The sequence below is a fragment of the Spea bombifrons genome, chromosome 1 (genome assembly GCF_027358695.1).
Source record: "Spea bombifrons isolate aSpeBom1 chromosome 1, aSpeBom1.2.pri, whole genome shotgun sequence".
NCBI classification, from domain to species: domain Eukaryota; kingdom Metazoa; phylum Chordata; class Amphibia; order Anura; family Pelobatidae; genus Spea; species Spea bombifrons.
Window position 1 is genome coordinate 103,385,389 of NC_071087.1, and position 72,089 is coordinate 103,457,477.

Sequence of the window (72,089 nt, forward strand, 5' to 3'; positions counted from 1 at the left end):
TAGTAATTACAGAGCAGAGAGCTTATTTTATGAGTGATTTGTGTTTTTTTGTGGAATAAGAAAGCCTTTCTGGTCCGTATGACTAAGATCTGTCCTGGAATAACATAAATTCTGAACTATTGCCCAATATGTATTTAAGCCATCACATGTAGCCTTCAAACGTGTTATAGCTGTGAGGCTGATAGGAAAAAACCTCAAGGGATGCATATAGGAATAATCACGTAACATGTTGGAAAGATAATATTAAAATGAATCACCAGTTTAACTTAAATAAGCTGTTCTGATAAACAAAACGGGAAATGAAAGATTTTTAAGCATACCAGCAAAATACTTCAGTTCTGTTTTAAGCCACATGCAATATTGTTGAAAGATTTTTGACACCAAGCCAAAGGTGAGAATTTTTTTTTCACGCTATATTAATAGCTACACTGGGAGGGTTAGTGTCGTGTTACTGTTATTGTACATATTTTCGAAGCCTGGAGATGCAATTTCCTTCAATCTGTGGGCAATTTCCCACCAATTTTCTTAGTAAGTTAATAGGCTGTGACAGGAGATAGAGCTTGCGAACAGCAAGCAGTCTCTGACAAAGAAAATTGCATTTCAGCTCCCTAACTGGGCAATCTAGTTCAGTCAAGTTTTGTAAAGCCTACTGGGCACAGTATTGACATCAAGTTATTCATACTGACACAAAGAGCAATATCTTTAACTTATTTGATTGCTTTTAAAAACAATTATATCCGTAAAACACTGCATTGAGCAATTTTAATATCTACTCAATTAAAAATTAATAATTCAGCATATTGTATCACAAAAAAACATTTGAGGCCTTTAATGATAATTATTTGCTTTTATGTGAAAGCTTTTATTTTGAATGTATTTATACACTTTTTATTATTGATGATATGATTTTTTTTATTAGTATTTTATACCCAAACTCTGTTTCTTTGGGTCAACTGCGTGAGGAACGTCAGTGTGTGCCTGGTACAGTTATGGTGAAATTAGTTCCGCATGATATAGGTTCTCCAGCTTTGATTCTTGACATTAGAACTTGGGTTCGTCATGTATGGTATTTCTCTAAATTTCTTACTTTCAGAATGACAAACCGCAAAGTCAATAGACTTGAATTTGGACCTTCTCTTCTTGATTCTATATCTATCCAGTGAATTTGTTTTTCTTTATATTAAAAGGCTTTGTGGCAAGGGTGGTGCTACTCAAAATATGGCGCATAAGTACATTTTCTACAGCTCTACCGCATTATAAAAACATAAAAATAAAAAGAAACATTTGTGAAACCCAGTGATAACCAGGTTAACGACATTGTTTTGGCATGAACACATTTGTGTGTCAAAGCCAGTCCTTATGTCACAGAATTCTCATCACAATCCATGTTTTCAAACAAAACAGTGTATATATATTTAGCAAACAATGAGTGTGGTCGGAAGTGGTTCCATCTGTCCATTTAGAGGTGTAATTAGAATCATGTGTTTAAATAATTAGAAGCATCTAAGCAGAGGGTGAGTGTGGTACATCTAGCCCTTAAAAGGGTCAGAACCTGTTTTATCTTTGGCTTTCTTGTATACATGCTTGGAATTACAATTGTTTGGGAAAAAATCTGCAGTATAGAACCCATCAAAATATTGAGGCTGAAGAAAGCTGTCCATGCGAGGGTGTGTTCAGATGCCGAGTGATGCATTTTTCAAGGAAAAGACCAAAATGTATAAAAACCAATGCGAGAGACTTACCAACACTTACACAAAAGGTTTACATGGGGTGTCACCAGGTGGTAAAACTAACTTTTAGTAAACCTTTTCCTGTACAAATATTGAATGTTGAATTGGTTGTGGAGAGATGCATATCAGAAAAACATCATGTGTACACGCATTTGTTGAACGACGTTGTCAAGGTTTTTTCACTTATTATGGATTATGAGCTGATAACAAAGTAAGTGAGAAATAAGTGGAGACGTTTTTTTTTTTCTTTCAAACTTTTAACCAAGAAAATCATAAATCAAAATAAATTTATTACACTAAGCGACATGCTATAAAATACAATAATAATGTGTGCCCAGCATAGGTGATAGTTATTTTTCCTTTTGTTTTTTAGATGGAACAAAGCATGAAGGAACATAAATGTATCATCAGAATTCAGAATAATGGACAGAGGAGATGGGTACACTTTACACTTAATGATACCATTATTCTCCTGAAATGTATTATTTATATTAAAATCTAAATGATTTAAATAAAGCAACAATGCAACATTTGTGCTCTGTTGATTGAAGTAAATCTTCTTCAGTGACAGAACCACTCAATAAGGTTTTCATGGTTGCCACATGTGTCTGTGTACTAGAGCTTCTGAAGCGTCAGTACTTAGCAAGGCAACAAGATGTGCTGTGCCCTTTCCTTTATAGTAAGCGGCTGGATCAGGTGCAAAAGTGTCACCTATTAATCAGTGCTAGTGGCCTTACATTCCCTGTCCTTTATCTGTGATATTGAGAAATGCAATTGGATACAAAGGGAGAAAACTTCTTCCTGTCGGTAAACTAAACTCAAACTAACTGTTATGACATTACAAGACTGCCAGAAGGGTTGTATCTATATTAGCTGCCCATGAAAGAGATTAAAAAAAAAAAGAATTCATGTCTTCACGGACCTTACAATTGATCATGTAGGGAACCTTGGAAATTTTCTCAATGTAGGTTAGTCTTTTTGATATACTTATACCCTATTTGATCCTTCCTAGTAAAAGCAGAATGACTGAAAAGAAGTCATTTTCTTACACTTTCAGAATTTTTGAGTGGTTATATATATTGTATGCCTTTTCCTTAGTCTGTCGTTTAATGTTAGGTACCAATACAAAGACTATTTTTACTATGGAAAATATCGTAGGACGATAAAGACATTATTAATGTTAATACTATTAAGGTTTATTGTGGAACATGCTTCATTTAACCAGCCTCCACAAATACAACCTATACATATTTACTAGGATCGTTAAATAATTCGCATCTTATTCAAGGTTTGCAGTTTAGACTCCCGAGAACAAAGTTCAAGAATATGACAAGGAAGATTGTATGGTTGATACAGAAAATTAGTGAGTAATAATATTAGTTTATTGTATAGAAAAAAAGCTTTTCTAATGTTAGAGGTTTGTTTCACATTCTAAAAATAGAGCATATGGAAAGAACTGAGCCTGAACAAAGGTTGTGGTTGGTGGACTGATTGATAAGATCTGGCCTTGTCGACATCAAGACCAAAGAGATCAACGTCTTCTTGTGCATCCCAAAAAGAAGAAAACATATAGCCAGGACAGTTAGTTTATTGATAACACAACACTGAAAGCAAGTGGATTTTTCAAACTCTAAAATCTCAGATATTAAGAAGACTTTTTTCAGTATTCATAATGCATAATAACATACCTCTAATTATGTTTCCAATGGTATGCACAAAGATGGCTTTTAGAAAGAAGATTCTCCAGGGCCTTGTAATTTGTTTTGTATAATTCCTGTTTTGCTGACCATTCATCAATTCCTTATGATCAGGCTTTCCTGGCCAATCTTAAAAAACTGATCTTGGGATATCTTGTCATTTCTTGTGATCTCACACTGTTCAGAAGTGTTAATATATATCCGTATGTGAATAAGCACACTCCTGCCTGCTGAGGGTGATAATAAACTCAAGCATGAAGTAATTGCAGCCATGATGTTCCTTATATCATTATAGCTCTTGTGCTTGGCCTCCGTTTAACTTAGTGACAGCTGTGTCCCAGTATGCTATTGACTGTTACTGTGTCACCAATCATTGTCTTAACTACATTATTTCAAATTTCTTGCCCTGGGCCAAGAGCACTGAAGGGACTGACAACAGATGTTAATCCTATATAAAGGCAATACACTACACCTAAGGAAAGGAAGAGAGAGTTAGTTAATTATCAAACCAAGAGAGGAAGTAAATGACACAAGGAAAATTGTACACCAAGACTTAATTACAATGTAGCAATTGAAAGTGTTTTTTTTTTCTTTATTTACCAATTACCTGTATTGTCCGCATAAACTGCAAAGTTCCCACAGCTAAAGACTGCATTACTTATGGGAAGTGGAAGGAACACAGTCAGAAGATTCCTTAAGTATGAAATGCAATTACACAAAACATACAGATACTCACTAATCGTATTTTCTTTGCCACTAAACAACTTGTCAGTGCCCCCAAACTGCTTGCCTGTGCCCTCTTTGTTTCCAAACATGTCAGTGCCCCAGACAGCTTGTCTGTACCATATTTGTTCCAAACAACTGGTCAGTGCCTCCAAACAGCTTGTCTCTGACATTTGTGTCCCCAAACAGCTTGTCAGTGCCCCAAATAGAATGCCTAAGCCACTTTTGCCATGAAAAAGTCCCCAAACAGCTTTTCAGTGTTATTTTTACCACCAAACAGCTTGTCAGTGCCCCCAAATGGTATGCCAGTGTCATCTTTGCCACCAAACAGTTTGTCAGTGCTCCCAAACAGCCTGCCTGTGCCATCATTACCCCCAAACATTCTGCCTGTGCCTATGCCACTTATCTGCACACCACCTACCTGTACTGTGGCAGACTGATCCAACATGCAGGAAATTAATGTGATGTCATATCCTGCTCGGAGGACCAGTCAGACACAGCATGCATAGAAAGCTCTGCATCATCCGATCTCTACACTCTCTGTGCCTCTTGTTATTATCCTTGCCGTAAAGCCAGGGCCGGCCGAAGACTTAACGCCGCCTGGGGCGAAGTTTAAAACGCCGCCCCTCCCCCCGACGACGCCGGGGGGGGCACATTTTAAACTTCGCCGACGCCATTATCTAAACCTGACACCCCCCCCCCGGTACTTACCTTTAAACAGTCCCTGCTCTGCCACGGTGCCGGCTTGTAATGCTGAGCGCCGGAAATTGACGTCACTTCCGGCGCTCTGCATTACAAGCCGGCACCGGGACAGAACAGAGAGACTCGCCGCAGAGGAGAGAGAGAGAGGGGCGCCGAGCGGGTAAGCGAAAACCACTCGGTGCCCCTCTCTCTCTCCTCCGCTTCAAAAAAAAAACAAAAAAAAAGCACTTGGGGCGGCAAAGTGCCGCCCCTTCTAAAGTGCCGCCTGGGGCAATTGCCCCAGTCTGCCCCATTATAGGGCCGGCCCTGCGTAAAGCGACAGAGAGCCTTTTAATGTGGTGCAGATTGCTGAGCATCTTGAGGAAGAGTGTTTTTTGGAAGCTGCTATCTTGGGGAGTATCTATTCATTTATTGTTATTTACACTTCACACGTGGAGTTTGGATTTTTGTCTTTTTGGTTTAATGTGGTGCAGACCCTGACAAGTGTAATGTCAGAAGGAGTCAGTATGCCGCGTGGTCACCCGCGTGGTGGTGCTGTGCATAGTATGCAGTGTGGCTGACCATGCAGTTTAGTCTGCAGAAGGGTAGCGGGTTTGGTACTGGAACCTGTTACCCAAGGAGGTCTGGAACCAGCCTAAGAAGCCATTGGAGGAGGTCCTGCCGCTGGAGCAGCCGGGAGGTGGCAGGACCAGGACATCGCGGGACGGTGACGGAGGTAAGTCCTTACAAAGACCAAATAAAGGAAATTTTGTTGACTTCTTAATGCTACTTAAGTGAAAAGACAAACAATAAGAATTTGAAAGTTACAATTCCAAGCTTTTGCTAAATAGTTCTCTAGTGTTTTTCAAATGAACTGCCCTTAGAAACCCCTGTTTATTCTGTGAAAAGCTAAACTTACCTCCCGCCGAGATAAAATTGTTTTCCTAAAAAAGTTTTACATTCATAACTATTATGTTTTTTGTGTGATGCCTGGCTGATTATGTTGGCATCCGATGCTACCATGCATGATAGATTAGGCTTTTCATCATCACAGGTAAATCTGTCAACATCAGTGAGCCAGAGACTGAACCATCTGTGCTTCAATAAGAGTATTCTAAAAATCTGCCTACCTGGCAGAGTTTGGGATTTGACAACCATTTTTGCAGTGTATAATAATGTCACTGGTAGAAACTGTGATTTTTAATTTATTTAATACTTACCTCCTGAAGAAGCTGGGTAATCCCAGTAAAATGTGTAGAATAATTGTACATCTTCGAGAAGAGTTTTAAACTGTTTGTTGGCTGGTGTGGGTTTTTTTTTTTGCACATAGGGCTCTGTAAGTGCCTCTTCACAATTGACAATATATGTACAGTGATATTGTGCCATTGGATGTTTTAATATTATCTTTTCTAGAATCATGGAATTGAAGAACTGGTTTTGATGAACATGTGTGATCTGGGATTTTTATGAGTGAATAAAGAAACATTCCACTGCTCACTTTCAAAGGTTAAATATACAACACTATTATTGTTTATTTTGTGTTTTCCCTTACATGTATCTGAACCCCTGCTTTTGAAAGTGTTAAATGACACTGTTGTAGGAACAAAACACTTAAAAAGCACATTCTTTATTAGGAAGGCTTTATTTTACCTTTCTCATAGATCCTTCCTGTACAAATTAAAACATGCATGGTAAGCACTTCCATTGATTTCAATCAGTGGGACAAAACATTGGCCCATGAAAGAGGCAGTAGCATCTCCAGCAATCATATTTAGGGGTGGCACATAGGGGGACAGTGACAAAAGTAAGGGGCTTTTATAAATATATATACAGCATTCACCCATGCAAGTCATTGGAGCCCAGCTTACTAATCACTTACTAATAGCAAACTTAACAATGTCACCATCAAGTTCTAATAAAATGTTTAAAAAAAGGCTGAATATATATAAATATATATATATATATATATATATATATATATATATATATATATATAGATATATATATATATACACACACACATATAAACTTAATTTTTACAAGCAAGTCCTAAAATATTTTCACAAACATTCTCACATGGAAAGAGTTAGATTAGAGACAATTTAAATGCCCATCGGGTGTCTAGTTTAAAAAAATGTAGGATTTGATGGGGTAAATCGAATTGGTCGGGTCCCAAAAACAGGACATGGGTACAGACTGACCAGATGTTGAAATTCCAAAAAATGCAAACCCTGGGGTATCTAGTTTTCAAACATACATGATTTGATGTGTCTGGCTTCAAAAATGTTCCAAATAGGACATGGGGAAGTATGATCATATATGAAAAAAAATGGTTTTCAGATAGCAATATGCTACTTGTACTTATTGCAAAAAAAAAACCCATAAAAAATATTGGGTATTTCCAAACTCGGGACAAGTATTAGACTCTATTTAGGAGTTTTTTTCATTAGCTTTCGTAGCTGAGTAAAAGATTTTTCAGGTAAAAGTCAGAAAAGGTCCTTTTTTCCTAAATGTTTCACCATATTGTATACCTTTTAAAGTAAATTAAATGATTGATCAATATAATCTATCTAAAGAAAGCCCTTGTTTTAACCCCTTAATGACAAAGCTCGTACATGTACGGGCTCGAAATGCATTGTTTTCAATGAGTTTAGGGACCGCCCATTGTCCTTAAGGGGTTAAAAAAACAATATATAACTTGTCTGTGTTCAGTAAATGAGAAAGAAGAAAAGTACAGCTAAACATGAGCACCTCAGAAATGTTAAAACAGCCATTGTCACAAAAGGTACAAAAAATAAAATCAGCCAGTGTAACGAAGGGGTTAAAAACATAAAACAAACCTTAGCTTCTTGTTTTCTGTTTTGTAGCACTACATTTGTCAACATACAAAAATATCTGTACTATTTTGATTTCAATAATCAAGTTTGAAAATACAGAAATAAAAATGTGTTAGAATAAAGAATTGGTTAGGAGATTACCAAGAATGAGTCATTTCCAAAAGAGGCAATAAAAACATCTTGCCAAACCATAATGAGCAATTTGGCATAATTTTGTAGATGACGCTGAGTGATTACATCTCCAGCCAGACCAATTGAATTCTTAAAAAATGATAGACATCAACCAGGCGTTTCAGTGTAAACATCAAATTTACTTTTTCTGCGCCGTAAACCCAATATATGATTCAGTTACTCAGAAGGAAGATATTCCCAGGGCATATGTTTGTTTTCAACCTCATTTGAAAGAATGATTAGGAGTATTGAATAGGAAGCTACTGAAATGTTCAAGGGAAAGAAAAAAAACTTCTTGGTAGTACTCCAAAAGAGCACAATGCAGTTAACTAGAAAAAAATGAGTTATTAGCTTATCATAATTGTATCCAGTTTCCAAAGTAATGGAGCAGCCCTGGGTGAATTTCTTCAGGGAAGTGTAACAAAGAGTGTGAAATGAACAGATGGATTTAATTCTTGATGAATTTGGACTGTTTAAAAGGATCACACAAGCTATTCTTGGTTTAGCATGCTAGATTCAAAACGTTGCTTTTTTTTTATAATGTATTTCCAAATTTGCAATTACGTTCGTGTACACTGATTTGCAGTTTCTCTTTCATCTGTTATGAAAATAATAGCAAAGTCGCACTTCACAAAGCAGAGACTTTTATTAAGATACCAAAGGTACAGATTTAAACCAAAGCATGATGGACAGCAAGAAGACAAATGTTTTTATAAGATATATATTACCTATCAAAATATGTTAATGGTGGGGACAAAAAAGGTGATAAAAAACCCCTCTATTTAAAGTTAGGAAATAAGAAAACATTGCCAAACACTAACTTACATCCACTAGGCAAGCTTAAAGACTTCTTTTCCCACAGGAATCCTATGGTATAAGGAATTCTGTGTAGATATATGCCTATAGTAGACATAGGTGCACATCATCTACACATAACAAGTATAGAAATCAAAAACCAAGTACACTGAAAACCTTCAGCAAGAATCAGTAGCAGCACTACCAATAGCAAGTTGTCATGTTAACATGGAGCTTGAAAGAGAAAATAATTTAAAAAGGAGAAGAGAGGTTGAGGAGAGGTGAAAAAAGAATGAAAAAGTCCTCGACTGTGGAAAAGTTCAGGATACACATCTGCTTGTAGGCCACATTTTGACGCTATGTTCTTGGGTGACATCCTTGAGTTGGTATAGGGAAAGGGGAATTTTATTTGCAATGCTGGATTACACAGTGGTTTCAAGTGATAATCCAAAATTACCTGAAAAAAAAAAAAAAAAAAAAATATATATATATATATATATATATATATATATACACACACCGGTATATTTCAAGTGATAATCCAACATTACCTGAAAAAAATAAATAAATAAAAAAAAAAAAAAAATATATATATATATATATACACACACCGGTATATATAATTGAGCGAGTGTGCTAAACATGGTAAAAAAACTGCAAAAACATTTTCAACAACATTTGTGGTACTATTCCTTTAAGGGGAACTCAGCTTTAAAAATATCGGTTGTTAGCAAATTGCAAATTGAACCATCAACAACTAATAAAGATGGAACATTTGCAGTCAATTGAACCATGATCCATTGCAAATTGGATCATTTTGACAACAAACATCTGGCGATCACCATTTTTGGAAGCTTTGTAATTTTGTGCAAATGAAACAAACCGTTATTGTTTTCAATGGCAGTGTATGCCAAAGAGGATTATGGAGTCTTTGCCAGTGAGCTGGATACTTTTCAGATTTTCATGTTTCATACTGTCTGCCATCACAGAAAAGAGTATACTTGCAGATTCTGAACTCAACCCCAGACGCCATCCAAAAGCATTGAGATTTATCAGGCATTACAATTGTGGATAGCTAATTTAAAAAGATATAGAAGCAGGGTCGTTAAAATTGGACCCTGGGCAAGCATTTGCCTGACGCCCCCCCGCCCCAAACTCCCTGGCATACAATCTCCTTTACACCACCAAAGAAATTCTGCAGATTAGGAGTCAGAGTCATTGTGGTCTTCCATCTTTCTGTCCCTAATGTGACTCAGAGTGATGTCTTCACACCACATGGGCAGGGGAGGAGAACAATACTATGCCAATCGCATATTAAATGAATGGTGTGGGTCCAGTAAGTGACAATCAGGGTAGTAATCAGGGCCGGCCTAAGGTTCAGGCACCCTGTGCGGTCCATCTTGTGGTGTCCCCTCCCCCGTCATCACCCCCATAGTTCCTTTTGTCCCCTCCTTCACTGTACCATGCCACTCTTTTCCTCCCTCATATAGTTCAGGCATAGATCAAATGAACAACACATGGAAAAACATAATTGCAGGTATAGATCAACTGAATAAGACATACAAACCCAGCCTTGTGGTTATAGATCAACTGTATAAATCACAAGCAAACTCAGCATTGGAGGTATGGCTCAAATAAATGCATGGAAATCCTAAATTGCACACACAGGTCACAAACCCCAAAGGCCAGCCCTAGCACCTGTGCCCCCACTTACACATCCATGCTATCACACTCATTCACAAATACTCACTCATAACGATTCAAATATGTACTTATCTCTAAAAACAAGGAGGGACCCCCAACGAAACGAAAATAAAGCAAAAAGCTCCGAATTTACATTTTTCCCCCCACCCATCTTAATGCACTCCCTCATGCTCTTTCACACTCTCATTCACCTTCCCGCACGCTCTATCTTAATTTCTCCTTACCTTCTTTGCTGACTGCTTGTCTCCTTGCCACACAGCTCCACTTTTTCTCTTGCATCTTTTGTTTTTCTGTTTTCTTTCCTTTTTATTTGTCCACTGCTCCATAGGCAAGTGGATAGGGCATCCTGGTGAACTACTACAAAAGGTCGGCGCCTCCAACTGGTGGAAGGGGGGGTGCTGTCCCTGTGGTTCTGCCCTTAGGTGGAAGTCCACAGAGAGGCCAGATTACAGATAGGTTTGTAAAGAAAGAGGTGCAGAAATGCTTCGCTTCCTCAGCGAATCTGTCTTCATTATTCTGGCCTCCCAGCGAATATCAGCAAAGGTGCAGAGCCTCGAGACACACCCTCTCCTCTCTTGGAGGAACGGGGAAGAGGGTGTACCCGGAGCGAGAGAGAGCAGATATTTTAAATATTTTTTGGTTTACACCAAGGAACAATTATGGCCAAGGCACTGCTACTGTTTTTTTTTTTTTTTTTTTACAGAACCATTGCAACAAATATGGGATTGGCTGACACAGGAAAAAGTGTTTCACAAATTAAACACTGTTAAGGTAGACAAGGTCCCAGGGCCAGATTATATACACCCAAGGGCAAAATCTCAGCAGGGAAACTATTTAAAGGCATACATTTAATACACCACGAATAAGATTATTTGTAGAAGTCTGCAGGGTTTTGCAAAAGACAGGTCTTGTCAAACCAACTTAACAGCATTCCATGAAGAAGTCAGTCAAAATACCATATTTGCTTGATTATAAGCCAACCCCCCCAAATATTTACTAGTAAATATTAATTCATGTAACCTTTTTTTTCGTATTTAATAAAAGCTATGATTGAGAAAAATCTTTTATCTTTATTTCCTTTTATTTGGCAACCTGCGAACCCCCCCCCACCAGTTATGCACATCTGCCCCCAGGCTTGCCACTCTGTCCTCCGACCCTGTATAATTAATAAATATGTTTCGCAGGAAAGACTTAATTGGCCCTTTTATAATGCATAATGTATAGGGAAGACAAGGAGCTGAAAAACACAACTCCCAAAGATCCTATCAGAAGCACTAGCAGGACCATACTAACGGATTATCGGGTGTTAATCCTAATGGCAAATAACCTATCATACGTGAGAGTTGTGTTCCCCTTTGAATGAACTATAGTGTATACGTTTATAAAACGTATTATGTGTATCTAAGTAAGTTCCACATAGCCTTTCAAAAACATGTACTTTTATGGGGGAATTTGGTTTCGGGATACTGCTGAACTGCCCAAATGGGACAGGGAAAACTGAAGCATTTCAAGCTAACCCAAAACACAACCGTAGATTATATTCCAGCACATATCCTGTGTAGAGGGAAAAAATAGAATCACAGCAGCATTGGGAAGTGTGCGTGTTAAAAGTAATTTTTGCCTTACATGAGAAGACTCTAATAGTTAGAGGTAATTTAATTTAGCTGTATGGGCATTATATGCCAACCTGCCTAACTTTATATGTAAACCATAATTTAATTTGAATAAAATATATTCATAACCATGAATATACTTGGCCTTAAAATTATACAACACATCATTGGTACAGTAAAAAATTTGCAGCAAGTTATGGTTAAAAAAAAAAATGTATAATGGTTAAAATGCCAGTTGGACCTCTGGTGATCAGGGGGTCAATATACTTCACAAAATAAAAATATGTTCCAGATCTCATGTACACACTACAGGTTTGTTTGTTACTATGTAATCAGGGAGAGGTCACATTCATAGTGATGATGTTCAATAAAAGTTTTTATTTAAAAAAAAAAAATAATAAAACACACCATTTTAGAGTTTGAGTACCAAGAGATCAAGACAAGGTGGCTTCAACATGAAGCTTAAAGTATACCAAGGAGAAATACAAAGTTCATATCTTTATTTTAAATATAATGCTTGTTATTGTTAAATCTGATGCTTACCAGAAAGACCAAATCTCGTAAACACCTAAATTACATGTACAAACAGCTTACTGGTCACATTTAGCCAATATAAGAAAAGAAACAAGTTGTCGGAATGAGAAGGCGTAACATTGAAAAATCCCACCGCAAGATGTGGTCGCCAACACCGCTACATTTTCTTCTCTTTTATAATCCTTGGTAAAGAAATAGTTTCTGGAGAACTACTGAGACTTATAAATAGGGCTCCCTCTGTCATTGTACCAAGTGGAGTTTAAACTAAGTTAATGTATTTGAGAGAAATTTAAAGCCAAAAATCTTTTGAGATTCTACAAGCACACTGAAAGAGTAGTTTTTTTGTATAGGTATTCTCTTAGAGTGAGTCAGGACAACTCCACCAAAGTGAAGAAATTTAACAGCCATTATTTAAAGACAGTAATGGTTCAATTTAAGTCCAGCTTACGAAAGTTCACACTGAGTAGTAAATATTAATCTATGTAAGAGTACGATAAGTTTTATTGCTACATATAGTACATTGCCCTTAGTTCTTCTCATTTGTCCTTTTTCTGGTCAGCGACAATTTCAAACATAGCCGTGCTACATGTTGACCCAAAAAAACGAAAAGATCCGGAAAAAAAGGGATTAAATGTTTGTTTCTCTGCCGCTAATAAAATAGATTTTTGTAAAATGCAGGACTTTGTGCAGCAATAAAAGGCAAGCCTCAATTTTATATAACTATTTAAACTTTTTCAGTGTGTTATTTTATTATCCGTTTAAAACCATTACTGGACACTTGCCATTATACTCTAATTATGGCATTATGGACCTGATGATATCACAGTGTCGCAAAACAGGAGTTCAACATCACCACCTTAGTAACCAATATAATTACAAATCCTATGTACACAATGAGAAACCATTTACATATTGACAGTTAGAAAACAAAAATGTCTTGTTGGTACTAAAACCTTTACTGTAGCAAACCAAATATATTTACATTTTATACAAACACTTAACCTCCAACAAAATAGAAAAAAAAACATTTAAACCAAAATAAATTTTGGACTTCGAAGAACAGGAAAACTCAATTACCCATAAATTCAGGATACTTTTAATTTCTCCAAAAGTCACTTAAAATAATTATAATAAAAAAAAACCAACATTCTTCAGCAGACTTGTTAAGGCATCATTTGACGTCCTTTGTCCCTCTTACATTCTATTTGTTCCAGGCAGTTGATTTTTGTGTACAGAGCTCTGCTAGTCCCTTTGCATCTTTGTACACACGTTTAAAGTAAGAAAAGAAAATTAAATCCAAGAAAAAAAGTCAGTTCCCTTCTTTCCTTTAAGAATGCAGTCTTCCTACTTCTACACACAAGTTTATTTTGGCCCAGATTATCCTTTGTTTTAAATGCAGTTATTTTCAGTAGATAACTTCATAAACTGTAGCCTTCTTGTCGCCAGATCCTGTGACGATGTATTTGTCATCTACGGAGATGTCGCAGCTCAGCACAGACGAGGATTCTTTGGACTGGAAAACAGAGAAAGAAGAATAAAGAATTAGACACCAACAGTAGAAAATCAGTACAAATAATAAGCTATTCAAGAATGGCATTGGCCATCTTACCTGGAATATACTGGCTCCGTATGGGGTTCTCCAAGCATTGAGAAGATTATCTTTTCCAGTACTCACAAACCACTTGCCTAAAAATACATTAAAACAAACATTTACTAATCAACGTAAATCTGGACTGTGTTAATTATAGGACTGTGTCTCCCAGTATGCTCTGCGTGTATGTTTTACAGGTTTGTATGATTGTGATATTAGAGCAGATACCACAGATTCATAAAAACAAAGTGATGCAGTCAGTGAACAGTATGTTCAATTCCATCTTTCATAAATGCCAATGCCTTTTACTGCATGTGTTTTTACAACCACGGTTAGACATTAAGACTTCTATAATGTTCCTGCTCCCTGTCCTGCCTGCACTCAAAGCAGAGACCATACTTAAGCATGCCATGGGCTTTAGCTCAACCACTGAAGTTGAACGGTGCAATTAGGTGCTGCTCCCAGCGACTTCAATGAGAGCTTGGCTCTAATTGACCAATACATTCATTAAAAGTGCGCACATATATGCTTGCCTGCTTTTAGTAGTCAGATGGGGTGGGGGTGTTTGGACTAAAGCCCACTTGCTAAACAAACCAATCTGCATGCAGGAAAATGCACTGGAATATCCACAAAACAGACTCCAATACAGGATTTTACTTTATTGATTGCAGACTATGAATAGATATAGTGTAATACTTCGATATGAGTGAATTGTACCTTTAACTGGCCGAAGCAGCTCAGGTTTAATTTTACGAATGTATGTAATCTGCTGTCACAATCACCAAAATATTTTAAGAGACTCAAAATATGAGGAAAGACATCCAGTGAAATCGATCCAAAGTGCACTTTTCTGGCTGTTGGAGGATTGGGATAATGCAAAGCTCTGAAGAGGGCCAGTCCACATCCAGCTCTATGTATTTTAAAACGTGCAAATGGAAATGCTAAATACACAACCATACTTAAGGACTACTACTCACCGCAATAGGCAAACTTTAATGAAAGCACACAGCTCTCATGAAGGTGCAGCTGATACTTGTCTGGTTTATTTACATGTAATACTTCGACATTACTACTCTCCATTCCGACTGCTAACCATTCACCGGTCGGACAGTATCCAAGAGAGAAGATCTGAAAGCACAGAGAAACACATGTACATTTAGTGTACATAGAGTACAAAAGATTAAATGATTAACAACTTTCTATCCATCCCCGTGACACCAAATGTTCCATGCAGCAATAAAAAGATGAATGCCTCGTTAATCCAGTCACCTCTCAGAAGTAATTCTCCTTCAATGAAGTAGAATTTTGGCTTATTCATATTCTATTTTGTCATATGACAACACAAGTACTGATAAAAAACCGTGGTGATTTCATGTGATTAATAACTGAATGCCGTTGCACTCTGAGGGAAAACAGCCAAAGGTATATGCAAAAAGTATTTCAGATTTATTCCCACAGCATTAATCTTATAATGCTTGAGATACTTTATGCCTTAAAGTTGGGGATTTTATTAGCGTTTTCTGCTAATTTGCCACTTACGCATGTATTAGGTACCAGCTGTATGATCATTTAGAAAAAAAATAAAAAAAAAATTTATATATTTTTTTTTTATTTAATTGTGGGGTAATAAACCTGAAAATGTTTGCATATACTTGTTTTTCCCCCCTTTTTCAGTGCAACTCCATTCCATTATTTGTCTTTATTCTATCTACCTGGTGGGCACAGGTAGGAGTATTTGCACCTTTACTTAAATATTAATGTGTATTTTCATTAAATACTTTTGGGGTGCCACTCTTCCCTTGTTATATTGTTTTCGTGTGAGTAAACCTGGGGAATAACCGAACACATTAAATAATGTTTTGTCTAAGCGGGAGAGCGCCTTTAACCTGGATATATGGTAAGCTTATGGACCAATGCATTTGTCTTACTGGGAACTTTAACACAGCATGCCTTTCACAGTAGGCAGGCTAGAGCAGGCTTTATATTGGTTTATGTTCTTGGGTGACTTACAACAACCTACATCTCTCCCCCAACCGGCTCTATTCATCCAGAGCAGCGATAAGTTACAGCATTACTATAAACACTCATTAAGGATCTTTATTTTTAAAGAAAATGCATCACTTTCGCTCGAATGGCACATTGACAGAATGTATATAGCTCTACAGGACAAGAGATAAGGATGTACTGCATATAGCAATATTTGTCTCGTCCATCAGCAGCTTAACGGCTGTCACTAACATTACTTTGATGAAATGTGTCTCAGTGGGCTATATATATTGCCTACTGACTCCACTTGTAGCATCTTTAGCCAGATTAAGCCTACAAGTGTTTGTTTTTTAACACTATATATTTTTATACTTACTAATCATCCCTTCTCTGCTATTCTGTAAGCATTTTAAAAAAGAAGGTTTACCTCTATTCTACACGGCAAAAAAAAAACTTGCAATATACAACATAACATGTTAAACATGTAGCATCGAAGCATGTTTTATGCTTTGATTTAAACAACTTAAAAAGCAAAACACGGTAGCGTAAATAAAATCTCCTGAGATCAAAAGCACAAGTCTGCGTGTTTACCTGAGACGTGAAGTCATGCTGCTGGAGTTGCCGTCCTTCGCGTAGATCCCAGGATCGTACGGTGTTGTCCAAACCTCCCGTCCAGAGTTTGGTGCCATCATTAGAAATGTCAATACAGCTGGCTCCATCTGTGTGGCCCTGGAATTGCCTGATAAGACAAACAAGATTGAATAATGATTTCCTGCCAGGACTCAAGGTAAACACTGCTAGCTGTTAGCTTTGGACTCTCTACATGTGTCATCTCTTGTAAGTCTAGTGAAACGGAAACACTCCTCCAGCTCCCTCCAGAGTTACACGAAATGCACCCACAACTTAAATACAGGTGTTAATGTTTCTATTGGAAAAGTAAATTCAGTCATAACTTCAGAATTACATTGCATGCGTTGACAGGCACCTTCAGGTTTATTCTTGTAGATTTTTGCTATCGATGCTAAATGAGTTAATGCTATATAACAAAGGAGGCCATTATGTGTTTGAAGAAACGGTTAAAAATATTATCTTGATTTAATATACAGATTGGTCATTCATTTATATTACTAAGCAAGCGTTGAAACTGAAGTTCAACTCTACATCTTGATGTACAAAGATTTTTGTGCAGCAATGACACAACCAATAAGAACTATACTTTTTTGATAAACCCTTGGAACGAGGATTATTATTATTATTTTTTTTTTTTTTTTAAAGTTTAATAAAGAGCTCCCCAAGAAAAGAAAAAAAGTGTCTTATGTATAACTGGCTAAACATTTGTTATCCCTTACTAGCTGATTTCCCGTGGGACAAAGAACCCTTCAATGATTCCAGAGTCTAAATACATTATGTTAAAAAAAAAATGACTCCAAAATCTTTTTAAAAACTTACATTTGGAATCCAAAATGCAATTAGAAAAAAATGTATTGTAGAATGATAAAGCTAATAAGTTTGATAAAATATGGCAATTCAACCCAAAGAGACATAAAAATGTCCATATAAAGTGCTTTCCACGTCTTCGAAGCCAAGCATTTATGTAAGGCTACGTGCAAGAAAATATCACGTAAAACACTTTAGCAGATTCATAGCACTTTAAAGGAATCAAAACAATTGTGGTGATGTTTTGCCAAGAGAACACTGGCTGCGCTTGTTTAAAATTTCATCTGAAGGTAGGGAGGAGAGTTATCGGAGTCCCAAATCTGTCATGTGCCTGCCAAACAGCCTGTAAAGCCCTGTGGATTTACTCCAGACAGAATAGTTTTCTGGCCTTCCACGCAAGCAGGGTTGCCAACCTAATAGGATTTGAAAGATGTGCGCTACATACAACCTAGTTCTAAGAGCAATTAAATAAAAATCCGTGCTAAGCCTTGTTTAACCCCCTTGGCATTCACTGATGGTTTTAAGATATACCAACTGCCAGGGTTATGGAGCATAAAAACCTCCAAAATGTCAGTGCTCAAGGACTAGGTGTAGCATTCTGCTTGTGTTAGACATACTCTTAGTTAACCTAAAATATTGATTATCTAATAAGAAAAAAACAAAAATAAAGAGTTACGTATGTTTGGACCCAGCTAGTATCCCATAACAAGTGCAATTAGGGTACATGGATAAAATTGGTAATACTGAGCAGCGTTAGACTGCTACAGTGATTGCTGCTCATTTACATTGTGTGGTATAATAGCTATCATCTTTCTGGACGCACAACAACCTGCGCATAGACATTTCACCTCCTATGCAAACACTTAAAAAATAAATAAATGTACAACATGCACGACACATATGCCTTAAAAAAAAAAAAAAAAAATCTACCGACTGATATCAAGGAGTAGATTTTTTCCATATGCACTGAACATATCCTTCAGTAATTTACTTCAATGATGTATAAGGTTCCTATTACACCAACAATTTTGGCTTACCTTACGAGAGTCTGGTTGTGTAAATCCCACACTGCAATGTTTCCATCACTACAACAGGAGAAGCAGACCTTGGAATCGGGGCTGATAGCCAGGGCATAGCAGGCAGGAGCAGATGATGTCAGCTCTGCTTTTATCCGTGGGGTAGGAGCTGCCAGGTCCCAAATGGATAAGGTGCTGGCTTCTCCTCCGACGATAAGTGTGCATCCGTCAGGCAGTAATTTACATGATCTGATGTAGTTATCTCTATTCTATAAAAAAAAAAATACGTTTATAGCAGAAATAGGCATAGCTCCAAACTGCCAAAATGTGCTCTTACATTACTATATTCTGAGTTATTTCCAGAACAATGAAAGCCTAACGGAGAAAATTTACACTCAGAAGGTACTTCCTCGCACAAATATCTATATATATATATATCTATATATATATATCTATATATATATATATATATATATATGCCTAGAAGGCAGATAACTAATCATTCAACAACGGAAACAAATAAGACCGTTACCTACTATAGTGAGACAAATCAACTAGGAAACCCGCTGGTTCAAAATTAAAGGGAGAGCATACACAAAAAGATTACCTTTAAGAACATAGCCCCCTCTGTAATTAAACGTGTACAAGTATAGTTTGGGATTAACTAGCAACCTTAACATTGGCTACTTTTGCGCATTTTTTGTGCAATGCTCCCATAATGTGCTGCATAAACTCTGGTAATGCTGTAAACTCGCAGTAATCTCTGTGTATTCATCTCAAGGACGTATAAATATATCACACCCCCAAAATGTGGATTTTTTACACACACACTTTAGGATGATTATAAAATAGGAGGAAAAAGGTGCTGTGTGTGTTTTCCATCTTAAATGTATTTATATTTTAGAAACAATATTTGTACAGGTACATTCCTTCAGATTAAGGAGACACACAACCTGTATGTGCACAGCTAAAGAAGTCTGTGTCAACACACATCATGGCAACGCTAAATCCAGCGATTATGTTTCATAACCGTCAACTAACAATTTTTTAACAACCTACTTGGCAAACAAAGAGAGTAAACACACTTTGGATACAGAGGAGACCTTCCCAGAAAAGCAGGACAAACAAAAAAAAAACACAAGACACAAATGAAAGAAAAAAAAAAAAGGTCAGATTGATTTATGACAAGTAAATCAAAGCCCAAGAAGAGGTCAACAATGACACAGCTTACATCAGCTACAACTCATAAATCCTTTAGGTATCCATACAATAAAAATACAATTCTAGCTCACCTGTCCCAAAAACACCTACTACAATAATCTTAACACAGACGTTATTGGCCTAACTCTGGAAAGAGGACTTCAGTGGTTTTCTCGACATGAAAAGCCATTTATTGAGAGATTCTCCAAGGAGGAATTACCCTTGTGACTCTAGTTCCTGTTCACTTACCAAGCAGTCCAGCTGAGAGACAGGGCTTTTGTTGCCTGGTTGGCTGATGTCCCAGACTTTGACGCAGCCCTTTCCGCCAGTGTACACGTGCCTCGTGGGGTTACTGATGGTAACCGCGCACACAACTTCACCATGATTTAGAGTGTTTATCTGCCGCGCGTGCCGAGGGATTCCTGGACCAATCAGAGCATCAGGAGGGAACGGGACCGGCTGCATTTGACCATCTGCTGTGACATGAAATGAATAGGCCCTGGGTGGGAAACAAATAAAAATGTGATACAAAGGCCATAATTTATGAAAGAAAACAAACACAAATTTACATGATTAATGTAAATCTATTGTTTCTGATTGGGCACCAACTATACATCCTATTTTACATGTACAAACTAATAAATAGTTATAGGGTACTCACTTCACTCATGGCTGATAAGGGTTATGGCAAATTGCTTAAATGAAATGCTTTTGCTTTAGAGAAAAATATTTTTCAAATACTAATACAATGACCACACTTCCAAGAAAAGGACAATAAAAATACAAGGTCTCTGCACTTATGTTACTTTGCAAGGAATAAAATCACTTCACTTGCGAACATAGTTATGGAGGGCCCTTGTGATTAAAAAGGAAACCATCAGTGTCTAACAGGTGAAATGGCCAACTCTGCTGGGCAGTTACTTACGGTTTTCCACCTGGGATTCCTGCCAGGTTTGGGGGCATTCCTGGGACTCTCATATGTGGAGGGGGATCAAACCCAACCTAAAAAAAAAAATAAAAATTAAATTGATACACCGCATTCCATCTTTACAAATGGACAATTAATATGAATCGGAATTTATACAATACATACATTTAAACAAGTGTTAAGCAATATACAACTATCATTAATATTAACCTTCCTTGTAGTATTAATGTCTCTGCTTACCATTGGAGATCTTCCATAAGCTACCACCGCGGCAGCAGCTGCAGCAGCACTCATTTGCGGGGACATGTTATGTAGGCTAGCATACGCAGCTCCGGGGCTTGTCAGCTCTCCATTCATGCCTGCATGAGGTACCATACCAAAAGGTGATCCATAGGGACCAGGAACTGCCAATGGAGTCCGCAGACCTGCAGCAGCTTTCAGAAAAAGAGAAACGGAATGCCAGTCATGAGTCGCGACAGACACGTCAACAAGATGTTATTTGTGCGAGACAGACAATGGGTGCTTCAAAAAGCTATACAACAAGGTACTCAACAGAGGCCGACTTTCGAGCCAATAAAACTCCAGCATCTCTGATTTATCCAATTTCAACTCAAAAAGGTAACCTCCAAAAATGGTTCTTGAGAATTGTTTGCCACCAAACTCACATGTGATGGATTGTATTTTCGCAGGAAAAACGCCTAATCCTAATTACTTGTAAAAAAAGAACTCTGGCCTGATCATAGACAGACACTTAATTTACAATGTAATTAGGTGATTTGTTTGCAGCTCATTTGGCTCACCATGCATCACGCATGATAATTTCCAAGTAAATGTACCCACAAAAGGCACATCTATCTATGTACACAGAAACGTGGAAGTTGCAGCACACACTAGCTTTGAAAGCAGTTATCTTTTTACAGCGCAGAGAATTTGTTTCGTAGCTGAATTCCTCAGCCCATTCACCGCAAACTTTTCCTCATGTTACACGGTCTGTTCTTTGTTTACAATTTAGTTGCCTGTGCCAAAACCAAAGATAAAGGTTGAGAGATCTGGAATTAATCTTATCGTAGGCCAGACTTCTGAATTTTTAATAGGCCCTTCAAAAGGGGAGGGGGGGGAAATGGATTTCTTCAATGGTTTACATGAAAGGACTCTGCTGTGAATGTAAACATCAATGCATTCATTGGCCATCTGCATACAGAAATGGGAATTATGGTTTGAGGACAGCATTACATTGAGAACACAGAGGTAGACTCGTTCTATATGCCTTTGTGAAAAGCGGAGTATTTGGAATTAAAATAAAGTCAAGTGTAAACAGTTTGAAAGTGGGGCAAGCTGTTGATAATGGAGAACAAACATCTGTTATCCATCAAGTCTCCCTGACGGGAGCAAAAGCGTGCAAAAACATATTTAAGATTCATTGGATATTATGTAAGCAACGTATGCAGGATATAAATAGCAGAGACTAAAGGGAGTTCTCACCAGCTTGGTTAACGAGCGGGTCCATGGATGGAGGCTTGCCAAGACCTGGACGCAGACCTGATGTAGCACTTGTGCCGGGAGTCGGTACATCACTTCGCGGAGTTGGCGTGCTTGATTTTAGAACAGGCGTGCTGGCTTTTTCATGCTAGTATCATTAAACAAATTAAATGAGTATTATTTTTAATCCGGGCCATATTACACAATTTATCACAACAGCAGCTGGGATATTGGGCACCCACTACCCATTCCTTGAGCCAATTTTCATAAATCCACACAATGTTGACAGCGTTAACGTTTGAGAAAGAAATGTTTGACCTTTAATTCTTCTGCCAAAAATGAAAACTCAGATCTTCAGAAAGTGTTACGCATTTTGCTAGCTACAGCAGTATAAAGGACTGTTTCTAACTAAGTTCTAAGCCTGCATATAATTTCCTCAATGTGGTCTTTTCACGGAGCTTGACAAATTAAGGACTATCTGGCACAAAATAACATTCTACATCCCGTGCACTTACAATTGGCCTACTAAGCTAAATGGAAAATAAAGGTCTCATGAATTTGCCATCACTTAATTCAGGGATCAGTGCCAAGATAGCTTCATGTTTGGTGTGGTTATTTTCTTTCCAGTGCAAGGCGTTCAGATTACTAATAGCTCTTGTAAGAACACATGGCTGATTTCTGCAACAGCGCTGCGCGTAATAAACAAATAAAATAAAAATCAAGGCCGCTAATCATGTGCCGTCATCAAAGAGATTGATGTGACAGACACAAAACAGCAGATGAATGGTGTATGGTGTTAGTATGCCTGTTTTGCAAGGGACATGTATATGATTTATTCATGGTGATAATTGCTCATAAGTTCTCTATGCTCCCAATCGTAAACTTATATGCATCCTTCGGTAGCTGTTGCAAGGTATGAAAAAAAAAAATATATATCACTCAATTCATTTGAAAGTAAGAGTTTCAAAATCAAAAAAAAAAAAAAAAAAAAGTAACACAAAAAACACTATTATATATAAAAAATCTAATTTCTTACCATGCTCATTTCCTTTGATTTCAATGACGTAGAGCTTCCTGAAGATGCAGTAGAGGCCGGACTGCTAGACACATCCTTTTTCATTAAACGACTTTTGTCAATGCCATTTTCTCTTGGTGAATGAGCCGGACTTGCTCTTGGGGATGAAGGGTCCTACAAGAACAGCCAGTAAAAACAAACATTTTGTAGAAATAAAATAGGTATAACAAAAAATAAAGTTAGCCTGTTATAGCTAGAGTCTTGCATGCGGACTGCATTAATGGGTCAAAGGTGAGATTAAAACAGAAATGATCCTATCCAGGTTAATATATTAAGAGCATGTGATCTATGCATGTGCAATTCTTGTCCAAACGCTATTTGGATTTCAGTAAGGAGAAAGAATTCTGAAACATTACCTCATTTGATACATCCACTACCAGATTGTCATCACTTTTGTCACCATCACTATCCTGTTGAAAATAAAAATTAAAGTAGAGTAGTTTGCAATAAAAACGGAGTTTGTCAATTATGTATTCAGTTAGTTACACACCAAGAAAAAACAGATTTTATTTTTATTTTTTTTTTAAAGTCTACTTTGTGCGTTGGGGGAAATAAAATGTTTGCATGTAAATTTACACAGAATTTTTATTTTAGGTGAGAGGATGGTTCATTAAATACATTAAATGCCAACCATGTGCAACAAGTGGGAACTGAATCTAAAAGGAACACATGCACATTTTATTTTCATTATAAAGGGTGAACACACAGAAGAAAGAACAGAGACAACATGGTAATCCCCAGGGATCTATGACACAGATCAATGTTGCGTTTGATGATATTTCTGATATAAGAGAAGACTAACCCCTGCTGTTTCTGAATACGATGTTATCTGGGTTTCTGAAACCCTTGATACTCTGCCTTTGAAATAGAGAAATATGTATTATTCAAATTAGTGGGTAGAGTTTTAGTTTGACGGCGATCTAGAGCGAGGCGAAGTGAATTTTAAAAAAATAAAATAGGGTACTTATTATTCACCTTATATTTATTTAACATATAAGATAGCACCACCATATTCCTCAGTGCTATACAATGAGATTTATAACTGAACGTCTTTTTTCCTTTCTTTTTACAGGATGTAAGGGTGAGATGCCACTACAGAATAATTAAACTGCCTGGCAAACAAAAGCACAGGATATAGTTCCTATACAATTAACCTACTTCTGTTAGATGCCGTGTTGAAAAGGGTAACTTACTAAACACTCTATGCACATTTTCTTTTTTAAATAAAATGATTCTTTTTTTTCTATTCTTGTCTCTAATACCTACTGAACTCAAATGAGCTCAATTACGCCATTGTGGATTTAGAGAGGTGTTCAATATATCCTTGAACACTGGCAACCAATGACAAACGACTAAAATATTTGACAAAAATTCTATATATATTATCTTATAGTACTTACATAATGGCTGGAATCTTTATCCTCCACTTTTCTCTTTTTGATGTCATTGGAATAATCAGGTCCATTCCGTCGTTTATCATTGCCGCGCAGGCTATCAGAGACCAACAGGGAATTGCTCTGTCAAAAAAAAAAAAAGAAAAAGGGTTTATCAGACATTCTTTTCAAAGTCCTAGTTTTTCTAAAGTGCAAAGGGCATTGACTAAAATTACTTTATAAATGTTATTTATAAATGTCATCGTATTTGCGGCAAATCTACCAATTCTCTGTGGGGTTTTGCTTCTTGGACATACATGTATGCATTAACAGAGGTAATAAAATTTTAATAAGTACTACACACGTCTCCCATAGAGAAGAATTGGTGCTAGGAAATACATTTTATACCAATATTGCCTACATTATAATAGGAGGAGGTTTGCATCATCTTGGAATGGAAGACCATTCTAACTTGGTCAAAAAAGACTAATATGGGCAATAGAGAAAGACAAACAGCTAGTATGCATCTTATTATAATTTGGTATAGGTAGTATTCTGTACTAAGGGAATACTAGATTTCAGTTTGAGGACTGGCAACAAACCAGAATATTGACGGTAAACAAATGGGCAATATAATGCTAGAGTAGCTGAAGAGCAAGTATATACATTGGCATCCTACTGACAAAGCAGTTGTACCTTTGTCTCAAAGCGACGGCCGAGTACAACTAGCAAACTTTTGTCAATACACTGAAACAAGCATAGGTTTTTAGGTATGCTGTCCACAGGTTACTGAAACACAAACTTGGGAGATCATTCTACCGTCTCACGATGGGTTAAACATGGCTGGCAACTTAACATTATACTTCACGCTACCGCAATAGGCCCTACCTTTCTAATATTATAAAGATTTAAAGGTCCTACAGCCGCTTAAGAAATTGTAAGCGACAGCCATTAGCAAGCAGGGCATATTATGGCAATTAGAGAGGCGAGCTAGCAGCACTCTTGGGCATTCCTCGGCCTCCACCTGGTAGCAATTAAGATATTTTGTGTCATAATTTCTTCTTACATTAGCTTGCGCAGAGCAGGGAAGATGATGAATGCCGCCATTAGACGGCGAAAAGAACAGCCGATGAACTATGACCCCCAAGCAGCACACACACCTGGTTTTATGTACACACTTAACGCAAATAAGGTTATGTTAAAACACATATAGAGCCAACAGACCTTTTGGCGCTCGACAACCGTAACATTAAGCATATGCTAAACACATTAACTTAGCTTTTCCTACAATTTGTGTAAAACGAGGATAGGATCGGTTCAGTGACAATTCATTTGTGCACATTGGACTTTATCTTTTGTAAATTCATCATTACAGAGTAGAAAGAAATACAAAATAATTCTATATTTTTCCCCATGTGTTTTATTTCTCAACTCTTAAACTGAGTTGTGTAAGAAGCACCTTTTTAGCTGTATATAATAAAAATAAATAAAAAAATTACAGTTAAGTAGCATAGGTGATAGATCAAAGAACCTTTCGTATTTTGGCAAATCTAGGGAACGTAATAACACGAAAGGCTTTGTGTCTCAGAAGGCCCGTGAGCAGAGAGCATGCTGGGAAAGTGATTAATTTGCTTTCATGAGGACCACAGCGATATATATATATATAAAGGTTACGCATTAATTACTAGGGTCACTGCACCAACTCCTAATGCAAGAGAAGATGCGGGGAAGATAACTGCATGTGTGAAAAGGTATTAATGGACAACTGCTGTGAGAAAGAAGATACGTTTCGCCAAATTCCTTAAATGCTAAACACAATTGCAGGGTATACTTTAACTTAAGGATGTAGAACATACATTTTTCAGCTTTCACACTCCACATATAGCATGCTAGGCACATCCCTATTGCATAAAACAATTAACTTTCATTAAAGTTTTACTGTAGTTATGTTATTAGTGTTTGAGATTTAAAGAAACTTGTTTTTCTCACTACAGTTGTCCTTTAAGTTCGGCTCCCTCTAGTGATCAAACTGGGGAGGGGAGGATACCGACGGCTTGCACCATCAGTACAAATAAACTGCATTTATGAGTATGACGGGTGTAAAGAAAGGGACTTTTCAATAATAATGCTTGTTTTAAAGAGAGGGCCCCGCCTCTTCGATATACCTACACTCATTTACACATTTTCATTTCAGAGCCTCAAATAATACGTAAACCATGTGGTTCAACCCCAAATGTCTTTTATAAAACCAAACTGTTCACATCAGATTTTATTGCTCAGGTCGCTCCCATCCTCTTCAGCCCCAGGAATGTTTTATTTTTTTCTCTTTTGCCCCCCAGGGGAAAAAAGGTCAACCTTTATGTGATTGTTACTGGGAAGTCCAGACAATGGCGTGACTAAGCGTGTGCAGTTCTGTACACTAGTCCATTGAAGAGCCGAATAATTAAATAGAAAGTGTAACAACGGGGTATTGATCCCAACTTGCTTACAGGGCAATAAAGGGACAGTGAATTTACATTTCTAAACAACCTAACAGTGATGTCAAGGCAGTAAATTCAGAGGTGGGAGGGAAAAATGATAAATGGCACTTAGGTGGTGCAGACAGATGCTGCAATAATACCCTGCAGGAAAAAAAAGGCACATAAAGAAAGGGGTTATAGGATTTTCTCCTGCTTGTTGCAGCTATTCAAAAGGAACCTTTAAATAGATGAAGACTGAATATTTTTCTTATTGTTTTACAAGTTCTTTAAAAGTTTGGTGGAAACTCAAACTACCCCAAAGTAAACTATATCAGAGGTTGTGTTTAAATTGCCTTGGCTTAAAATCATTATAAAGCCAGATGAAACTGTACGATGTCCCCCCCCCCTTCACCTCAATGATAATAGACCCTCTTTGTTCCCCAAACCACGCATGTTTTACCCCCCAGTTTACTGAACCTTAAGCTTATGTCAGGATCAAAAGAAAATGACTTTAATGGCATTAATGTTTATAAAGGAAAACATGAAATTGAAAAGGATCGTTAAAATAGAGCTCTAACTAAAGAAACACTAAGAAAGCCGTTAGGGTGTTGTAGGGACTGAGCCTGCAATTGTAATTTCAGAAACATTACGGATGTAATTTTAAATGCAACTTTGCATGATGCACTGAATAACCCCAAAATAATGTGAATAGCAGATCTCAGCTCCTCCTGAGAATGGTAAAACTGTTCAACTGGTTTGTTGCCATTTAAGTAGTTTATCTACGCTTTAATTATGTATCCATCAGTGCAGAGGATTTGCAAAAGGTGCAGAAAACAAAAAAAAAAAAAACAAAACATTGAAATAGGATCACAAGTCTGATTACTTACTGTTCCCGGCTCTCTGTCTGCCCTCGAAGAAACCCAGAAATGCACAGACATGTCCGTTCAGACACATAGGCAAGAACAGAAAAAAAAAGGAGGAAAAATTAGAACACAAGTCAATTTTTTTCAAATTGATTTTATTGTTAATGGAGTCATTTCACATTCCTAATACAACAAAAACTGTTTACAGGAAGGTGTATGAAATACTAACATTAAACAGAAATGTCTATTCATTTACCAGAATAATTTAGACGCCAAGTGCAAGCGTGCCCCTTCTATAACAACGCAGATGCGGCTCAGCGTTAATTTAAATACCGCTGTGTGGGTTTCTCTGCATCACATTGATACTAGACAGTAAAACTGCAAAGCAGTGTGCTCCTTGCCCTTCCTCTGGCAGTGATGGGGACACCAGACAGAAGATTAAAAACCACAAGCTGAAGTGGGTTTCTTACTTAGTTTTTACTAAGAATCAGCTATGGTCTACCACATCCTTTAAAAAAGAAAAAAAGTGTACAGGACAGAAAAACATTTGTTTCCGTTCTTTGTTGCTACATACGCTTTAAAAATGGAACGGTGGTTCAGTTGCAACGTCCTCAAGCAACAAGATATACAGATACAGTTATAAGCAAATCCATGCCTTTGGTTGAAGGTGAGTTCAAAATTCACAAGCAATGTTATTGCCCCTCCGCCCCCCCCCAAAAAAAAAAGTTTAGTTCTCTTAGTCACCCGCAAATCGTGAATTTCGCAAACACAGTTGTCTCCTCCAAAAATGAGGATTAAGTAGATACAAATCACTCAAAAAGTAGCGGGAGGTGGCACCCCCTCCCACCTGTGTTGATGAAGAAATCCTACTTGGGCTCGCCCTATCTCTCACCTCTGTGGTGGTCTGAATCGTGATGCTTCTTGTCCTCTTTCATGGACAGATGCGATTGTCCACCAAGTGCACTAGAAAGGGCAAGGAGGCCAGCACTGCTTCCAAGAGATGGAATCCCAGGGCCCTGAAGGCCTGATGGATGAGGTGTTAGAGGCACTGGTGGTCCATGGCTATGAGACAAATGCTGGGCTTGCAATTGCTGCTGCTGTGGCGATGGTGGACGACAGTCACCCCACGCAAGAGGTTTGGAAGTACAGCAAGGAAGTGAGAAAAAGGAAGAGAAGAAGAGAAAATTCATTAGACAAGAAAAAAAAATGTATACTTAAGACAAATGTCAGATCACTCAATTAAAATGCATATTGAACTGAAAACAAGGAAACTTAGGTTTTCTGTTTTAATGAAGGTTTGGACACCTCACAAGGCTCAAATATTGTTGTCTCAGCCAACCAAGTTGTATTCTTAACAAAAGAGGTAGAGAGTGACATTAAGAGCTATTAAATATTTTGTGGGGGGGGCATTTATAGAACGCTCCATGTATTATATGGAACAACTTTAACTACCATTAACACCAGAATTATTCTTTATATCTTGGAGCACACAGGATGTTTTAAACTAATTTTTAGCATTTGAAATTTTCAGACAAATTAATGATCATAATTCTCCAAGCTAGCCAAGAGCACACACAGGGGCGCAGGTGGCCCATTTCTAGTATTACTTGATCCAACAAGAAGGGATGGGGCACTATTCTGCAGGGGTTTTTTTTTTATATAGAACCAGGTAAGGTTATTAACCTTTTAGTGTCCAACTGCCATTGCACCCTTTAATACCCTTCAATTGGGATGTTTGTTCTAACAGTAAGCTGTGTTTTGAGCTCTTGGCAAACTTCAAATCACAATGTCTAAGTTTCAACAAAAATGCTTCAACACACGCATATAGAGATCACACACACACAGATAACATCAGAGCATATTTACATATGTAAGCTAAGTTTCAGTACATAAAATTAACACGCCTGTTAAGACATTTGAAATTCTGTATACACAATATACAATAACTAGACTATATGACTGCTATTGAACTGTTAAGTAAATTAGGTAGATGCTGATTTGTGTGCATGTTACAAAAGACAAAATAAATTGCAGGACGGTTGTGTTTGAGCTCCTTGACTTTACAATACATTATACGGTTCCAGCTCATAAACTTCTGCTGCAGGAAAAGCTTGGCTGGTCCTGTATAATATACAAATCAATGAGATTTCTTGAAATGTCTTCTTACACAGAGACAGCTAAGTCCTTCCAGTTGGAGAAACTTGCCAGTATCAGTCTTTCATAATGAATGGGGAAAGAGCGTTAAAACCACAACCATCCTACTATCTCTCCCTATAGTGAATAAACTCTGCTGTTAAAAGTAAAAAGTTAACTAGCTACAGAGGGAACTTCTCCCTCTTATTTTAGACTGCTATACCATTATAAGGGCAAGAGGTTGCTTCGTTCACAATCTTAAAACATTTGCAATTATGTTCGGTGTAAAACCAAAAAAAACACCCATGCTTAATAAAATGATACGTTTTCCATGATTCCTACTGCCTTAAGAAACAGCCTTTCGCTCAGTGAAACGAGATTCTAGGAAGGGGTCTTTATTTGCGATAACATCTTAAAAAAAAAATTACCAGTTTACACGCATGCCTATAAATTAGAATATAACATTCTACCAACAACAAAGAGCGCACGCTTCATCAAACACATTAACGCCTCGAAGATGAGAAAACGGATACTTGATCGCTGGAAATTATAGTATTGGTGCCCAAAATCATTCTGCAAGGGCAGCAGCATGACATCTAAATACAAGAGAATATCGAGAACGTACACAACAAAATCTGCAGCATAAAATTCAATCTTGCATTCCTGGAAAAACCCCACAATGCAAGCACATCCTATTTTAGAGTTCGCTACAGTAAATACAGCTTTAGAATATACATTATCTGCTCAAAGACTGTTAATCCATCACATTCTGCGGGGAGGGGAAAAAAAAAATCCCTATAACCGATAAAGGGGGATTTGTGCCCACTGCACCGGGATTAGACATGGCTTTCAGGAACCTCAATAAGAAAAACTCTTTTAAGGAGGCTCTGTTGTCGTGAAAAAGTCATACCAATAATGGTGTGTGCGGGGGAGGATTGCAAATTGTATGAAGTCATCCAATATTTTTAGAATTTTTATTTGATAACACTATATACAGCCCTAGTTATTTATAGGCTTGCAAGGGATTAACTAGATACTCGCACAAATAAACCCTCAAGAGGTTAACCTCATCCTCTTAAGCCTCACACACTACAATCCGAGATCTAGCTGGCAACCACAGCCAAGGAGCGAAATAAACCAGCATCTCGCTAATCCTTTAGCCAATCACTTCATGCAAAGCGAGCCCGTTAGGAGGCAGACAACTCAATCCGCGGATGCTGGCTCACAGCAAACGCACAGACCTTTGACAGAATGCTAAACCATCATAAAACATTATGAAAGAATAGAAGACGGCATGCAGAAATCGGTGCCAAGAAGCACGCCGAGTTAAAAAGGTTCTGAAAGGAATCTTCAGATAACAGGTTAGGCTGCCAGTCAGGCAAGAGCAGCGTCTTAAGGGCAACTGCTCCCTACTGTAAGCTCCAGCACTGGCTAGGGGTATTCAGCAACCCGCTATTTAACTACAATGCCTACGACTCAACAATCATCTGACAAGGGGAGATGTTCAAACAGTTGGATGTCTGCCCTGGTTTCCTCACTACGCACTGCTGGGGTAATGTCTGAAGATGCCGTACTGCAATAGCGCCTTACTCCTGCTTGCGCAGGGAATACCCACGAAGGCACATGCATCGAAATGTGCCCACTTGTCCAACAGAGACGTCGGGAAACCGAAATTAAATATTTGCTTGGCTGGCTCGTTTGTTTAAGCCTTTGCGAAAATATTTAGGCTGCCACCAAACAAAAATTTGGAGTTCCTGGGAAACTCAAACCACACACGGGATGGAGGACTTAAGTCTGGCTTATTTGCATTAGAAAACTCATGATCTTTCACACTCATAATAGCTGTCTAAACCGTTAAATTACTATTTCTTTTCTCGGTGTGAAAGACGCTGCTCCTTAGGAGCACGGCCCCCCTCCATTGTTCTGTCTACTAAGTCTGCCTGCTCAACAATACTGACAGCTGCTATCAAACTGAGCTGCGCATACTTCCAATGCAGCTGCTGCTTGTACTAACAGACAGGCTGCTGAAGCCCCCCTCCCCCCTCGGGGAGACAGGTTGACACACTGCATTTTCAATGAAGAGGAGCAAAGGGGGCCACTGAATTGTCAACCCAATTTTCTGCTCCTCTGCTTTTCCAGGATCCACCAAGCATATGTCAGGAGCAGGCAAGCTTCTGCATAACCGCGGACAATAACACTGCCCCCGACATGTATTAATACACAAGAACGAGGGTTGAAACACCGGACGTACTGTGGAAAGTTGGTGCCCGGCGTGGAAACGTATGACCGTTGTGTTTATTGCGCTAGTAAAGGATTAAGTACATACTGGTTTTAATCCTGGTATAAGAGCAGTTCATACATAAAATGAGGATACCACCAAGGTCGTAACTCAGGTTTTTTTTTTAGAATAGGGGGGATAAGATTTTAAAGGGTGGCGGGATCCAGGAGTAAAAAAAAGGCTGGGGAGGAGGGGTGGGAGTGGATGTTTATGCAAGGCTAAGCTGTCAAGTGTAATAAAGCAGACCGGATAAACCGTAAGCTGAAAATCCACTGAAGCTCCCCATTTCGGGGGAGAAAAAAAAAAAAAGCTATTAAAAGGAAATGAAGGTCACCGTCCCAGTTTATTTCACCTAATTGACTGCCAATGGCTTACCACAGGCAAACCAACTGCAGATCTGCAATTGAGAAACTGATGAAAGGAGCGTTTTCAAGCTGAGACTCATTCTTTCATAAGCACTAATCCTCCTGCACTCTTATGTGTGTTTTTTTCTCTCTTCTCCATCTCCAGTTGGGATGTAATTTTAAGCACAGATGGATTAACTGGTCCCATTGTCTGCAGACGTCATTTGACTATGGCACTGTTAATCCATACAGCAGCATGTCTAATTATCATTACAAAGTGTCTGAGGGAGTCATAAAGACCAGCAGGGCATCTTCTCACAAGCAATTAACATAAATTGATAAATGAGTAATTTGAATCAGCTCAAGCCGCTCACATGAATAAAATCAGAAAGGACAGCTCCTTGTTTCGGCTACTTCTTTAGCTCGCGCTGGAAGGGCAGAAAGACAGCAGAAACACTGTAGACTTTATGTGGCGGGAATAATTGAATTCACACAGAGGGAGGAATGCATGGCTCAGTGCAATCGTTCGAGCGGAACAAATCGCTTGTGATTGACAGCCAGTAGGAGGCACCATTAACCAATCAACATCATTTATCACGAAAAGAAGAAACATGCCAAAACCCCTAAACATTAGGCTGTATATGTTCTATTAAAGTGCAGAGGCAAGCTCCTGTGTCAAAATGTTAATTAAAATAAAAAAATTAAAAAAACCACAAGCCCTTAATGAAATACAAAAAAATTCATCAAATTCCAAAAAGTGAGCTTTTATAACAAAAACGATTGAGTCCATGGTATGAAGCAACATACAGAGTTCAATACAAGCTCAATACAAATCGGATTATAAGAAATGTCCACTTCTTGAACTTTGAACTGCCACCGTTTAATACAGAGGGGCAGGCAACAGCAATGGTCATCAAATAACATTAACAGCTACTGTTGCCCAGAAGGTCACGTCAGCCATCTGTTGAACTGCTACTCCCAGGATGCTCATCGGTCATCCTAAAAGAAATGTTGTTTTAACTGCTAGCAGGGCATTGTGGGAGCTTTAGGCCACTGCTACCCCAATCCATTAAATCAGAACATTGTACAGCTTTATCTTGTGCGTTTAAATGAATAATGTCAGAGTTAAGATATATATTTCATATTGTGTTGATATGCGTCACACACAAATCTTATGAGTCTCCATTTCCATAACAGGTGATTTTGGAGAGCGATATTTATATTAAATCTTAAAGAATAAACTAGATATATGAGATATATATATATATATATATATATATATATATATATATATATATATATATATATATATATATATATATATATATATATATATATATATATATATATATACACATACACGCACACATTATATATATATATACACACATACATATACATATATATATATATACATACATATATACACATACACACACACTATATATACACACTATATTATAGAGATATACATATACACACACAAATTAATCAGCACTTGAAAAGCAGATGTGTCAATGAGATCATGTTCCAAACCAAAGGATTATCTCGTGGTAATCCAAAACATAAACATGAGGGAGGGGAGCAATGAGTACTGGGCACAAAACAATGCATACATTTACAATAAACAAAACAAATAAGTAAAGAAAGGTGGTTATACACACTGTAGGAGGTAGACCTGGAAGGCCACGTACCCCGATGATGGCATTCAGCTCTGCCATTGTCACCTGCTTGGCACGCTCTACGGCCTGAGCCACCTGTTGTTGATGCTGCAAAGAAAATATAAAAAGGACCATTTTACAAGAGAATAAAAAAAAAAACAAAAAAAAAAAAACTAAAACATGGTGCACGAACATAAGACTAGATGTGTAAAAACATTAAGAGTAGCTAAACAAATAATTAACTTTCACTGGAAGCATAAACTGTTCAAATAGAGTGAACAAGTACACATGATGGGTATAGTAATTCCTCCATGATAAAATAAACGACAGGAAATCGAGAATCTCCCCCCTCCCCCGAATTATCCAGTAAGTGTCCATGAGTATGTATCTGCAGTGGATGAGATAGCTGGAACAGATGTTCCTCAGATAAAGTTAACATTGTAAAGTCAACTCATTTACAGAGAAGAGTTGTAATTCCACTTTAGAAGCCTCGCATTTTACTTACTTCCTGAGAAAGAAATGGAATGACTTGTGCACAAATTGTGTTCAATCTCTTGGCAATTTCTGTCTGCAAGAAAATAGCAAAGAGGATAGATGTTAGCATACAAAATCATTAAAAAAAAAAACTAAATTAAGGAAAAATATACAATGTTCACACAATGCTAAATGTCTTTATTCCCAGCAGAAACAATAAACTTGTTTGTTACAACAGTTAAATGGTACACAAAGTAATCCAGAATAGGACAAACACCGATTTATTTGAGTTTCTCGTTCACAATCACATGTTCCAGGGGCTAACCTCACTCCAAGCCAACACAAGGTGGACCACATGCAGCAACCAGGTTTCTTTGGTTGGTTTAAGACAGTTTATACAGTTAGTGTAAATTTAATTTAATAACCAATTCCCGTAAATCACATATATAGTAACCAGATATGTCATTTTATTTATGTAATCCAGGTCCTAACCTCAGCCAATCTGCTACAGACAGCGATCATCAGTTTAGCCATATAACATGACATCATGTCCACAAACTGCTTCCAACTATATGTTGTGACCAATGGCATCCACCTTCAACCGAGATGTGCGATTTGTATTTATAGTTAAGCTTTTAAGATCACGTGACTTTTACAGCTCATCTGTCTTCACTTAGCACACGAGTAGGACATTTTTGGCAAATTAATTCTCCATTTCCCATGACCTCTTAAGGAAAATTGCATTGGGATTCTACTGCCTGTTTAAATGAGAAGCTGGAACATTCCCGGGGGGGGGTCTATTTGCAACTTAAGAGGAAAAAAGTTTTATCATGTATCTGCACATAAGGATTAGAATAAATGAGGAGTTTGGCAGATCAATAAATTACAATTATGCATATTAACATAAGCCGTTATTAACTGGCTGCCCTGACTTTTCAGCTTTTGAAATCAAGGAAGGAGAAAAAAAAATTAGCTAATCATAGGAGGCAGATTTCCCTTCAGGTTCTGAATGCCACAACATACATGGAGTAACTATGTACAGATGTAGTCCAATCATGGAATATAAAGCAGCCATATCCAAAACAAAATAAAAAACCATGGTCGCAACAGTCATGGCCGGATAGCATAGCAATAATTGTCCGGGATTATTTTTTTTTTTTGGCAATACAAACTACAGCGTACAATCTCAGGAAAAGCCTCTTGTATCTGTATGGCAGCTCTCAAAGCATCTCAAGAGCCCTTAATTGTTTATGTTCTTAATGCTGAGTCTCTCGAGTGCGTTCATTTTTAATAGCAGGCTCAAGTACTCAGCCTATCAAAGGGCGGCAAAGCATCTGCAGTCATTGGTTCTCGCTACTTGAAAGACGGTCTGGGTTTATTTGCAAATGACAAGCTTGTGCAGTGCCCTCCACTCAAGAGCTGCCATCCTATGTGAAGCATCATTAAAATTAACAGGAACAAACATTGGTGCATTCTGTAAAGCCAAGCACAGAGCAGGAAGCAAGTCTGTATGGGCGTTTTTGGCTGATGTTCTTGACAAACAATGGCTCAAATGTTTGACAGCTTGTGTGTGCAAATTTGAATTTATGTCAACAAGGCATTTGGACTACAACAACAACGCAAGAGTTTTTGACATCCAGCAGTTCACGCTACTGAGAGATTTAAGGTCGTTCACTTCCAAGATTTAAGGCTTGTGGCCGATAACACACATGAGATCACCAGCTGCCCACTGACACTCAGTTCGCCCAATGGCCAGATCACTACCCGTTCAATGGCCTACCTGGCTCATGGAAGATCACCAGGACTGCACACAACAGAAAGAATAGCTGTTGTGACAGAAGTCTCGGGGCTCTCCCTGAAAAACATACTTTCTTGTAACTAATCCCTAAAATGGAAAAGCTTAGTTTTCTTTTCCGAGTTATGTAGGTTAGTGCCTCAAAAACCTAGGTTTTCTTCTCCGATAGTTTATTTTGGCTCCAATAACCTCCCTTTATCTGCAGACCTGGTGGTTGCCATTGTTGTCAGTTGTGATATTCTAGATGACTTCCCCTTCTCAAACACCACATTCAGCTGATTCTTTATAGCAGTGCTAATGAGGTCCTGCTTGTATAATGAAATCCTTTCATTAGAGTGTCAGGCTGTGTGATTAAAACAGAGCTATTTTATTGTTTACCATAAGGCAGTATGACAACAAGTCATGGTGCTTGTCTAATAGACCAGGATAATATACCAGAGCTAGAACACGTAAAGCAACCAATATACAGCTGTCTGAAGATATTGTTCAAAGCGGTTTTGAAAATACAGCATCATTGTTCAAAACATATTTTTAATCTGACACTAGTAATAAGTTCCCCCGTCAGGGTAGTTTTACTTTCTTGCTATTCAGAAAGTCCTTGGAATGCTGAACATACGGGAGCATGGAGGGGAACAGTTCTCTGTATATGTTACCAATAATGTCCTGCAACTGCCTGCTGAACATATGAATCGCATGAAAGGACTTTGATTTATCCTTATATTATATGTGCGTTATATGCAAGTTACACAATAGTAAAATCCACATGTATTAGATGTGCATGTTTTGTTCCTTTAATAGACAGCTCAATAATGCAAATTTCCTAGAAAAAAAAAATGGACTTTCTGCCATCTATACTATTACATTGGAAACCACAAAGGAATAAAAAGGTCAGTGTTGCACTTTTCGTCATTACTGAATCATTTGAGATAATCTGTGTGGCGGATGTGGGGGAGAAAAAAAAAAACCCAGAAAAAAAAAAAAGAAACAAACTAAATCGAAGGCAGTGAGAATGCTGCAAATGGCTTATTGACCTTAGAGCAATTTTCATCTCCATCTGTCTAACAGCAGACATATGGGGAGGGGGAGGGGGCTTAAAAAAAAGAAGAAAGGGGGATGCCGGTCAGAATATTGAGCAATCCTGCTTTTAAAATCCACAGTGCTCCTCTTAAATGTCTGGCACTCATTATGTAAACCAGGAATCCATTAATTGATTGGTTAAAGAGAGTAACCACAATAATAAATATTCAAAAGGCTTCCCATCAATTAACACAATATTTCCATAGAGCTAAATACACATACATTACGTGCATCCGAGGTAGTGGGAAATATACGGAGACAGAGCTAATTAAGGCAAAGTGACAGGCTGTTTTCATATTTACAGCACTTACACTAAGGCTTCCTATTACCAATTGCTTAACCTTAATTGAACAAAACAAAAAACACACTGCAAATTTTAAAACTGAAATCCGGAATGCAAAATAGGATAGCATCTTGAAATAAAGACGCAAGAGCAAATTGGAGAAGAACAATGCATTAAAAATAAAAGGTGATTGATTCAGAAACCAAGGTCTCTGCAGTATATCAATGTCAGACAGCGTGTCAAGCGAAGAATCAATTCAGGTATATGCCACTGCCAAATTTCTCTGCTCCCAGATGAGCTTTAGAATTATTTTATTGCTCAAAATTTAATTTGTTCCAAACCGTGTCTCCATGACAACGTTGGCTAACCCTGCAAATCATTTGGGTAATTGGATATCTTATCTCTCTATTGCTCTCAAATCGAATGATTCTGCTAGAATTGTAGCAGCCAATCAAATTTACAGGCCTCCCGAGTAAAAGGCTTAGAAAAGTAGGCACATTCATCTCCTCTTTAGTGCCATATTAACCAGGATATGACAAACTGCAGAGGATGGCTTTCAAAGAGCGTTTGGGATTAGGAACCCGTTATCTTCTTAAATTAAGCCTTCTCTACATACCATTTGTTTCTCCTTTTGTGAACTCTGATAGATTCCACTATATTCCAGCCAAAATCTATGTGCTCAATACTTCCTGCAAGAGGTCTGGGGGATTTAAAACCTGTCCATGTTACAAATATTTTAAACTTCGGTTTAATGCATGAGAACATAGCGGCATTTGGATATAGTGTCTTGAAAACTAATACTGGCCAGTGGGTAAACCCATCTAATGCCCTCAAAACATTAAAGGAGACACCAATAGCCCCAACGAACCAATATGTCCTTCACTCTCGCCAAGAAAGGAAAGGTGTCCACATCTACTGAAACCTGAAATGACTCAGGCTAGATTCATGTACTGGTCCCTTTTAATTAAATATTGCGGAACATACCTGCATATCATTTTCATGTAAGGAAAAAAAAATACATATTTTTTCCCCTTTATTTTAGGCTACTCCAAAGCTCAAGCAAACACTTGAGAAATGTCATTTACTTTGGGAAAACTAAGTTCATGGCAAGAACGAGAAAAGGAAACGTTAAGAAATTCAGCACTTGGATCATAACCAACTTAGAAAAGTTAATTGGCTCAACGTTTTATCATTTTAATTCCAAAGTTTCTCAAACACACATTGAAACAGCTTGTAGACGCTTATTGAGCAGACACCGTAAATAGCTGTCGGGTTCACTCGCCGCTGTAAATGGTGCTGACACAAAGCCAATTGGCAGGTATAATGCTCTTGTCAGGATCTTAAGAGCTTTTGGGCTTGTACATCTTTAGCATGTCAGAACTTTCAACTATGGTTTGAAAGTTGATAACCCTTGAGTGTCTGCTGAGCCTGTGAAACATCAAAAGTACACAGACAAGAGAACTCGAACGGTCTATTACATTTTATTTCACTGTACTACAAATCTCATTTAGCTGCGCAGTGTTTCGGGATACGGTGGTGCTTTATAAATGCTATTAACACAGAAGACTTGTTTTAGCCAGTATTTAACCGGAAACAGCCCTGCACAGTTAACTGCACTTTCCAGCACTTAATGCGGGGTAAACGAGGTCAAGTCGGTGGGCGTCATGTATTATGTTAGTAAATCTAAAGTTTTATTTATAACATATATATGCGATTTCCCCTTCTGCCACATGTCTACAGGATTTATTTCAGTATTCCTGCAGGGAAATATATGGGTTACATCTATAGCAGAATTATAATAAAGGTTAAATGTATACAACTGTGCTGGCAAAGGGAGCCAGCGTGGAAAAAATAAATCTCAGTGGTTAGGTCATGTTTTAAGATGGCTTTATGGAGTATTGGTCAACAAAAAGGTATCCAGCACTCAATGTCATCAGCTGGATAATTAGCGATAACTTTGCACCGGTTTGGAGTGTTGACAGCTTCACATATTTATACTGTAAACCTTTTGGCCTACATGTCAAGACAAAGTGCCTATCTGAAGGACCTGTCTGTAGACAGATATGAACAATAGAGCCCAACATGCCTTTTAAATAGGACATGTGAAGAATGGAACAGAAATTGCAAACTATTCCCTGAAGAAGGAATGAGCTAGACCTGAATAATGTATAGTTCACAGGAACGTCACAAATTATCTCACCACTACTTGTAAAATGTTTCCAGCGGCAAGGCTTTGGTCTGAGAGAGAAACTAGATCTATTGTTGGGACAATTATAAAGCACTTTTCCCATACATTTGCAAAAATTGTTCTCCTAGGGGAATAAGTCATTCTTCACTACAAGAAGATAACAACTTTATTTACCTAGGAAGAGGTCATCGGTGTTTGGTTATTAAATCAAGCTGTCAATCCATTTAACAGCTTTTTTTACATCAAATTGTGAAAGATAGAATGGACATTTTATGTAATAGGGAGAATCATCACCATTTTAAAGGTAATTTAGTTATTCCATAAAACAGACTTACAGTTTCCCTAAGTCAAAGAACAGGGTCATCTTGCAATACTTTCCTTCAAGTGCTTATTTTTCCACACATGTTCAGTTGAACAGACACGCAATGATTATTTCATCCAGGAATAATTCCCAATGTATTCCTAGAATTCTTCTCATAGGTTTTATCTCCCAAACCCCACTTATGGTGACACGTCGTTTGGACAATGAGAGCAAATAAAAAACCACCAAAAAAAAGGTTCTAAGACTTGAAGGTAACTAAAGACAAACTTCTACCGAGAATAGCAATGTGCAGAATACTAATGGTTTGGAACAAATCCAGGCTGAAATGTAGAAGTTATCAATGAAAAACTTTGTTTGGCATCAGTTTCATCTAATGAATTAATGGGCCTAGAAATCTTCTAAACATTACTGTCATGTCATGTCCTCAAGGGTGGTCTGTACGAGGGAAACAAACCAATTTTACTAATCGAATCACAAAATATATAAAATTTGGTAGCATTAAGAAAAAAAACTACATTGGCTGCACAACTTTCAATAACGTTCTTCCTATGTAATATTTACTATTACGTGATTTAAATATCTAAGCCCAAGAATTGTCTGCTTTACTAAATGAATTCCAATGTTTCCTTTAGAAGATACTGGATCAATGAAAACTAAAATCTCAGGTTAGCAGTTTAAAGTGAGTGGTTTCTTTAAAAGGAATCCAGCAGTCACAAACAAGACCTGTTTTGTTAATTTTCCTGTGAAATAGAAGAACATTCCCTCTGTTCTAATTCAAAAATCCATACAGGCAATGCCCTTGCAAACTGCTAAACAAGCAGTATTGGCAACCCATTCCTGTTATTTAATCTATTTACTGAAAAACTCAATGGCGGCCTGCCTAATGCATTTTCCCCTATCACACCGGTGCTTGTCAATACGCTGGCTATCCGCCTTTTGAACTGACTTTATCTTAATCTTTTCCCCTCTAGCAACAGTCCGTCACCCTCAACTGCACCAAAAGGCTACTCAACATCAAGGGATAAAGAATACGTTGCCTCGTACCCTTAAATCTATATAGTCCTACGCTGTGAATGTCTGTGTTATACTGGGGAGGAACAACCACACAACGTAGTTTATAGTGTCTGAGTTTCATGTTCATCAAATACAATTCCTATGTTAAACGGCCTTTTTAAAGAACTATACATTTCAATGACCACAACTTATTGGTGCCCGTTTTGGTGCCAGAAGGACAGGAAAAAAAAAAGAAGAAAGCCTCTGACTGAACAACTGCAATGACATACAAATAAGCCAACTGTGTACGACCACACTTTCCCACCACCTAACGCTCCAAAACAAAGATAAATACGTTCTGTTATTAGTTCCACTTGCTTGGCTATCAAAATAAATCAGTGATGTGAAATGAAAGTTTGAGGAAACCGAAGACCTTTCTGAAATGTAGAGCTCTGTACTTAAAGTATAACGGAAACAAGAGCATGATCTAAGCTCAAGTTTAGCGTGAAATATATTGTGTGTGTGTGTGTGTGTGTGTGTGTGTGTGTGTGTGTGTGTGTGTGTGTATACATATACATACATACACACAATACATAAAGTATACTTCATCGAGACCAAAAATTTCTCAACTTTAGCGCCGAGGTGGGCTGGTGGTTTACAGCTACTATACAAGACTTTCTCCTACAGACATTTCAAAGAGTAGTTAAAAGAAATCTGAAGACTAGAGGTGAAAGGAAAAACCCACGGTTGTAAAGTGAAGACATGTTTTTTTTCACCCCATTTCCAGCATGTAAAACAATTTAAATGAGAAAAAAAAAAAGGGTGGAAAATGTTCTAAGAACACACGTGCGGCACCCATATAACAGACAGGCCCTAAAATTATTAACGTTGCCTGTACGGAAACCACCCCTGCCCCCTCCGCCTATCTTTCGGTAACAAAGACGTTGTCAGAAATGACATTTTTTGTGTCCCCAGATGATGCCTTGCCGCTATTTGGTTATAAGCCATAAAGCACAAATAATTTCAGCCTGTCAAGAGTCGAGCTAATGCCCAGTTTTCCCCCAGAGAGAATTCCTGTCAAACATAATGAGAGCTCCAAAGGCCCTTTCTACAACATAATGAGCACTTAGGCCATGCTGGTGATCAGTCAGCAAAAAGCATCAATTTGAGCCTGCCTGCACCCCGGGGTCAAACGTCACCAGTTTTTATTAAGAATTATGATTACCAGCATCAAAATGCTTTCTTCGAAATATTAATAGCTAGAACCAGAGTAATATTCTGGTTGGGTATTTAAAGAAAAAAAAAGCGAACAAATTTATATTTGAACAGAATACAAAAATAAAAAAAAGCCTACTTTGCAAAAGATGTATTCTTTCACATAAAGCACACAATTTTGCATGCATGTGTAATATATATATATATATATATCAAAAATAAATAGTTACATTTCTATAACGAAACAAGGGTTGCAAACAAGAAGAGTCACTGATTGCACAACACTACAGGGCCAAGAAAGAAGGGGGGAAAAAAAAAAAAAGTGACCCTAGTGATCTCCAGCAACACAAAGTGCCTTTCATGAGAACATTTGCAATCACCGATGTGAATGTTAATGCCTGTACTAAAGCCACACATAAGCATAGAAAATCCCCAAAGAAATGCAGCTCCTCACACAATCGCTTGCTAAAGGTCTTTGATTATACTCCGGTCCCGAAGCCTGAACTAATCAATTTCTTCGCTGCGCCCTGGCCGGTCAGCCATGCTCTTTAATTTAATGAAACAAGAATTTTAGCTGGAATAGCACATATACATCAAGCAAAAAGTGTATCGTTGCACTTTGAAATGTGTCCAACTGTGCAACTTTATCTAATGATAATCTTTTTTAAGAGGCAATCGATTTCTTAAAGACTTATTGTTCCGTCATCTTGATGAAAAAGTGAGCGTCAGCATATCTGCTGAATACTTACACCCTGCCATTAATGTTTTCTTTGGCAGACAATGCATGCTCAATTGAGGGTCCTTTGGGTTGAACAATCATTTAGCTGTTCTCCTCTCATGAGGCCCTCAGTGCCTCTTTCCAGTTCAATGCACTTTATTCACCATTATAGCAAGTGTAAGTGAGAATTTTATAGGATTGTGCAAAGCCCACAATCTCGCTTCAAGTTGAGCAGTTGTGGAAAACCATAGTCCCTACAGGTACACAGCAAAACCCAGAATAGAGATAAAGAACTATAGTGTTTTTGGTACATATGTGGAAACAGTGTCGCTGCAGAAGTGGTAAAGCCTAATATAGTAAAGAAATTAAAACACGCACGGGCTGAATCTACTACAAGACCAAGGACTTATTTAGGATCAGTCTTTACAGCGGGAACAGTCCTTATCTGCCATCAAATTCTATGTTTCCATGAAAACAATTCCTTTGGTACTTGGCATAAGACATTTCTGAAGGTACCTTTCCAAGAAGGACCAACCTTAAATGTGATTTGCAAGCACCAATGTTTACAATTACAAAATGACCCAGCATAGAGGATATAGCAGACAAAATGTAAGATCAACATCTAGCCAGCAGTCACCTAAACAAGTTACATTCTCTATTAGTGGCTGAACTCATCCTCCAACATATATCAAAATCAGAGCAAACTATTGAATAAGAAAGATTCTTCAAAGTTGCATTACACATACCTGTTTGTGCATTTCAATATTCAGCCCATAGGACATCTCATAATACTGCAGAAGAGAAAACAGGTTTATGGTTAACCTGCGTACACCCCACATGGCAAAACAAACAAAAACGTGACAGACACGGGCAATAACCATACGTACCATGACATAGTGCCTTTGCATCTCGGTCTTTTCGCTTGCCAATTTTTCACATTCCAATTTAAGGCTGAAAAAAACAAAAGCCAAGAGACGCTTTGTGACGAGCCGATCGCGTTGCTTGTTTGATAACTCTTAAACACACAATTAGGAAGGACAACAAAAGTCTCAGCTGAAGGTTAGACCTGCAATCTAGGATGTACTTTGTAGACGAAGCAAACAAGGGCTCTTAAATTAGGTCTCTTATGCCCATTATCGCTGATAAGGTACACAAGAGCCCAAACCAGAAAGACAGCATAAGTACACAATCTCATTGTTGACATGTGGTGTAGACAGAAGGGGAGGGGCCTGGAGGAAGGGAGGAGAAGCGAAGCTCTTACCCATCACAGTATATAAATAACAAAGACTTATGCACAGAGGGACAACGTCTGTATACACCTTTACTGTTTAATAAGCCGTTTACTCTGAGTATTTACATTGTGCACAATTATTTAGACCATTAAAGACAAATGCCTGTTATGCAAGTCATGCAAGCCTATTTAGATTTACTATATTAAGCAGGGCTTGTGAAACTTCTAGAGTTTCAGCTGGGAAACCTAGGTGGGGATCTACTTAATGCACGGTTTATATGTTTAGCTGAATATGGTGACCTTACAGCAAATCCTAGAACTTCAAGAGGGGAAGCCATGATCCTTCCTAATGACCGATGCTTTACGCCACCATATTGGCTTCAATAATTACAGCCTGCATCTGTGTCAGGCGGTTTCACAAACAGTAACTAATTTACTATTTAAACAAAGTCTTATTACTGCAAAGCAGGCTCCTGTGGGCAAACAGCTTTGACTCATCTGGTGTTTTCAACTCAAGATTTTGTTACAAAATGAAGAGTAAATATTGACAGTTCTCAGGCAGGCTGAAAACACATACAAGGGAAGAAGGAAAAAAAATAGTTCATTTGAATGGGGGCAAACTATCCTTGAAACACCATACAAAAAGGGGTGGACAACTAAACTGACTGGCAACACCACCTACTGGAGACACGCAGTATTACAGCTGCCAATTTAAACCAACCTATAGAGCCGGAAAAATTGACCGTAAATCAGCAACAGTGGGCAGGCTGAGCATTTTTACGGAAATCAGAATATATATTTTTGGGGAAAAAAAAACCAAAACATTTCTATGAGACTAATATAGGAGACGCTCACTAGGTTACCTGAGGCCTTAACTTTTAAACTTATTTATTACCATTGCGTTCATAAAAGGTTCAGCACAGACAAGTACTGCCGCAGGATAATCTATGCAAAGTACTACCGGTGTCCTTGGGAATCAATATACAAAGACCACCACAATACTTACAATAGAAGAGCGCAACAAACAATGTTGGCTCAGTGCTCGGGTCAGACAGTAATACAGAGGAAAGCAGAATCACACTTATGCTACTTTGATAAACCATCAAAGGAGGTTTCATAAAAGAGATATTCAACCTGATCTAACATTAGAGTTGGTTATAAAAGGGAAAGGAAGGCTGTGTAATGCTCAAGGACCAAGCAGAGGGTGGATCTAATATACCCAAACCGTTAATCTATGAGCACTTCAAACCTAGAGAAAATTAAAGCTTAAAGTACAAATACCCCAACAAATCGCAAGAGGAGTAATTATGTGCAATTATTTGGCTAAGAATATGTAAACGGAACAGGAATAGCCTTCAAATGCCAAAAAAGTCCACCGCTCCTCCATGTACCACAGTAGCAGCCAATATGCTCAATCTTCCTACATTCAGCTTTCACCATAAAAAGGGGCATCTTTCCCAAGAACTAGAGGAAGGAATTATTTACTAACACTCACCTGTGATACTGAGCTTGCAGAAACTGAAATTCCTCTTTGATCCGGTCCAAGGACTCCGGGATGGTAAATTTAAATTGTTGGCCTGCGGCCTGATGCGGCGTCTGAAGGACCAAAAATAAATAAATAAAAAAACTCAATACAGCATCAACGACATAAGGCAATAGAGACATAATACCCTGAAGACTTATGCCCACATTGGGTTAATTGAAGCCAATTAAGATATGTTTCCATTTGACTAGCCAAGCAAAACAGGGCTGCTGATTAACACATTAGGTCCCATAAAAAGGGGGGGGCACGACTGCTTTCTTTAAGTTATGGGGCAGGAACAGGTGTGACAAGTATTGTTTTCACTTCAAGTAAGCTTAAACATCACCGACACAGGCAGATAATGAGGCCTTCCAAGAACAATAACTAACTCTTGCTTAAAAAAAAAAAAAACACCCCTGCAGACCTCACTTGTAACGCTATAAATAGACCTCGCAGCCCAATAAACATTACATCACATCAATGCTGTGTGACACGTCTCACTTCTGGAACTGCAAAAGTAATTATGTGTAGCAAGGATCATAAATTAACCATGTGATAGAGATATATATATATAATATACATCACATTATCTAGTAATTATATATTATTAACCTTAAGTATAAATATATATATATCCACCACAAAGCAATCTTTGAAGCTTTTATAACGGATATATCCCACTGAAAGGGTATGATATGTAGCCGACAAATGCCATTTTCCTGGTAACCATTAAGGAAGTGACTAACTGGAATTTAACCTAAACGTAAAATACCACACTGTACGTTAAACTACAAAAAGCGAAACTAATGAGGCTTGTGTGCGGCCGGAAGCCTTGTGACACGGCTTTAGACCTCGCGTAACAGGTTACCACTGAAACGGAGGCCTGGCGCGGTTTCTAATGATGGATAAAGCGCGCCCACTGGTAATTGCCGTAAAGTGTATGTAATGGTGCCGGGCCTTATGGGATTAGACAATTAGTCTGTGCCTTATGAGAAAGTTCAAGATTTATTTCTGAAGGAGGCAGTAGGCCCGGCATCTTTTAGTATCCGTGTGAAAGCGCTTCCTAGGGGGCAGCACGCAGACATGGGGCTGTGAACTCCCCACGTGTGGTCCTGGCCTAGTCATTGCACACACTGAAGACAGCTAAGGGGGGAAAAATGCAAATAATAATACAAGTCATCCGTGTTTACTTCACAAAACATACTAAACACATAGAAAGCACATGGAGGATCCATGTTAGTCGATGGGAAACCAGACGCCGAGTAACAAAAGGTGTTAAGACTTTAAAGGGTTCCCTCCTCCCCGCAACTTTAGAAGACATAGCAGATGGCAGACATGTGGGCATGAGATTTATGTGAGCCACTGGCTGGGGGCAAAATGGCTCACATACCCCTCATCCAGGCCTCTGGTGCACAAAGAGGACCCCCCCCCCCGCATATCTATCAGATGCGCCTATAGAGATCATATACAGTCTCTGTATACATCCCAAGGCCAGTCTGTTAGCAATACGTACTGCGGCGTCACACATGTACATGTAATGAATGTTCTTAGCATGCAAAACTCAGTAACTCACCGGGTGTCTGCTCTGGGGGAACATGGCTCTCCCAGCCGCCGCTTTGCCCCTTTGCAGCTCAATTCTCGAAGACTTCCAGAGACCCCCCAATGACAGGGAAGGAGGGGGTATTACAGTATGGATGTATAGATTTATATCCCACTCGGCGGGGGGTATAAGTAACCAGACACACTACGCAGAGCCGCCCAGCATCCTGCCACTGCCTCCTCCTTTCTTCTTCAGCTTCCTTTGTCTACTGAGAACAAGAGGCTGCTTCACAGTACCATGGGGGTTTGTGGCTTCCTCCCCCCGGTCGTATAGCACTGTACCGACTCCTTTTTCTTTCACACCGTAAAAGGCTGACTTTTCAGCAAACTTTTGCTTTTTCCTGGTAAGTTGCGGCAGGTGGGAGGGATTCCGATCCAGAAAGCTGCGATGCACACAGAAGGCAGATCCGACACGTTAACACAAGGGACATGCAGAAGATGAGGGTACCGAACCTCCTTATGCAAGTAGTGAGGGGGTAGGTTTGATCAACAGCCCGTGGGGCTCATGGTCGGCTGGGGTGTAAGTTGATCACACAGGATGAAAGGGAGAGGGGGGGGGGCAAACTGAGCAGGGTGCAGCCCCGGGGTAGGGTTAGAAGTGATCCGTAAACATCCAGATGGAGGGGAGGCTATGGGAAACCAGAGATCCTGAGCTGCCACTGGGAAGCAAACACAATAACAGCCCTTAGTTCCGATGGCTAATTAGCAGCTCCTGCTCCTCCCCCACCTTCCCCGGGAGAGGGACAGGAACAAAGTGCTGGGAAGATCAATGGAGCCAAGAGGGGGGTGTGAAAGATCGCCAATCAACCCCTCGAAATAAAAGGAGTAAGTTCCTTAAATCACAAGAAGCCCCCCACCATAATATATATAATAAGAAGCACCACTGGAGGGCCAGCTGATCTCTGATGTATAGTCAAGTCGGGAGACGACAGCGGGACGAGCTGCTCAGAAGAGAGGTCCTCAGTCGCAAGGAGGGACGACGTAGAACCCGACGTAGAGCCGAAGAAGAAAGTAGAACGCACGGTATCCACTCCGAGGAAGCGCACGATGCGAAGCGGCTGGAACAGGGACACGGGACGTACAGTCTCAGGCCGCCCTCGCCTCTCCACAACTGGTTACATTAACACGCGGTTTCACACTCCTCCAGCTAACCAGAACTCGGCCCCTCCCAGAGAGCGCAAGGGCTAGACGCGTTGCAGCCAATGGGCGTCCCGAGGACCCAACGTGGGGTTGTGACGTTTACAACCTGACTCTAGCCAATGGTATCTTTCCCCATGTCGTTCCTGGGTGAAGCTTGCAACCCTGGTTTCGGAGCACTACGGCGAACCAATGAACTGAAAGAAGAGGTGGGGCTGAGTGGGAAGGGCGGTGGCGTGGAGAAGTAGCTGCTCGGCTGTCAATCAAAGTAACGTGGGGGCAAAGAGCGTCAAGCAGCGTGTGTGTGTTTATAATGCTGAAATATTCGCGCGTGGATTTATGAGAGTATTTATGTGGATAGCACGGTACGTGCTTATAAATAGATGAAGATGATACCTCTATTGGCTAACTGAAATGTAATAGATTGCAAGCTTTCCAGTCTATTCTTTGTGCTTATTATTTATAAATAAATGAGAAGGGAGTTTTGTGTACCCCACACCACATAACTTGCGTGTTAATTGAAGTAGTTGCTGCAAAAAAAGATAAATAATATTTAAAATATGTCATCTTATTTTTTTTTCCCTTGTAATTTCCTTTTTTGTGCGTTTATATCACACGGCGGAATGATCTTATTTTGTACCGTCTCATCCATCTGTGGGTCCACGTGATAAATAGCTTGAGGAGCTGTATAAAGCCCATTCAAGCAAATAGACTGCCGTGGAACCCTGTGCCAAATGGTGATGTAGATTTGTGCAAGATATATACATCTTGCAATTATTCTAACGATCTGAGATGAAATGTGGCGTGCAGGATGCAGTTAGTGTGCTTTTAAATCACTAGTGAGGAAGGCCTTTGAACAAAGCGCATTTATTTAGAATAATACACGCATGCATGTAGCATGTATGTTTGAGATGTATGTGTGTGTGTATATATATATATATATATATATATATATATTACGTGTAATTATATATATATTACACGTGCTACAGCCAGGCCCAGACACTCAAGGTCTAAATGTTTTAGTATCCTGGATACGAAATGTAACTATGTATGTATACTATATATCTATCTATATATATATATATATATATATATATATATATATATATATATATATATATATATAATATATATATAATCTATCACACACACTCATGGTAGCCAAGCTCATATTTTGGTACAGGTATATATGTACACCCCAAATTTGGAGCACATTCATTTAGTACCCAATTACATATTTATGTGTTATACGGTATATAATATTTTAGAACCATGGATACACAAATTACATTTTTTTGTCCTCAGGAGTCTGACACTGGTACATATATGTGTATCCCACTTTTACAATTATATATAAATACTGTGTGTGTATATATATTAATGTTCAAAGTTTGGGGTCACTAGCTGTGTAACATAATTGAAAAGGGTTTCCAAATGATCAATTAGCCTTTTGAATTTAAACTTGGATTAGCGAACACAACATGCCATTGGAACACACGAGTGATGGCTGCTGATAAAAGGCCTCTGTACCACTATGAAGTTATTCCATTACAAAACAACCGCTTCCAGCTAAAATAGTCATTTACAGCAGACAAAATTTGCCTCCCCCCAAAAAAACAAGGAATTCCTAAGTGACCCCGAGCTTGTGCAATATATATATATATATATATATATATATATATATATATATATATATATATATATATATTCCATACACTATAGCAAGGCCAAGACAGCTCAAACCTCTTCCCACATCTACACCCCAACCCCCATTCGGGGGCCTAAATATTTTAGAAGCCTGGAAACACAAATTCTTCCTGACAGCATTTGAGGGGGTTAATTATGACTGAAATCCGGCATGAGCAAAGCATAATACTAAAGAGTTAAATTTTAATTAAAACATATTTATCTTCTAATGGTACTAATCCCCCCTAGAACCAGGAATAATATAGTGATTAATGAGCGTGCTGGCTTTAGAGGCCTTCTGTTAGTCTTAAGGCCTTCAGTGCCTACAGCCAGAGCGTTCTTAATTGTTCACAGGAACCTAGGGCCACTAGACATAACAAGGAAAATAATAAGCACGCTCTTTGTGCCTTGATTATTTGCAATATGTAAAGTTGGTGCCCTGTGTTTATAGCTAGCCATTTTCCTGAACAGCCTTTCCTATCATCGCAACAACATGTGACATTGGCAAGGTTTTAGTGTGTGCTAAAAGACTGTGTAAACAAAACAGCACAAAGAGTCTTTGCACCCCGTAGACCAGTTGCTTTATCAAATAGGTTAAAGATTTGCATTGTGTTTATTTTAGAAGAATTTTCTCCCGTGAGCGCCAATTTCTTATCAAATGACACATTTCCTCCTTTTTTTTCTTTTTTCTTTTTTTTTTTCCGTCTATTACTCCCTAGGGGAGATCTACAGTTCACATAACTACAATGTAAAACATTTCCAGGTGTCAACAGAAAAAAAAAAAAAAAGACAACATGGCCGGCCTATAAAGATAAATACGTATTGTATTGCATGGGATATGACGTGCCCGTTCTATTGTGTCTGAGACATCTGTTTCATTTTAAAGAATTATAGAAGATAGATTACATAATAATATTTTCCTTCAAAAGGGAATGCCATTACTTTTTCTTGAAAGAGTCTATTGAGCTTGTTGATCAAATGAATGGTAGGTTGCAAATATAAAGAATTACGTGTTCCCAGTCTCTGTATGGGCATCATCACAGAATTACTGGTATAACAGGTTCATTATTGAATAATATCTTGTTTTTGTTTTGACAATAATGTTACATTATATGCTGTTACTATGTGTACAGGAAACATGGTTTAAGGGAGCATGTGCAATTGCACGCTATTCATCAAAGCAACTCATTTACATTCTCTGTTAAGTTAATAACCTCAGTGTGTTGATCGTAAGCAGGCCGGAACAGCTATCAGGCACACCGGCAAATGCCCAATGAGCTGTTGGCCGACAACATCCCACGCTCCCCAGATCTGCCACTCCACCAGCAGATTGGGTGTTCCGCTGGCTGGATATGCCCGGTCGCATGCTACATAACCAAAATAACATAAACGCGTGGCCACACATAACCAGCTGTTTGTCACACTTACGTCATCAGATGGCTGCTGGCCTTAAAGTGCCAGGGACACCTTGTAATCCCCAGTCCAGCTCTGATCTTATGTGACCAGAGAGTGATTTTAAAAAAATGTATGTATGAGTTTGTCAAACTGGAGAGGGAGAAAGAAGAGTTAATTGAGATTTGCATCTCACTGTTACTACCTAATGATTTACCTGGTACTATCAGTGCACATGACAAGCAGCCATGGAACAAAGCTGTTTGCTTTTGATTTCATTTGACATAAAAGTACCTTTTAAATCCAACCAACAAAAGTTTGTATGGGTCCCATATTCTGTCCCCAGCAACTGCTCCACTCTGATGCAAGTGATGGTAGTTTTGAGCTTTACTAAAACTATATATATATATATATATATATATATATATATATATATATATATATATAATATATATATTACACACAAACACCAGTGTCAGTTAAGGCCTTTGGCTGCACAGTAATATAGCTACATTTCGTTTGTACAGTCTGGACATCACAATTCAGTGTTGGTTTGGAAAGCCCCACTGAGTTTCGCCCCCAGGAATCTTATTTAAGGAAACAGGCAGGGGACCACTGACAAAGCCATGGAGACCACCGAGCACAGCTGTAAGGAAGTTTTAAAGTGAATGCCCACATACCACAGAAATCTATACATATATCATGGAAACAGAGACACTGCTTCTTTACTAGTTCTGTTATGCTCATTTGCATGCACACACAAAGGCATCATGAATACACACAGACAAGGCAGAACCACATACATTCTTATACAGAAACCCCACCTAAATGCACACACATATGCATGCATACTGACCTTACTGCTTAAGTGACCTTGCTGCTTACCTTCTGATCCTGTCACATGACAAGAAGTGAGAAGCTCCCTATACCATTATTGATCTTACTCAAGAAATATCTGCAAATACCCATGCTGTAGTAAGGGGCCCTCATGCACCAATTGGCCCCTATCTGGGCCCTTAAAGCACCACAAGAACCATTGTTTGCTTTTGAGCTGTATTTTTTTTGGCAAAACCAAATATGTCTCTTAAGTGTTTTGGAGAGATCAGAAACAATATTGTCTTAAGAGCATGTGTTTGATAATCTAGTACCCTTCAGTACTATCTGTAAAGAGACTTGAAAACTCTGTTAGCAGAAAATCATCTATTTTAGTCTTTGCAGGCTCCATGGAGGGCAAAAGGTAACGCCGTGTATCTTATCTCTGTTAACAGCTGGACTTTGCAAGACACACAGTGTAGGAAAACAGCGCACCGCTGTATTTATTTAGTCTGACTGTCAATTAGTTTTCACTTTGTAAATTAATCAAACTGTAATCTATTGAGGATTCACTGATTATCATTTCAATCTCCCCCAAGAAGTCTGGATTTTGTATCAACTGGATACAATCATCTTCTTTGATCTTGCACTGTGTGCTAATGATATTGCTCATCTTATTTTGGAGAAAAAACCCACTGTTCTATTTAATATATTACAGTTGTATAAAAAATGCAAAATATGTGTGTAAACGTGTGAGATTATTATTATTATTATTATCTAGCTCGCAGGTTTGTATATAGATAGATACGGTATGGTTCTTGATTATGCAGTTTTTGTGGCCTAATTAGAATAAGAAAGAGTACTAATAGCAGGGTGTATATTTACCATAACAATGGCTGAGCTTAAACGGAGGCCATACAGCTGTAAGTCTTAGCTTTTGTCAAATGCATCGCAATGGCTATTTGTAGCAGCAATAGCTGAGGGTCAGTCCTCACACCAGGTTTGTTGGTACATTTGTCTACTATAACACCTGTGTTCTGCATTACAATAACAGAGCTACTTACAACTCTGATTCCCATCTGGTAGCGTTCTGATCGCCAGTCCTGCCTATATAAAAAAAAAAAAACAACTAAAAATCACAGTAACGGTAATTTGTCACTATAGTTTTAACTTAAATACATTTCTTCCCCCCACTGACTATTTCTTTCCTTTTGAAAAATGAAAAAAATATATAATAGCTGTCAGAAAAAAATGATGTATGCTTTAAATATGTGTAACGTCCTCGTTTTCTTTTTTCCTACACTCATCTGTTGAGTGCGGTATTGAATTAATTTATTAACTGTTCTTCATCGCAGGTATACATGCACAGTGAAGTGGTTGTGACAGAAGACAATCCTTGGTAAAGAACAGAAGCATTTTTTAGCGTTGACAAAGTTCTGTAAAGTTAAATGTGTTTGCATAGCACTTCTGTTAACTAAATGGAGTTCACTGTAGATGTTATTTAACCTCAAGACTAAAAGTTGCTTAGTCCTTTAACCCTTTAAATACCAGGGGCCAATAAAGATTAGGTGGGGCCCTAGCTACAACCATTTTTTAAGGGCTATAAATACTATTACCCTCATCATCAATCTGGTTGAGTTGTAGTACACACATTCTCATCAATCCATTTGTTTTATTTAATAAATATCTAAATGTGTATGTTTTTTTTTATGGATTTACAGTGGCTTGGCGCCTGTGACCACTGGGTCTTGATAGTTTTTATGACTCTGCATCTTATTATTGTTACCGTAACATAAATGGTAAGATTGTGAAAATGTTATTTAACTATGATATTACAAGAACCATAAAAGGGAAAGAAAAGCCAGCCAATTATTCAAAACTTCAATTTTCATCTTTTTTTGTTTAAATCATGAAGGTAACAAATAGATGTAATTCCACAGTGAACACATACCAATAATGTTGGTAGCCTCATGGATCCATTTCAGAGGTTAACCTAATAATGTAAACCAGGATTTACTATCTCTTTAATGTTTAAAATGAAAGGAAAAAGTCAGGAATGTCACATATTCAGTGGGCTTGAGGAGAAAACTAGGTGGTTTAGCCTATGACATGCAGATAATGAGGAATTAGGAGTCAGGAATTCTAAATTCAAAGCAAATGAAGAGTTTAATTCCAAAGCAGAGTAGATAATATCTAAAAATGTATCTTAGCTGACACCTACATGAAGCTGAAATTTACTCTACAACTAAGCTGATTCAGGTGTATCAAATAAGAAAAAGAAGTATAAAGGGAGCTAAAAATAACTTGAAAAATTATTGGTGCATAGTATTTATGAAAGTCACATAAAGATCCGCTAATAATCCACTGATTCAGTGTAATTTATAATGTGTAGATGCTGGCGCTGCTGAAACTTTACCTAGCTTATCCTATGACCTTGGCCAGCAGCTGCTCAAACAGCACAAGACTTTGGTTCATCATTAACGTCATGGATCATACTTTCTTTGAGAATCAAGTGCATATTGCTGTAATCTGCAAAGCTGGTTGCCACCTTCAGCTCATCTCTCTCTCCCTCCCTCCCTCTTTCATATCGGTGTTGGATGTGTACAAGGTAAATGTTGTTATTGCAGATTGGTATGGGCTCAAGTCTTGCGCCTGTTTTTGTGTATCAGCTTTTCAAGGTAACTCCCACAAATATATGTCTCAGTATCTTGCTCAACTTTAATTACTGTAATCTTCTGTTGTATGTATTTTTTTAATTTTCATAAACATACATTAATTTTCTGTAGACGGTTGTGTGAAAAAGATAGCACACCCTCTTCAAATTCTATGGTTTTGCATATCAGGACATTTTAACAATCATCTGCTCATTAGCAAGTGTAAAAATGTGGAAAATTAAACCTCAGATGAACAAAAGCGCATGACATATTACACTGTGTCATGATTTATTCAACCAAAATAAAGCCAACATGGAGAAGCCATGTGTCAAAGTACGCCCTGCTTCCATAGGAATTAAGATGCTCAGTAGCAGACAGGTGCTGCTAATTAAATACCCTTGATGCATTGATCTTCAGCAAGTGCGACCACCTCTATAAAAGCCAAATTTTAAGCAGTTTGCTGGTCTGGAGCATTTGGATGAGTGTTGACATAATGCCAATGGGGAAAGACATCAGCAATGATCTTAGAGAAGCAATTGTTGCTGTGCAACATTCTGGAAAGGGTTATAAGTCAATTTCCAAACAATGTAAAGTCCATCATACTACAGTGAGAAAGATTATTCAAAAGCCATAGAATTCAAAGAGGATGTACTGTCTTTTCAAATGACTGTATGTTGTACTCCCTAGTTGAAGTACAAACCCCATAATCTGGTCTCTGGCTGGACATTGCTAGATAGCTAAAACCTGAGGCTCAGTAAATGCAATCGCACCAGTGTAGTTATGGTTCTCTAATTTTTGGACCACTGCTTTCCCTAAAATAATAACAATAAAAGGTATATGTTAAGACGTTTTTCTATTGCAGTTTACAGATATTTTTCTGAATAAAGTTTCTTTCCTTCATCTCTCAAATCACTCACCAAGCCCTTTGCCTGAAAAACATCATCAATTCCTCACACAATATACTAATCCACATTTAGAAGCAGACACATGCATTTTAAAGGCAGATAAGAGCTATTCAGTTCATCTAGCCCTTTGCCTGTCCCATATATGTTTAAAATATTTCACTGTATTAATCTCTACCATTTATGCTGGCTACCTGTTCCAGGTAATTGCCCCACAAAGGTATGAAAAATTTAGAGGTCAAAGAATACGCGATGCTTACATCCAGCGGTGCACAAAATGAACACTATTTCTAAGTACAAACATTATTTGCTGAGAATGGATTATGCTTTCAGTAAAACCCCTATATTGCTTTTTAATGCCATTAGAATACAAAATAATAGCTTAAGAGAATTAGAAGCTAAGCCTTTTACTGTTCTCCTTGAATAGTAATAGCCAATGACCTACAGGTATCAAAAGTCAAAGCTATGTAGAGCTCTTAAATGAAAACAAGGTGCCATTCTGCAGTCTCATGCTGAAGTGATTTACCAATTGTTCAAATGGGTCTGATGTCCCAGGACTTCGTATTGTAGGAATCCCCCACTATTGCACAAACTAGAGGCTGGCGGTCAGTCTGATTATGCCATCATACAGTTGATTGTCAGGGAGCCAGACACAACTGCATTTCTGTTTTGGAGGACCACTAGTGGTACAGCGCTGCGGCATTTCATGGCTCTATAGAAAACAATAAATAATAATATTATAAGCTTGAGACCAGGACCCTCTTTACCTAATGTATTAGTTTGTCTGTCAAGTCTAGTTTTTTCATGCACTTTGAATGTATGTACCGTAAGAAGCGCTGCGAAAATTGTTGGCGCTATATAAACAAAACCTAATAATATAACAATAATAAAAATGGTTGCTCTGTTTTTCTTAATCTCCCATTGCAGATAAGTCACCCCAACAACCAACCAGGTATATATATATATATATATATATATATATATATATATATATATATATATATATATATATATATATATATATATATATATATATGCACTTAACCACCTTTATATGCTTATGCTGGGGACTGTAGTTTTACAGGGCAAGGTTGGGGCCCAAAGATAGTAGTTGACTATTTAGCTGTTTTGTTTCTTTGTAAGGGATAGATAACTAATCCAAGGCAATAGAAATCTTGAGAGGTCAATTAACCCATAAGAGCAATAGTTACCTTTAGTTGCGCTGTGAGCTTCCAATTCAATGAGTGTAGTTTACCTTTCTTCGCCAATCATCCAAAGTGAGGTTTAGGTTTTCGGCACCTCATAAGAACTCCTGCCAACAATCAGTGAAGAAAATCTGCTTTAAAAAGTTTTCCTAAAAAGTTTTTCTTTTAGTGGTGAGACAAAATGAGACCCTTTATTGACAGAATATAACATGTGCATTTATGTCTGTAAAATAACTAGAGTTTTAAAGCTTTTTGCATTCATAGGCTAGAATTGAATATTAATTTTTCGTAACCGAATATATTATATGTTATGTATTTAGCTTAAATCTATGCTTTTTGGTTAGACCGGCAAGGGTAAAATAATCTGCGCTTTGGAAATCACATTAGGATTTAAATGGTTATGAGAATTCATTTCACTTTGTAAATATAGTATTTATCTGATAGCCCATTAAGAAGCCATAGATTTTATAATATTCTTACTCATGACATTATTATGATGGGTAAAGTTTTAAAAGCCTCTCTTGCTTAAGTGTTAGCAACATAAATAAATTATAAGAAGCATAGTAATATAATTACTCTTGACCTGCATTAGTAATTATGATGTGTACATATACTTTGAGAACATTAATTGTTTATTGGCCAATACACTTTGTGCCAAAAAACCTGAGGTTACATTATGATGTCATATTCTGTTATTTCAGTGGCGGGAAAAGGAAATGCAAAACGATTTTGTATCTTGCGGTTGATTAATTTATGTATATTCACTTTCCGCTCTCTGTTGTTAAAAAATCTAGCCTGCAATTTTAACCTTTTGAGTTCAAACGTCTCTAACGTAGAAGGATCATTCATTAACCTTAACGGTTTCTGCATTGTTCTACTGTTTAGATATTTTATGTGCAAGAGAGCGTAAATAATGTTTTACTTCAGTGAAACAGCACCTTTAACCCTTTAAGGTCCGTGGGCAGCCTGCACCGCATACAATGCATTCCAATTACAATGCTCTCTCAAAACTCTGCGACTTTGCATTTCACAAGGTACCTCGTAGAACCAAACAATAGAGTAACAATATGTACTTTCAAACTCCTTTGAGCAGTTGTAACTCTGGTTTTTTTTTCTTAGTTGTTCTTTAAACAATTAATCTGTGCCCAAGTCAATGAATAAACGTTAAAATTCCTCTTCCGCCTGATCAAACATGTGATCTGTGACCTTATTTAGCCAAAGACAGCCAAACACCTTTTAATAAAAGCTTTGTTTCTCAATGTCGCTGGTCACGAAGTAGTAATTGGATAATAATAGTTCATAGCGGCGCCTATTGTATTTTCCTCTTCCCCCTACACATTTCAAAGCTGTCAGGCAATTAAAAAATTAGTCTACATATATATCCATCTAATTCTAAGGTACAAACGACCAGTGATGGGAAAAAAAGAAACGTTTTGAGTAATTCTCTACTTGAAAGCCATGTATAAAAGTAGGCTGTGCGGCAGACATATCTGTAAACATTTCAGAAGTGATAAGTGAAGAGTTTCTGTAGTGCCATACACTTATCATTGTTTATAGAAATCTTCACTCAAGTGAAAGATTTATTTTGGCCAGCAAAAAAAAAAAAGAAAAAGAAAAGGGTGAGGGAATTCTAATGGTGACCACAGAGCCGGCTGCTATTCTTAGAATGTTTTATATGCAAGAAGCCAATCACACTGGAAAGGCTGGGCATTCTTGAATGAAACCGTCCCTTCTTTTTGGACGTAAGAATGAAACATGCATGCTTCGGTGCATTTTCATAAAACAAGAACAACAACAATGGAAGTCCACATTATAAATCATGTAAACCTGTGACAGTTTTAATTAGCGTTACTTTGCTAATTGAAATACACCGCTTAGGAACAACCTGACCTTAATTATGGTCTAGCATTGTACAGTAAACGGAGGATATTCATGAAATTCAAATATTTTGGCTGCTACAAAAATCAAATAACAACCTTTTTGATATTGTAAGACATAAATAGGATTTTTTTTTTGGCAGTTCGTACACCCTTGTTGTTTTTCTGCAATTTAATCTAATTGATTTATACGTGGCACTTATTTTTCACATGGAATACAATCAATGTTCCGGGAGACCTTCTCCATCTGGATAATTAAAATAAAATACTGTCAATCCTGCTCAATCACTAAGTGCATTTCTCAATAGGGAACAAAAATGAAATCAACGCTGAAAAAAAAGGATCAGTAGCACATTGTTTAGTGGTAAAACCTCATATAAAACCAAACCAAAAGCATCTTTTGTGGTTTCTCACGATATGGCAAAATTAAAGATCACAGGAAACCAACCAGATTAACTTGGGAAAATCTGAAAAAAAAGGAACAACCAGGCTACATGGAAATGACATATTGGCTGGCTAGTATGCTTTTATATCAACAATTTCTTTGTTGGGTCTTGGATCAAAAGAATCTGCATATGTTTTCATTTCAATCTAACCAGAAAATGACATCCAGATGTGTAATAAGCATTCGGTTAGTATTGCTGCATTGATTAGATGAGTTGGTGCTGTTTGCTTACAAGTGTAGCTGGATCATTAACTAATGCAAAGCAATGTTTGCAACAAGCTCCTAACTAGGAGTTCTGGAAACACTCCATAGTCAAGCATATTTTGTATGGTGGCCAAAGAAATGTTAAAACTTGCAGCGCTTAATAAGTTGTTTTCCCGTCTAAGCCTGGGAAAAAAAGGCAGTCTCTTGTTCCTAATCTGGCTTTGCAGTCATCTCAAAGAGCTGGTGTGCAAAGAAATTAGATTCATAGACCACACACACACAACACACATCCAGACACACATTTATAGATGTGCACCCAGTCTGGCAAAATAACTTGTTTCCTCTCATGTTTACATTTTACAATAAATGTATAGGGCCTTTACCGCCCGATATGTTGATTCAAGCTTTTAGAAATTTTAATATATATATATATATATTTCTTTTTTACATTAAAGCATTTTGTCAATGCCCAGAACAGAACTGGCCTCTTCTTTTTCTCTTGTACAATACACAAGCACAGGAGGTAACTTTATACAAAGTGGAAAAGAGAACGAGTATAATGTTCTTTAGTAAATTCATATATTATCAAATGTTCCTCATATATTTTTCAGCAACTTGGAATTTTTAGAACAACGGTTGCTTTTATAAGCATAATATTGCCCACAAAAAACTGTTCAAGAATACTGTTTGGCTGTTGAAATACACGTTTTGTATTTGTTTTGTCAACTTAAAGAATTAATCCAGGAATCATCTCTGTTGGACTTCTGAAAATAGGAGCTTCCCAAATTTTAATTCACCAAATGTACTACTTTCAATGTTAAATGTGAATATGTGAATGCACCTTAAATACTTTTCGTTTATAAATGGAGTATTGTTGCTTGTATGCCGTGATTAGTTTGTAGAAACCCATGCCGGAAATGAGGTGTGGGGAAATGTTTACCTTTAGTATTGGGTGGGTAAAGTGTTTACTTTCACAACTTTAAACTGTGCTAAGATGAGGAAAGGTGTCGGAGATATAGACCATTTACTTTGTCATTCACGGTCGTATTAGACTTCATGGCTCCGTCCTGATAACCTTGTAGGTGCTGTATCACCTTTCAAAAGATGCTTGACAGTGTCAGTGACCTGTGTAATAAAGACCACCTGTTGCTACATGAAGAGATCACTGCTGTCTGAAGGTGATCTGAAGAGATGGTAGGTAAAATATGACAAGCGACAGAGGGAAAGCAGCTACTACTGTGCACAAGTAATTGATTATGAAGAAGAAGCATGTGTTGCAGTAATGTTATCATTTGTTTGCAACTATGTATGGATCAAAGCCACAACTCTAACTCTTCTCTTTCACGCTATACATTTATCTGCTCTACTGCCTATCTTGATCTCCTTTTGCGCTTAGAATAGTGTATCTAGTATCCACCAACATGCTCCTGTCCATTTCCTCGTGGGCTGCTGTTTTTTTTTTCTTTTGAAATCTTTGTATTTGTAAGCAGTGTGTGAACAGTAGGAGGAAGTGGGTTTCGGGGTATGCAAAAGCATAGTACATTCCACGACACTCAAGTTGACTATAGGAAAACACTTCAGTCCCATTTTCATGTTAAATGTATGTTGAAGTGCATTTGCATGGAGTGTTGTGCATGCAAATCAGTACATGCATTATTTGGTTATTGGAGTCAGAAGACTCCTCCCTCTGCTGCCTCTACCAACACCAGGGAGCATTTTTCAGTACACTTCTTGAACATGCTCAGTGGGAGTAGCAGCCAATTACATTTATGCTCTCTGAACACTTATGTTAACTTGCACACACACAATTGGCTGCTGCTACTGCCACTGATTTCAATGGGAAGTGCTACTGAGCATGTGCAAGATCTCCTGGTTTCGACAGAGACAGCTGACGCAAAGATAAAAGTTTAAGTCTAATTTTCTAATTACAATAATTAAAGAATACATGCACCAATTTGCATGCAGTAAGATACAGTGGCTTCAATGCAAAATGGATTTTAAAACGTATTAAATAAAAATATAAATTTGGGTAATAGCCTGCTCTTTTAAGACATCATGAGCCGGTTGTTTTGACTCAATATGTGGGATGTCTTTTACAAAAAAAACTTTTAATAAAATAATTTAGGTTTTTGCAATATAGTTCTATGCAAATGTTATTTTTCTATGTTAAATAAGATGATTTTTTTTTGCAGTTTTTGCAAAATCCAGTAAAATCCATTCCCTGGTAAGGTTTGCTGCCCTTTGGCAATGTTCCATATAGCATGATCCTTCTTGAAATACCTTTAGGAATCACTTTAACAACCATTCAGATGTGATTTCCATTTACACTCGCATGGACATAGGTTCCTCACAGCATTTTTGAACTTCAGAAAGGCACCTGCTAGCAGGAATAAGTTATGTTCTGACAGCTTCAGAGAATCATTGGATCAGTGCTAACAGTTTGCGTTAATGTAGCTGAAAACTAGAGACTTAAAAGGATAGAAGCATTGGCTATCATCCTTATTCCCAAGGGATGCCAGATGTTTCTGTAGATGCTAAAGGGTTCTATAACCGCATTTGGAAAGAGAGATGGTAAGGAATCAAAAAGTGACTCTGTGTCCGTGTACATGTCTTAGACACACACACACATATATATATATATAGAGAGATAAATTCATATGTGTATATTGTAATAAATGTACAGTAGTGTTCATAAGAGTGTACAATAAGGGTTATGCCAACAGTGGGGAATAATATGATTTACCCAACTTTTTTCCTGTCTCTCCCATGTCTTTTTTTCTCCTGCTTCCCCCGTTTTGCCATTCATTTGCTACAATGCATTATTTTTAGATTTCCTGGACTCTTTATTTACATTTGATTTCTCCTTGCCACTTGATTTAAAAACAATAATTCTGAGGTCCTAGTTGGTTTTATAGTGTGAAAGCGTTAAGGTTTTACTCAACCTAAAATGTATTTACATTTCAGTCATAAGTATGACATTATTGCCCCAAAAAGCCACGTCACTCCCTGTAGGGTAAAGACAGGCACAGAGAGACCTCAGCAAGATGAGGCATAGGTATCTCGTTGTATAGATCACCATAATAATGCATGGTCCATTCTTGCTACGTTGTTTCTGATCCACTGGATTCACTTTATTGACACTGGTGTCTTTGTTGTAAATTAGATTTGGCCTTGTGTAAGGCCTAGTTAACTAAGCAAAATATAAAGAAGGTCACTAAACTGATTTAACTATGTTACTTTTCAGAGCCAAGAATCCCTATACTCATGTGCTAACTCATACTTGTAAATAAATCCATTTGTCATTTGCCTATGGGTTTTTCTGCAACAGATTAATCTCCTTAAAAATGACCAGTCTAGTCTGTGCTTGATCATAACACTGGTAGGCATTTTGAAATACATTTGAAGTCAACCATATAATTATACTATTACCTGTTCTCTAAAAGTATGTTCAAAGCATCCTGTTTTACAGGGTGGTGTTTGAATGTACCAATATACTAGTTTATTTCACAATGTGATGTAATTTCTTTGTACATTTATGGAAAGAATAAGAGGAGATGAACAGGTATTAAGGAGGCATGAGGATGTCTTAGCTGCATGCATCCAGTGGCACACTGTACTCATGGTAGGGACAGGGGCCTTATCTCTAGGATGTCCTATGCATGTACCTCTACGAGACCTCGTATATTTCCTATTGTCCCTGGTGTTTTGTAGGTACACCTACAGTGATATTTTTGGGGATATTATGTGGCATACGTGGAAGCAAGGAAGAAATATCTGTACTACAGAGAAGCAATTTTGCCCCTGCCTACTAGACATCAAGGACATGGGTAATGTAGGGTGCAGTCCTCTGCTTCCCTGGACACCAAGTACAGAAGCGATATGAAGTGTGGCCCTCTGCTTTCCAAAGAGTGTAGTTAATAAGTTGACTGATCTTTTTTAAGTGATTGATCACCACCTGGTCCTATCATTTTCACATCATTTTAGGGATTTGTTATTTGCTTATTTATAAAGCTCCACCATATTCTATGCATTGGGAAAACAGAATGTAACAAATAGTGCGTCACATAAATTTCACTTACAGAAACAAAAACTTATGATGGTGCTGCTCTTAGGGGCGTTAAATCTGGAACTCAAATACCACCTCCCCAAATTCATTTGACAAAGATGATGTATCATGCTTTGTTTGTCAACCAAATGTCAAATGTCTAATAGGTGTAAATTATAAAGGAGGATAAATAATTTTAACCGACAATTATCTTATACTAATGGGTGTAGCAAATGAAAACCTTTCTGAGTTTCTACCTACCAGCTCTAACAATGCTAATTATTCAAAATGTTTAGAATTACCCAATTAAAATGCCACAAATAAGTAGAATGCAATCGTTTAAATACATTACATCCAGTGAATTGTTCGTACCCAGCAAATGACAAAACATATTATAGGGATTTTCAAAAGGTCTCCTGTTTGGTATGATCCATAATAATAATAATTACCCCTATGATAACTTTGAGCTAATGTTTTATTTCAGTGTGTCTTTTTCTTTTACCATTTAATTGTACTTTTACATTTCATTTTACTGCTTACTTTGTCAGCACTTTGTCAGCTGACACATACTGATCTCCTTGGACTCATGGAAGGGAACCTTGAAGCACCAGTAGATGGCTTTAAAAACCCCATGTTGTAGACTAGTGATTCAGTCAACCACTGTTCTAGCGTGAGAAACTCTTTGGAGTTTGACTCTATTTTGCATTTGTTGCTAACACAAAACCAGTTGTATAATGCCAATGACCAATAAATATTTGATCTTCAATAATAATAGCACATTATTCAGCACAATAAAGTATGTTGTACCCGGCACACCCTTAAAAGGTGCTGTTCCATTAATTAAAATATTAATTGCATTATTTAGTATGCTAAGCAAATAAATCTTAGCAGATCTGTCATTTTATTATTTATAATGAAGGCTTAATCATATAAAAATAGAGTATTAAGAAGTTTTTTTTCTTTTCTTTGTATGGCGCAGCAACTGGCATCAGTGCCTGCTATTGCGTAATGTGACAATTAAAGTTCTCCGCACAAGTTAGACTAAGGACCTTTTTTTTTTTTTTTTTTTTTTACAAATTATTTCAGGGAAAGGTTTGGTCATTCAACATTATTAATAATGATGTTTGTAATGCTGCATTTAGTTATAAAAGTTTTAAATTATGGTAAAACAGCACTAAGTCTCTAATGAGTCCAAGACTGTTACCCATATTCTTAAAAACTAGCATCTAACACAAATAGACTAAAACATACGAAATTAGACATGCATATGAACAAATACAATACAATTCAATTTGTGGTTTTAAATTGTGATTAAGATAGTAATTAGAAAAAGAAATGTTACATTAAAAGCTCATTACAGCATATTCAGGCATACATTTCACTGAATATTTTTCTCTGACCTCAGGTCTCACATTTATAGGAAACGCTGTCTCCTGTGAAGTATTTTGACCCACTGCAATATATATAATGGGAATTCATACACTGCACTCCCTTCACAACTCAAAATAATGGATGACATCATGAGATGAGTGTGGGGGGGTCCTGATTATATAAAATGTCTTGCTGCTGTTTTTGATGAATGTGGGCTTTTGAATTGGAAAACAGGACAATACCCCCAAGGCAGTCAAGTGGCCCAGAGTAAATGTTTGGATAGGCTGCCTTGAATTCTTAAGTATTATTAAGAATTCTTGAGTATTAAGTGGTAGGTAACATTTAGTGTTTGAGCTGATACTCTCCTCCATATGTGTAAAACATTTTACCCCTGAGACTTTAATAACTAGTTAGCTTAGGACTATGTTTACTATATTGATCCTCCTTTTACATTTTTGTGTGCAATTATAGCCAATTTTAGATAACCGGTTTTATTCATCACATGGAAGAACATAACCTATATTTTTTTAATAATGAACACAATTGCAACGTGTCATCAGTTAGAAGATTCCCGCCTGTATTTGGTCCCACATGTAACGATCAATAAGGTGTTCCCAGACTCGACGACTTGCAAACATATTGTTTTCTGCAATTTAGAATTCAAACTGTCTCTTTCCTACAGAAGTTTTTTTTTTATAAGCATTTTATATTTTTTATAGTTGTCATGGCCGTACTCACTAGCATATTCTTTACCAAGTTTTGATCGTGGAATCCCTTTGCTTGGAGGAGTGTCTACGTCTGTAAAATATGTCTCTTAACGGCAAAAATCTTCCTACTTACTTGAGTCGAGACGTGATCTGTCCACCAATTATCTATAAACCCCCATTACCACCGTCATGGAAACGTACATTTATGACATGTAGAGTTTGTTTGTTTCTCTTGTCTCCCATGAGAACAAATGAAAAACTTGTCTGGTAATAGTTAACGAAAAATATTTGTAAACGTGACATGGGTGACCTAATTATCAGGATTGTTCCTCCGGGTACATAAAAGAAGGTCAGTGGGTCATCTATTGATACCTATGAATCCAAAGATGACTCGCAGTGATAAACAAAAGCACCTTAAGGTACATACATGTGTTATCTCATATAGCCAAAAGCACAAAGATAGCATCTGGGAAAGGTGTGGGTTTTTGCCACTTTTGCAATATACTGGAAAGCAGTGATTTATGGGAGGGTTGCGAGTGGAGAACAAGTACCTCTTCAGTTATTATAATGATAAACACAACGATAAAATGTGTTCAGTGCTAATATATAATAATGCCTAACCTTAAAAATAAAATGCTAATTAGAAAACAATATCCACATAGTTAAAATCCAATCTTACGAAAAGTTATTGTCAAAGGGGATGATAAAATAATGTCCACAGTTATTAAATCTAAAATGAAATTCAGTTTTATGAGTTATATTTGAAGGACTTAAATATCTGTTGGCAAAGTGTGACCATGTAATGTGATATATCTGATGACTAAAGCTATGTAGTGTGGAAAAAATATGCATTAGCATCTGGCATGTAAACATATATGTTAAGAAAGGGAAAATGAGAACAAAATGCCCAGTCGTGTATAATATATATATATATATATTTGTAGTACAGTTGTGCATAGTGCGTATAAGTCCTTCGCTCTGTTATTGTCAAGCTCCAATTCAGGCACTAATGCTGGATGGTGGGGCAAATGTATATCCTTCAACATTAAAGTAAATATGATGTCTGGATTGCTCCTTATCATCTCTTAGATTAGCACTATAGAATATATGACTGTATTCCCCAGTTTTATTTCCTAGTGTAATGGGAATGTAAAATAATAAAACTTAATTTTGCTATACGACAACACATCTGCATTTACATGAAAGATGGCTTTAATCAAATAAAGCTAGGGTTATTTATCACGTGGAAGGTATACGTACTTATTGCCTATTATATCACTTCATCTCCCTGCTTCACACTGGCATTCCAGTCTAAAAAGATATTGTATGTAACATCTGTATGGCCATTCTCGTTTATTCAAAGAATGTCCAGTATATCATTCATTTAAACAAGTCTTTCATTCTGCAAGGGTGGGACGGATCAGAATTATTTATTGTGTTTTTACCAAAGGTTAAAGGTTGCGGCCCTATGCCCTACAGTTGAGTATGTGAATTTGTGTTGTAGTTTTTCCTTCCTTGAAATAAATATCATTGGAATCAGCCTATCCCTTAGAACAATGTTCCATTATCTAATGTGAAACAATTCTTTTGAAGACCATTCTTTCATGCTCACTGCTTAACTATGGTAGCTGTCACACCAAAGATACTGATTAACTGTGACTTATTGAGCATTCACATACAAAAGAGAAACCCTGTTCCTTAACCCCTGTGGTTTGGGGCGTGATTATTACAAGACACAGGGTTGTAGTGATGAAAGGGTTAAAACGTCACACACATAAGAGCGTTTCTATTAGCAAAGAAGCAAATCAAGCCTATTAGGTGCATTAGATGTGTTCTCAAAGTATACAAAATGTTAAAAATGTAACATTTAATATAGTCTCCATGAGATCAGTAGACCATGATCTACACAGGTGGCAAAAATAAGTCTTAATTTACATAATCACAGTTCGACCATTTGTTTTTAACCCATTGAGTGACAAAGATATAGGCAATATATTAATGTTATATTTACCTCTCACACTCAAAGGGGTTAATTAACAATGTGTATGCAAGTGCATGTGTTATAAATGCCTTTGAATTTCAATGACAGAATAAAGCCCAGGGGAACATAATTATGTTCTGCAGTCACCCCTTTCATAGTAGGTGATCTTCAGAAGAAGTGGCAAGCTGCCATTGGCATTTTAAAAAAGTGTTTCAAAACCCTGACAAGTATTAGAGAAACCTTGATGAATGTAAACAGCCAGCCTCAAGCAGTAATACCTTCTTTAAGATCATCTGTATTCCAGTTTCCATCAACGGATACAATTATTTTTAAGGTGACAGCACAGATTTATGTATGTGTATTTTCTACTCACACAAATGAATTGACGGAATATCACAATGGTATAATTTGAAACCTTTTGAATTACATTTTTTTTGCAACTGCACAATGTATTCATATGCCGTTCTGCATTGTACGTAGCACTTTATAGAAAAAAAAAAACTATTGTATCTTTGAGCTCAATAGAGTTAAAAGGTACAATAGAAGATATAAAGCATGCTATATAATTAGACACACTAAGAAAGAGGTCCTGTGCCTCATCGACTCCATGGGAGATTTGCAGGAACAATTAGGAGGGGAATAATTGATTGTGATGACAACTGAGTTGGTACGGAAGAGCAGTTAAGGGTTGGGGCAGCAGCTTATGCCCTTATTTTAAAAGGTCAGGTTTTTGTTTGGAGATGGGGGTATAAAAAAAAGAGGATGTTGCATACCAGAATGGAGGAGTCCAGCTAGAAGAGATTGCATCTGAAATACAAGTCAAAGAGCCTGGAGATCAAAAGGCGGTTGCTGGGTCAGCCCTAGGGGTCCAACACCCTAGGCAAACTGTTTGCCCCGTGCCCCACTCCTGCATGCACTTGCTACTAGAAGAGAAACCAGGTAGCAGTGTTCCCCCCGAGTGGGCCTATTTTGACTAGGTCTAATTACATATAATTATGATTTGTGAACAACTCAATCGAGAACGGATAAAACCCTACGAATCGTCTTCATTTGGGAGTGTCTCAAGTTTTAACTCACTTGCGCCACTACAAAATCCTAGGGTGGTAGTTCAAGGGTGGCTCTATGCACCGATTGGAGAGATCAGTGATCTCCCATGTAATGGGCCCATAGCGCTCCACAGAGTATGTGTCTGTGTTTAAGTTTGATTAAGGAAAAATGAAGGAATTAAGGATTAAAGAAAAATATTGAAAAAACACCTAAAAATATTTTTAGCATTTACAGGGCAGTTTAAGCTTGATGAGCGCATTTATTTGTAGATTAATGTACCAACAGCCTAATAAGACATCTGTGTGTAATGTGGCTTTCCAGATGTTTGGGCAGATAATGCTTCGGTAAACTCATCATATTCCCTATGTCAAAGATGAGGAACTAAATAAAAAAAAATAGTTTTGCAGTAGACAAATATATGTATATATATATATATATATGTATACATACACTACTGTCTAACAGTTTGGAGTCACTCAGAAAGAAATGCAAATTTTGTCCATTAAAATAACATCAAATGGGTCAGAAATAAAGTGTTGACATTGTTATTGTTGTAAATGACTATTGTAACTGGAAATGGCTGATTTCATGGAATATTGTTATAGGCATACAGAGACCCTTTATCATCAACCATCACTCCTATGTTCCAATGGCGTGTCGTGTTTGCTAAATTTAAAAGGCTAATTGCTAGAAAACCATTGTTAGCCCGGCTACAATTCTCAGACTTCTGAAGGGTAGTATATGTACAGTGTATTATATAAATATTATATATATATTATATATATATATATAGTAACCTGCACACAACTGACAAACACAGCTTTACCTGGGCGCATCATCCAGCCAAAATAAATAGAGCAAGGAAGGAGAGTAGACAAAATATCTTCAAAGAGATATTATAGATTATATTATACATATTTCGGGTTACCCTGTTAATGATACAGATTAGATTGACGATTTAGTCCCAAATTGGGACTTTTATCAATTTTTATTAGAAAAACATCTATAAAATTTTCTTCTCAACCCTAGGGTGATATGTGTCTTCCACAAAATGTGTCTTCCTAGAACTGCACTTTTTAGAGTGTTCTGATGTTCTTCCTGGAGAAAAGTATAGTGTTGGATTTGTGATGCCCATGCGTAGACTACATTACAATTTGTGAATTTGCAAGCTAATACTTGTGTACCTCAGAATAGAATAATAGACTTCGATATAACATCTGTGTCGTCCAAGATAAAGATACAATTCAAGATTTATTCTCACACAGTAAAATCATTACAGCATGAAGAGAACACAGTCTCACGAGTTTCACCTTAGCAGGCTTAATCATAGACATAAGTACTATCTTGCATGTTGACAAGTGGTATTGTAGCAGATGGAGATACCAACTTTTTGTTGCACTTGGTAGCTGTTTCATTAACAGTTACTTTATATCTAAGGTCATCGCGATACTCCCTGCGCTTTTTATTTTCTGCGTAGACTATATTCCATAGTCTAGAAATGGCTTGAATATTTGTTGCGCAATCCATCCTTGACAGAAGACTTAAGCAAAACTTTTACTTTTACGAGACATCTGTTCTGGGATATAGTTTAGCCAACACTTTATCCACATTAATTTAAATGAGAGGTTGGTTATAGCCACATGCCAAGATATATTTAAGAACTAGCTAGTGTCAGTCAAGAAATTTATTTTGTAAGGTTACTCCTTTTTCATTCTACTATTCCTGTTGTCTTCCTAAATATGAGACAGATGGCTCCAAAACTCTGACCCAGAAGAATTCCATGTTAATATAATAATTTCTGAAAATAATTCTTATTTTTATAAAATATTGCTCGATTTTATTTTTTTAGTCCAATCTGAATAAAATGTTGTTTTACAGTCTATTAGAAAAACTAAAAATGTAGTTTAAGAGTCTTTTATTTCCATTAGCTTCAAACACTGTATGAACTCATTGACACAATATTCTATTTATTTAGCAATACAACTAATATTTTTACTATTTGATTTAGGAGATGGCAAGTGTTACATTTCTTTGAAAGACTTATTTTTCTTGTACTAGAAATAATAAGCATTGCTTTTCAGCTGCATTGGCAGGAAGTGTTCAGAAATACTGAACACTATTTGGGCAAAGAAAAAATAATGTGTTAAAGTATCGGATCTTAAAAATGTATATATATTTATATTTTCTCTGTTTTGGTAAATGACAGAAAAATGATATGTGAAGAGCGAGTTGGACTTTTTTTTTGTGGTTTTTAAAAAGCATGTGTAGAATTTGCTGTGAAACATGACGTCTTTCACAGAGGGGTAAGAACAGCCTGTGTTGTACAAGTTGCACAGACATTAGGTTCAGCATGAATCAAATAAACACATACACTAAATAAATCTGTGGGGTCTACTCAAATCATCTGTTCAGAATTGGTATACATTTTTTTGCAAATCTATGAAATAAGACTTAACGATATTGTGGGTGAGATTGTGAAGGATTATTTTTATTATCCAAGATTTATGTTTTTAAGGATTAGGCGTGTTATAGAAGCAATATTAAATGGTCAGGATAAATGGATTTTATGTAAAAGCATTTTATGAGAAAAGTCCAACTAGGTATGTGAAAGAATCAAATGTTCTCTTTGTGCCCCAGAAATCAGAGTGAAAAAATTAAAGAATATGATCTTTTTTTGATGTTGTTTTAATTGACAAAAATATTACAGGCCTCCAGGTCTTAGTAGGTCATATTAGGTGGCTGAGAAATATCCAGTTACGAAGAAACTAGTTGTAGCACCTTGTCTGAAATAAAGTAGGATAATAACTATATATTAAAATACAAACAAAAATTCACACACTTATAATATCATTAAAGCCACCCAGCCATCTTATGCACTATAATGCATGTAATATC

The 72,089-nt window shown here is 37.5% G+C and overlaps 1 protein-coding gene across 4 annotated transcripts; it reads right to left on the minus strand.

Moving 5' to 3' along the window:
* Positions 1-13,565: 13,565 nt before the first annotated feature.
* TLE1 (TLE family member 1, transcriptional corepressor) lies at positions 13,566-48,621 on the minus strand. Of its 4 annotated transcripts, none has more exons than XM_053466999.1 (20): positions 47,700-48,621; positions 46,100-46,200; positions 44,261-44,324; positions 44,120-44,164; positions 34,814-34,876; positions 34,342-34,416; positions 28,785-28,986; positions 27,917-27,933; positions 24,598-24,714; positions 23,554-23,607; positions 23,159-23,311; positions 22,126-22,270; positions 20,884-21,077; positions 20,641-20,717; positions 19,965-20,214; positions 18,537-18,784; positions 16,654-16,801; positions 15,054-15,204; positions 14,095-14,171; positions 13,566-13,998 (listed from the first exon to the last, which is right to left on the minus strand). In XM_053466999.1, the coding sequence occupies exons 1-20, from the start codon at positions 47,721-47,723 to the stop codon at positions 13,891-13,893; spliced, it is 2,313 nt and encodes a 770-aa protein (XP_053322974.1). In that variant the 5' UTR covers positions 47,724-48,621; the 3' UTR covers positions 13,566-13,890. The 4 variants fall into 4 exon arrangements, with proteins under 4 accessions (XP_053322974.1, XP_053322967.1, XP_053322959.1 ...); XM_053466992.1 differs by having other exon boundaries at positions 28,785-28,989; XM_053466984.1 differs by having other exon boundaries at positions 34,312-34,416.
* Positions 48,622-72,089: the final 23,468 nt, after the last annotated feature.

Bases quoted from the DNA above. Each gene is read 5' to 3' on its own strand.
- TLE1 (XM_053466976.1), bottom strand. From the start codon at position 47,723: ATGTTCCCCCAGAGCAGACACCCG. The intron at 22,271-23,158 runs GTAAGAAATTAG...TAATGATACTAG, and splicing joins AATCAAAGGAAATGAGCATG to CATGAAAAAGCCAGCACGCC. The intron at 16,802-18,536 runs GTAAGCCAAAAT...TTGTCTTATCAG, and splicing joins CACAACCAGACTCTCGTAAG to GCAATTCCAGGGCCACACAG.